Consider the following 72,089-nt stretch of genomic DNA (forward strand, 5'->3'; position numbering starts at 1 on the left):
CGTTAAGTTCGATAGGCAATAATTCCTCGTGGAACTTATTCCTATTAAGATCAATTAAGATGTTTTTCATACGATGGCTAATAGGTACAAACTTGTCACTAGCAACTTCGACTAATAAAGCATTATCTACTCTATCGACAGGCAAAGCTAGTTTTCTACCAAATTCATACGAAATAAAGGAGTAGTTGGCTCCAGAATCAAATAAAATTTGGGCAGGCAATTTGTTAACGAAAAAGGTACCTGAAGCGACATCAGCTTCATCTTTAGCAGCTTCCAGTGTCATCTAGAATGCTCTCGCCTTCGGCTTTGGCGGAATGTTGGGTTTTGTTGCCTCCTTCTTCTTTGGACAATCTCTTGAGGTGTGACCTTCCTCACCACAACCATAATAAACATTATTGGTGAGGGTGCAGTCGTTGGCATAATGCCCTGGCTTTCCACATTTGAAGCATGTGGCTTCCCCGCCGCACTTCCCATGATGCTTCTTCTTGTATTTGTCGCACCATTTCGCTTCGCCTCCTCCACCTCCTCTCGAACTAGACTTCGAGAATTTACCCTTTTTGCTGGAACCTGAAGATCCCTCGAACTTCCTCTTTTCACCAACCTCTTACCTTTCCAGACCTTTTTCCTTGATCTGGGTCTCAACATTTCTAGCATCCCAGATGGCGGCTTTCAATGTGGTTGCTTGCTTAACCATTGGACCATAGTCCGCTGGTAGTCCGCGGGCAAACTTGTTGACCTTAGAGAGTTCTGTTGGTACCAAATATGGAATAAACTTCATCTTTTTTGTGAAACTTGCAGCATATTCAGTAACGCTCAATTTCCCTTTCTTCAAATTCTGAAACTCATTACTGATTTCCAGAAGGCATGCTCGGAGCAGTATTGCAGTTTTAGTTGTTCCACAAAGTCTTCCCAAGACATTTTGCTTGGTTCTCCCTTGGGCATAGAATCAGCTAACAGCTTCCACCAACTCAACACGCCATATTTTAGCAGGGGGATTGCAAGAGCGGTCTTCTACCTGTTGCTGCATTCGCAACTTTCAAACATTCTCTCCATTTCGGAGATCCAGTCCATAACTTGCACCGGCGTCGGGCTTCCGGATAGACATGGTGGTTTGGATGCCATGAAATCCTTGTACTTGCACCCACGCCCATCATTTCCTCCATACTGGTTATTGTGTCTAACCACCGGTTGGTCGTCTTGACCAACGATCCCACTAAAGTTTCCCCCTTCAGACTGCTCTCCATTCTTCTCGGGCTCTTCCACTTGAATTGACGGTTCTTCACGATTCTGCCTAAGCAGACGTCTTGTTTCTTCCATCTGACGATCCAACATCATTTTAATCATCATTTGTACACCAGCCATTGTTATTGGCTCAGGTGCTGCTGCTACGACAGGTATTTGCTCAATCACTGGTGGTTGATTCCTATTTTCATCCGCATTTGAAACTCCACTTCTTGTTCTCACCATTTTTGATCTATACACCGAATAAGGTGAAATTAGATCCTCATTCACGATAGATATTCAAATCATCCTTATCACTCCGAAATGTTTACATGTTAGTTCTAATAACGTAGACATACGCTAAGAATCCTACACACATAAGGTTTCCAGATCCGGTCGGCAACAGACCATAGATCCGAAAAAAATATTATCATATATGGCAACATATAAAATTTAGCACATAAAAGCATTTTTGGCAACTTCCTAAAATAAACTAGTGCTCGTGTCTGAAATATAACAGACATACATCTAACAACCTTCACTTAGCATTCTAAGTTTAAATCTAGAAATCTTACAAATTCTTAGTTCGCTTAAACTAATGCTCTGATACCAACTGTGACATCCCCAAAATCTCGGCCAGAAAAGACCGGTTTCATTTATGCTTTTTAAACATTTTCAGAGTAAATTCTTTTGATTTAAAAGAGTTGCGGAATTTGTTCTCAAAAACAAAACATGATAAAATAGATTTTTATCAAAACATTTCATAAAGAAATATGATTTCATTTCATAATCAAAAATTGGGATGTCATGTTCCGATACAGATCATAAAGCATAAACGATAACATTACAAGTCATTAAACAAATATATACATATACATACTTGTAAACAAAACAACTTGATGATTCATCCATCTTATGCCCTTGCGCCACTTCCTGTAATACAAATAAAACTGAGTGGGTCAGGCTTGGGAGCCTGGTGAGCATATAGGGTTTTCAACCCACAATAAATAATTATATTAATTTCAACAATCAACAATAACCCGATTACCCATTCCCGTTATCCTCACTTTACGTCCCTAAAACAACATCTATTATAAGGAACTTAATTTAAGATTTTCATCGGGACGGAGATTACTGCAGAGGGGCTTCCTCAATAATAAGTGTCCTAAGGCAACCATGTGGGGGATATAGTACACCGGTGAACACGTCGTTCACAACACCTACAGGTTATGAGTCTGCTAGCGTTCCACAAGACTGTCTAAAATAGTATGTGGTCGTCATCCATACTCTGCTGAATGACTAGAATAACACCAACAACGAGGCATCTCATCAATTTATTTCATTGCGCACCAACTGTCTACCCATGTTCTACCCAACATATTAGTAGATAAGAATATACATGTTTTATACATAATTTTTAAAAGAAAAACTGTATAGCATGCTCTTTCAATACTCCATCCAAATAGCAAGTAACACGTAAACACATAACAAGAAATTCCAAGGAGAGTCATATAAGTCTATGTGTTAGAAGGTAATAATAATACCCTCACATAACCCGTATTCTTAAATACATTCAAAGATTACTTGTATAATATCGTGTATTGAAAGGGACTATACACTCACTTGATCAGAAGATGATCGGGCAGCACTACGGCTTGCAGAAGTAGTATTCTTCGGTAGATCTGGAAGATCTTCACAAAAACCGGGCTCCTCGCGGGCAGGGCTTCGGCTCGGAAATCTCACTTCTCGGGATCTTTGGGATTTCGGAACTTGCTTCGGGACTCGGGAATGATACCGGGGCTTCGGGATATGATTGGCATGCAAATCGAGGCAAAAACTAGAGAGAAGAAAGAGTTTGAACAAGAGAAAATGGCTGATCTCGGTTTCTATTTATAGGCTGCTGGGTCTGAGATTACGCTGAGCGTAATCTCCAAGTACGTTGGGCGTAATTTGGTTACGCTGGGCGTACTTCGACGTCACTGCATGCGTCATTCGGTGGCACTCGAGTATTGGTCAGACAAGTTGCATCCCTCTGAGTACGCTGGGTGTACTCAAATTACGCTCGGCGTAATTTGACTCGTCAAACTTCTAAATTGCGTAACTTTCGCATATGGGCTCCGTTTTCGACGTTCTTTATATCCACGCGTAGGTCAGACCATACTCTACAACTTTATTTAGACTTCGTCGGCTAATTTTGACTTTTATTTTTATTATTTATTTTTAGTAGGCCGGGACAGGAAAACTTCGTTATAAATTCATAACTTCTTCGTCCGACGTCCATTCTCGCCTAACTTTTCATCGTTTCGCTACTAACAACGAGATCTTTGGTTCTCGTTTAGATTGTTTCGGCTAAAAACCTCTCGATCTCAAATCGAGTATTCGGGCTGCATACTGCCAAGTCGAAACTTCAGAAAATCATAACTTCTTCATACGAAGTCAGATTTGTGTATTATGTGAATTATGTTTTTATTTTCTTAATTATTATAATTTAATAAATTAAGAATAAAATGAGCGTCATATTTTGTTTACATACTATTTTGTTTTGGGGTTTGATTTTTGATGACTTTGTTTCATACTTTTCATTTTTTTGTTAGAATTTTGATCATTTGAATATATTTTGGGTTTTATGAAATACTTAATTATTCATCTATTTTATCTCTCTCTCTCTCTCTCTCTCTCTCTCTCTCTCTCTCTTTATATATATATATATATATATATATATATATATATATATATATATATATATATATATATATATATATATATATATATAGGTTTTGACAGAGTAGGGCACACACAGGAAGACACAATAGCGAGTGAAGGAGAGATTCTAGGGGGGTTGGAAGAAAAGCAAGGCAAGCCATTACTTCACCACCACTCCCTAATCCCATGACATTGCTAGCCTGTTTACACGGAATATCCGTTTCTTTAATTCTTTTTTAACAATTTGTATTCTATATTTATTTAACATAATCTAATAATATGGTTTATCAATAAGTGAAGTCTTAACAATTTACACAGAATGAAATGTGAAGTAAAATTGTGAATTGAATGGCACGAATGAAGGATTGATGAAGTTAATTTATAAACTGATTTTGGGACAAAAAAATTATACTTTCATTTAACATGCTTTACATAAGCATCTGTTAATCAGTGTATAATACTAAAAACATAAAATACAGTTGAATACAATAATATTTTATAATATTAAACAGTTAAGATAATTAAAATTATTGTAAGGGTAGAGTGTTATCTTTATAAAGTGTATCCTTGAGTGCAACATGGAAACTGTCACTGAAAGAGGAGGAAACAACCATCATTATCATTAGTTATTCAAATTAATAATAAGTTATTTGGTAATCTTTTTTTTTCATTATTTTAAAAATAACGTAAAAGTCTTTATTGAAATCTATGCTATCTAAATAAATAAACACTTGCATAGTATATAATAAACCATTTCACGACCACATCATATAATCATTTTATAACTTCTGAAGCCTAGAGTACAACCTCGAACCCACCCAATCATTTGCTTCTACTTCACTAAATGTGTTTTCTCAATAATGTAAATTCTTTTTAAACTTTAAATAACCATTATTACCTCAAAATTTTGAAGAATTACTCCAACTCTCAAAATAGGAGTATATGTCAATATAAATACTTGATGAATTATTTAAATATGTTAGAAGGACTAATTCACTTATATTGGGACAGTTGTTGCATTTGTTTTGAAATGATATAAATTATTTTTTGTTGCAAGAAAAACATGATAGCTATTTTACACAATAACAAAGATGTCGAGCAAGAAAATGTCGAAGAAGAAAATGCCATCTCACCCGGCCTCATTAAAAGATGAATCGAGATTAATTTGGTTCCCGATCTAGCTTGCAATGCTTTATGAGTCGCTTTTAATCAACGATGTAGGTTGATAAAATGGTTGAAACTGATGATGAAGCCATGGGTTTAGAGATATTAACATTAAAAGATGAAAAAATATGCAGTTTTGTAAACAAATTAAGGCGTTAGAGCCTAGAGGGTTATAGTAAATTGATTATAACACAGATAAATTTATTTAACTATTTATAGTACTCATAATTGATAAACAAGGCTTGGCAGTGACAGGTTTTTTCAAATTCAGTGACAAAAGAATCAGTCGCTAACAAAATGTTTACCGGCCAAGTACTTCAATTCAAAACCAACCAAATAGGCGCAAATTTGTCAAAGATTAGGGACGAATGCATGGTTTTGATGATTAACAATGGATCTGCACGGATGCTTTATCCACGGAAAGTTGTCGCTAACTAACTGTTTTATACATTTGTAAACTACAAGAAATATTGACTGGAAAACCATGTAAGTATAGACTAAAACATAAATAAGTATTTCAGACCCATTGATAACCTTTGAAAAATGTTTACGGATAATGGGTATAAGTTTATAAAAAGTAAAGGTTTCTATGTGACTAATGTGGCATTACACTAGCATAAACGAACTGAACTTTTAACGAACATTCGTGAACTGTTCGGCGGGAACTCATTTATTTAGTTAATGAACGAACATGAATATAAATTATTGTTCATTTAGTTAAATGAACAAATATGAACGATGATTTTGTTCATTCAAATATGTTCGCGAACGTTCGGTTAAATTCATTTTATGTTCATATATGTTAAATTATGTTTGATTAGATTACTATATTATATGTTTGTATATCTTTGTTTGTTTATGTTTATTCGTTTAGCATGTTTACGAACATAAATGAACGAACTTGAACAATGTAATTAGTTAAACGAACGGACATGAATAAGAAAACTTGTTCATTTATTCGTTCGTATTTATTTGGTCGGCTAACTTAAACGAACGAATATGAAAACATGCGTTCGGTTCGTTTACAGCTCTAATTACACCGTATGACAAAGATGGTGTTATGAACCTCAAAATGAGGTCCAACATTCTCAGTTTCTTGAATTTTTATTTTTTGATTTCGGTTTTTCCAGTTTTGGGTTGGTCGGTTCAGTTTCAAAACCAGTATCATCCCAATGAAAAAGGATATCAAACATAGAACCGAATCAGAACCAAATATGTAAATCGGTTCATTTCTCGGTTCCTTGAATTTCTATTTTCCGGTTTCGATTTTTTCAATTCCGAGTCAATTCAGTCCGGTTCCGGTTGTGATCTCATCCCTATTATACATGCAACATGCTCATACGACATTTTTTTTGGTAAAATTTTCTTTCAAATTTAAAGACAATATAATATTATCTGGATATAAAACATTGCACATGGCCTGTGTCGTTTAGGGGGCCAAAAATGTTTTGCGTACATTAGTATTAACAATTGATTAGTGACGAATTACTCAAACAACATTTGTTGTTTTAATTAAATTTATAACAATTGTAAACTTAGCAATGATTTTTCCTTATATAAATAAAAGTAAACTATATTTAGAGATTCACATGAACTTTAAAATCCACACACTTGCGATGGTTATAAAGTACATAAATATTTTTTTCTGTAATTTTAATTCATTTTGTTGAAATATTAAGGTTCTACGGTATTAACAGAGAAAAAAAATGAAGAAAGAATCTCTTTGTATTCATTCTGTTGACTTTCTTAATTCAAAAACTTTTTATATTACAGCTTATTATACGCACATATAGCTAACATACACCTAACAACTATGATTAAGTTAACTGATTATCCAAACTACTAAACTAATAATGATTAGGAGAAATTACAGAAATGTAACGGTAATACCCCCCCTCAAGATGGACTTTGGAAAATGTTTTTCAAAGCCATCTTGGCCATTATAGGAATCATCTTATGTCGGGGTAATGGTTTAGTAAAAATGTCAGCTAATTGGTGTGTTGTGCGTATGGGCATGAGCTTGATTGTATTATCTAAAATCTTATCTCGAATGAAGTGACAATCGATTTCGATATGCTTCGTGCGTTCATGAAAGGTTGGATTGGATGCAAGCTTGATTGCTGATTCATTATCACAAAAAATCAAAGTAGGCTCATGAGTGTGAATGTCAAAATTGCTCAACAAATGATGAAGCCAAATAATCTCAGTTGTAGCAACAGCAATGGCTCGGTACTCAGCTTCGGTGGATGATCTAGAAACAATGGATTGTTTCTTTGATTTCCAAGAAATCATGGAGTCTCCTAGAAAAACACAAAAACCAGAAATAGATCTTCTAGTATCCGGACATCCTGCCCAATCGGAATCAGAAAAAGCTGTAATCTTTAAAGAAGGTTTGGAAGACAAAAACAATCCTTGACCAGGATTGAGTTTGAGGAACTTGAGCAAATGATTAGCAGCTTGAAGATGAGGTAATCTTGGATCTGTAACAAATTGACTTAACCTATTTACTGCATAGGTAATGTCTGGTCGTGTTATGGTTAAATACATTAACCGTCCAATTAAACGTCTATATTGAGAAGGATCCAATAAGGGTGCCCCATTGAAATTTGATGCTTTACATGCAGGATCCATTGGATAACGGACTGGTTTGGCAGCTAACATGCCAGTTTCTTCTAGGAGATTGAGAACATATTGTCGTTGAGAAATATAAATGCCATCTGTTGATCTGGCAATTTCAAGACCCAAGAAATGTTGTAACTTTCCCAAATCCTTAAGCTTAAACTTGTTGCTTAAAGATTGTTTAATAGAATCAATTTCATGAAGAGGAGCACCTGTTAACACAATATCATCCACGTATACTAACAGAGCTACATATGACGATCCTTTTCCCTTATAAAACAATGAGTAATCAGCTTTCGATTGTGTGAATCCTTGAGAAAGTAAAAATGAAGAAAAGGTGGCATACCATTGACGAGATGCCTGCCTTAAGCCATATAAAGATTTCTCTAGTTTGCAGACAAATGGTTTACCATTTGAAGAGACAAAATGACAACTATATCCTTGGGTTAATTTCATGTAAACCTCTTCATCCAAAGACCCATTCAAGAAAGCATTATTCACGTCCAATTGAATAAGAGGCCAAGAACGTTGAGCAGCTAAAGCTAGCAGTAATTTGACAGTAACAAGTTTAGCGACAAAGGGAATAAGTATCCAGAAAATTGATACCTTCTTGTTGATTGAAACCCTTGGCAACAAGGCGTTTCTTGTATCTCTCAACAGTAGCATCAGAACGTCTTTTGATTTTATACACCCATTTAGAACCCAAAGCCTTTCTATCAGGAGGTAAGGGTACTATCGTCCAAGTGTTATTTGCTTCGAGAGCCTTCAATTCTTCTTGCATAGCTAATTGCCACTCTTTAGATTTAGATGCTTCAGAATAGGATTGTGGTTCAGACTCAGCTGAAATGGCAAGAGTGAATGTTTGGTATTTAGGTGAAAGTTTGGAATAAGAAAGTACAGAAGATAAAGGGTATTTTGCATTAGTATTAATGGTCACATTGTTTACTAGACCACAATGATAATCTTGTAAATAAGTTGGACGGGTTCTATTTCTTTGAGGTCTTTGATTTCCAACTGAATGATCTTCATTGATAATGGGAATGGGATCTTTATTAGCAACTGTAACAGATGAATCAGGTAAAGGGTCAGAAATAAAAGTATCATCTTGTGAGCAAGGTATGACCATTGAATGAAAAGGGTCTGGCTGATGGTTATATATGGAATGTTTAAAAGGAAAAATATGTTCATGAAACACAACATCACGAGATATGAATATTTCTTTTGTCTCAACATCCATCATTTTATATGCCTTCATTCCAATTGGATAACCAATAAAAATACAACATCTGGCACGTGTAGTAAATTTGTCCCTGTGACTGAGAAGTGTTGAAGCAAAAGCTAAACATCCAAAACTCTGAAATCGTGAATAATCTGGTGGATACTCATAAAGTTTATGAAAAGGGGACAAATTATCAAGAGCATGTGAAGGAGTACGATTGATAAGGAATGTAGCACACAAAATACATTCAGACCAATATGTTGTGGGAATATTTGACTGAAAAAATAATGCCCTAGCAACATTTAATAGATGTTGGTGCTTTCGTTCAACCACTGAATTTTGTTCTGGACGTTGAACACAAGAGAATTGATGCAATACTCCTTTTTGATTGAAAAACTCAGTAAAAGCCAATTCCTTTGCATTATCAGACCGAAAACCCTTAATTTTGGTGTTAAATTGTGTTTCAATCATAGCAAAGAAACGTGGAATGATACTTTGAACATCAGATTTGTGCTTCATCATGTATACCCATGTAAATCTAGTGCAATCATCAACAATAGTTGCAAAATATTGATATCCCTTATAATCCTTTACATGATAAGGCCCCCATACATCACAGTGTATCAACTCAAAAGGTTCATTTGCAATATTGTTGAAAGACTGAAAAGGTAAACGTTTCTGTTTGGCTAAAGGACAAATAGAACATACACTTTTATTCAAATCTTTATTTGAAACAGTGATACTACTAATAGATTGCAACTTCTCATTTGAAGGATGTCCAAACTGTTGATGCCAACAATCAGCTGAAACTGCATTCACATTCACTTGTGCTTGTGCTCTTATATGCATATCTTCAAGCACATAAAGTTCGGCATGTACTCTAGCATTGCCAATCATTCTCTTGGTGTGTATCTGCTTCAAAATAGCATAATCATGATAAAATTTTGCCTTAACAGTATTGTTGTTGCGATTCCAGGCCTTGAAACGGATTACATCAGTGGCCGGAGGTTGAGGAAGATCTCCAGTAACAAAATCAAGTTTGTTCTTGACTGAAAGGGCAATTGTCATAGACTGAGACCAGGACGCATAATTTTCTCCAGTAAGCTGTTGATTAACAAGAAGAGTGCCGGAATTATCCGAGTGATGTAAAAAATACGGATCATCATAAGAAACATTTGAGTTTTGAGAACTTTCTCCAGACATTTTGACAAAAACAAAAGATCGAGAAAATCAAAAGAACGATCTTAATGAAGAACACAAATAGAACGGATTGATTGAATCAATCAAACAAAAAACAATCAAAGGGAAGGAATCAATCAAAGATCATGAAAAAGGAACAATCAAGAATAAAGATTGAAATCAGGGACGCGGAAGCAAAAAAAAAAAAAAAATCTCTGATACCAAATTAACAGAGAAAGAAATGAAGAAATAATCTCTTTGTATTCATTCTGTTGACTTTCTTACATATTCAAAAACTTTTTATATTACAGCTTATTATACGCACATCTAGCTAACATACACCTAACATATTAACAACTATGATTAAGTTAACTGATTATCCAAACTACTAAACTAACTATGATTAGGAGAAATTACAGAAATGTAACGGTAATATACGGACGTGTAAATCCACAAATATTTAATAAATGAATGTCATTTTCCACCGTTGTTCAAATGCAATTTATATAAAATAAATATTTTTACTAAACATGTTTAGTATTATGATAATGTAGTTCAAGTTCATCTATTTTATATTTCTTTTGTATGTTTATCAAAATCATTTTCTACAATAAATTAATCGTGATCAAAAAAGGCCACTTCTGGAGTGATAATCCTTGGTTCGAATGGATCATTCAAGAGCTCATATTGTCATTCTACATGCATCCAACAAGCACAAGTGAGTATGCTAATAAGTCTGTATGTCAAATGAATAATTGAGGTAATGGTTGGTTGTGTGAGGCACGTAAAAGGACCAAAAAGCACCAAATGGGGCGTGTATGTAAGTTTTAGGCGAAGCAAAGAATCACTTTAACATGGGGTTCCCTCCATCACCTTCTCCCCACTCCTTCAACACCGAGTTTTAAATTCATAACGATTAATATAAAAAACTCAAATTAAAAGGGTGATTTTTTTTTGTTTTTGTTTTTTTGCTCCCTACCTATAAAGGTGAAGGATTTTAACTCAAAATCTTTATATTATTTTCAAGTAGTTAAGTGTAAGTCATAGCCATCATTTGACGGTCGCTAAATGGACCCGTCCATGACAAAATTGTTTCATATTATTTGACATCTCTTACTATCATTAAAACACATTAATGTTGCTTTAACCGAAAGTGATGGTGATTGGGCTATTGAACACATGTAAAAGAAAGAAGAGTTATTTTTTTAAAATAACCATAAATGATCGACAAATTTTTCAAAATAACCACTGAAATTTCATTACTTAAAAACAAGCAATAATCCTTCAAATTATATACATACGGTTCTCAGGTTTTAAGCTCGATATGGTTTCGCGAGCAATTCGTGAGTCTACTTTTCACCCAATTGGTTACATAATTATTAATTATCCCTCGTACGAGCTTGTTAAGTAGTCACACGCTTCAATTAATCTTGTATATATAACTGACGTTGATGACGATGGAGTAAAAGTGGCAGAGCTAGATGGGGCGTTGGGGTACTACAATACCCCCAAAACTTTGTTTTATATATATAAAAAATATTATTTGTAAACATGTTTCATGTTATTGTACCCCCAACTAAAGATATTATAATATGTTTTTTTAATGTCCGATATTGGATGACTATATATAATATATTGACAATGTTTGTACCTCATATCAAAATTTCTGGTTCCGCACCGTGGAGTAAAACCACTTGACCACTAGAATACAACATATATGATATATTGCCGAAAATTTTATAAAAGATGTTTGTTGAAAAGAACAATACAAACGAAGATGGAGTATATATATATATATATATATATATATATATATATATATATATATATATATATATATATATATATATATATATATATATATATATATATATCATTTCCATTAAACTGTTAGTTATATCACAAACAAAAATCATGATTGACAATTCCAGTTTTGCACTTCTACGTTGTGTTTTCTTGTATTTTTATTTTTATATTTATTATACCAATTATAATGTATTCTATTTGAACGTCATTATGTTTTTATAACTTTTGGACTTATTAATTTTCAGAAAGAAATCGTTGGAATGGAGTTTATAGTTTTTATTGTATTTAATTTTTTATATTTAGCGGATACCCGTGAACTGAACCATGGTTACCCGCCTTTATACGGTTCAGTTCGGTTTGGTTTATTTGCCAATTCAGTTCGGTTTCAGTTAGTGCACATGAGGTATCCACCTCGTGGTGACGGTTTACAATTTTATTTCTATCCGAACCAAACCGCCCCGTTAACACTCCTTGTTTTGATGACTTTTGAGTATGCACGACGTACCTCCACCAAGTATGCACGGTGTGCTAAAGTGGCGTCGGGTCTGACACGACTACACCACAACTCCACATTGAGGGGCTCGAGAAGCCAGAGGTCCGACAATGGAGCTTTCTCCTTCACATTTACACACACGCACTCTCCCATTTTAACTTCACTCTCCCATCTTAACTTCTCTTTCATATATTTCTTAAAATATGGGTTTTCCTTGGAGAAGAAATGGTATGAAATATTGTGGAAGGAAGTGGCGTGGCGTTGATATGGTTTGAAATGTTGAAAGTTTGAAAGGCATGTATGACATTGCCGTATGTATGTGTTTTTGTATAAATTGTATTTCCTTATATTGAGGATATGTGGTATAAAGTTATATATATTTAATGCAATACACAAAGCCTTTTATGGTGACCGACCAACCACTTATTTACATGAAACATAGGTAATTAATTACAAAGTTACAATTAAAAATCTAACACCCATATCCTTATATCAAACTTTTCGATCCATATTAGTTTTTGTGGTTCTAACAAAAAATTTGGATTGTTAGTGATGTCAACCCTTCTAAATGACTTTTCTACCCCTTGTATTGCTTCCACTCTTTACCATCACTTTCTCTCCCCAATATCAACCAATCCATGATCCATCCATGTAAAGAGAAAAAAGAAAGAATATTGGTGGACTAATTCACACTTGCTATATATCCTCCTCCCTCGCATTATTATTCTTAAAACTCCTAAACCCGCCACCCGCTCTCCGCCTTTATCTCCCTCCTCCACTCCTGACTCCACCCACCTATAAAAACATTCACCACCACCTCTTACTCATTTTCTAGCTTCCTCCAATCCCATATTTTCTCTTAATTACCAATTCTTCCTCTTTTCTGGGTGTGGGGCTGGAGTAGTATTCAAGCTAGCCAACCACCCATGGATCCTGCTGTTCCTGCTCTTGCACAACAACCCACCACCGCCGGAGGTGTTGACAATGGTGCTTCAATATTAGATCCCACCAACAATATCGTCAAAGGAAAACGTACAAAGCGTCAAAGGCTACAGTCCTCCTCTTCTATTCCTTTCGCAATTGTATCTCACTCTTCCACCTCCTACAACGTTTTCAATTCTTCTCCGGCGTCATCTTCTGATTTTCCAGCTGGTAGCACCACCACGGAAGACGAAGATACGGCCATGTGCCTCATTCTCCTTTCCAAAGGTCATAACGTGTTTCCGAGGAACAGTAATGACGAATTATCCGGATACAAGTTTAACAGCAAAAGATATATACAAACATCGACGGACGCCGCCCATGGATTCACCGGAATGTATGTTTACGAGTGCAAGACGTGTAGCCGGACGTTCCCATCGTTTCAAGCTCTCGGAGGCCATAGAGCCAGCCACAAAAAACCAAGAATCAATGAATTAGATAAAAGAAAACTGTCACCCTACACCGCATTATCCGATGAGGATGAACCATTACTGCAATTCCCTTCGAGGAAGAACAATTCTTCTTCTTCCTCTTCCCTTTCGATTCAATTAAACCACCGGGTTTCATCTCCGGGACACAGCAAGAAATCGTCCACCAAGCTTCACGAATGTTCAATCTGTGGCACGGAATTTAATTCCGGACAAGCATTGGGCGGCCACATGAGGCGACACCGGGTGACTAATGGCACCGCCACCGCCGTCACTGCCACCAACACCACGTTGTCTTTGATTCCTTACAGCCCGGTTACAACCATGGTGGCCGACGATCAAGATTATCAAATGTCCAGGAATGATGGTTTGTGTTTGGATTTGGATCTCAACCTTCCGGCACCACCGGAAACAGTCATGGCTGCCGCAAATCACGACCAACGCCGTGAATCGAGCTTCAAATTCACGGCCGATCAGAACAAACAACAACACACCGTTCGTTTATCTGCCGCCCCAACATTGGTGGATTGTCACTACTAACACAAAGGTGCAAAAATCATATATATTTTCTTAATTTTCTTTTTACATTTTGTATTTAATCGATTACACCATTGATCTTGTGAAGGTAAGATGTGAAATTGTTCATCATACCCACAAATTACTAATTCTTTTAATTATGGATATAAATTCTTTGGATTTTTTTTAACAAAATTTGTTGATAAATTTGGAATTCGTTTTTTTTTTTTTTTTTTTTTTGTGGGGGGGGGGGGGGGGGTGGTTTGAGAAAAGTGGCATTCTTTTCTTGTTCCTCTCTATTGGTTTTCTTTCATGTTGTTCAAGTGTGTGAAAGAGAGGTTGGCAAGGTATTGTCGTTACCATCCTAATCAATCAAAAAGTCAAAAAGGAATTTGATCTTAAAATCATATATGCAATTAAAATCACTTCACTTTAATAATTAAATGATGTTGTGAAATATATATTTAAATAACTTCTAATCGTAAAATATATATGTTTTTTAAATGTTATATTTAGATGACATGTTGATTAAAATATATAATATAGTTGCGAAAAGTCTCCACCCTTTTGTGTATTACTACCCCTTCAACTCTACATGACATGGCATTGTGATCGGAGTAATTTGTCTTCAGCTTAATTACGGAAATTTATTTTCAAACAAAAAATATTAAACGAAACAAGGTGTTAATGAAAGCCATTTTAGATCTTCAAACTGAAACTCCGCATTAATCTTAGAATTTGAAACATATTATGTGTATTATGATTTAACTGCACGTGCAAATCATGTGATTTCTTAGTGTCATGGTGTGATAATCATACATCTTAAAAAAAGCTCATCACAAGCCACCATGTTTAATCTGTCAAAAGTTTAATTAATCCCCGGTTTTAAGGATTATGCTTGGATTTGCCATGTTTAGCCTCACACTTTTCAATCTTTAACTTGGCTACTTTTATAGTTCTAGTGAGCTTGAGTAATTAAACATAGTTTCTACTCAATGGCAATAATTTCTCAAATATACAAGACACTTTTTGTCAAAAATAATAATATCAAAATTCAAACACCGTATCTTCAGTTAACCTTATTGAAGTCACTCAGTGAATTTTCCATCATTCGATCAAATGCCCATTTGCTTTTAAAGGAGTGCAAATACAAAAATCAATAGAATAGAAAACCTGGAACCATTTGCCAATTTAAAAAAGTGATATGTTAGAAGAAATTGTAACCAGGCACAACAAAACATGTTGTATTGTATATTAATCATTATATTGGGATTTAGACAAAGATTACACTTGTGTCCTGTCCAAAAAATATTTTGACTCTTGTCCTGGAACCAACTAAGTCGTCTTCTCATCCTCACCAACAAAAATATTTAGAGTCTTGTCCAGTTTAGTCCAGTGTAACAGGTGCAACCAACATATAAATTAGTGAGACAAGATCCTCCTCACCAGTTTATGGTTAGCGTGGTGGAGGGGGAAGGCTTTGGACCAGGTGGAACTGGCACTGGTGTCGGTGGTGTTGGTGTTGGCACAGGTGGAGGAATAACAGATCCTGAAAGCACGAAAGTAACATGGTGGGAATCATCGATCGAGTTCTAGAAGAAAATCAAAATGAAAATACAAAAGAGAATTAACAAACCACAAAAGAGAATGTTGGATGGTGGTTGTCGTTCTTTAGCAGGATTAGGATCAGGGTCATAGACCCGAATGTAGAGCTCTTGACCCAAGTACCAATGCTTCAACACCTGTGAACGTAAGTTCCACATTCCGGGATTGTCTAAGTATGCATAAACCGCCGTCCATCCTCCCGGGTAAACCTAGCCATCGATCATAATTAAATTTCATTAGAATCCACACTGTTCTCGAGTTTTTCAAAAGAGAAAGGGATCGAAAACGATAGAAACCCAAAAAATCATATCCAAATTAACAAACACTTTTTCTAGTTTACGTACCTGAACAGTTGATCGAACTACTGGATCATAAAGATTGTACGTTGATCGCATGTTCGGAGTCCAATCTCCAGCACCAAACCTAAAATATGCATCATTTAAATTCAAAGACTAACTATAATTAATGGCTGTCATACATTTAATCATCTTTTATAACCTTACCCCACAACATAGAATCCGAAACCATCCAAATGCCATGTATCAATAACTAGCATATCGTTCTTGAACACAATTTCAAGCCATCCGTTGTGAACCCCAGAAACAACGAAAGTACCATCAATAGCAACAGGGTTAGATGAATTAGCCGAGTACGCATCAAGTTTGTAAGTTCCCGTTCCATTCTTATAGTAATCCGCTAGTTTCAATGCAGTATCCGGAACACGATATGACACATTGTTAACAGCGTAACGAGCACTGCCATTGATTTCGTCTAATGATCCTTGGAGAATAAACGTTTGGGATAATGTGACATTCGATACGTTGAATGTTCCTTGTGGGTTTGGCCTTGCTGCCCCTGCCGTCAAGTTCCACCTAATATGCAACTACCTTAGTGAGTATAAAACCGAATATATATATCTAAAAATCTTGATTAATTTTCTAATCGTTTAATTACTAGCTACCTGATTGACTTTGCTTGATTGATTGAAAAGTTAAGGTCGAATGGATCAGGTCCTCGAGGTAATGGACCTTGGACTGGTGTGGTGGAGTCGTCATAATGTAACACCCCAACACCGATTAGTTGGCTAGATTCAGGTGGGTTAACCATTTTAGGGCTTGCCACCATGTAATAGTCAGCTTTGGGTTGGTTTGTTGTCACCAAAACGGAGTATGATTGGCCTACATGTATATCGAGCGTATCTAATATTATTTGGCTTATATATGACCCCTCCGTCTCAACTAGTAGCATTGGATGGTTTTGGATCCTGAAATTGATACTCCGTTCCGTTCCAACGTTTGATATTCTTATGAGATATGTTTCACCTGTGTATTTAAAAAACTATAATTAAGCAAAGTTCGAGTCAAGGTTATATTTTAAGAGACTTGTGCCAATCTAACCGGCTAGCTAGCACTTAGTTTGAACCATATTTAATGTGTCGTGTGATAGAAAAAAAACATACATGACAGTCTTATAATGCATTCGGCATGCACACTATAGTATGAAGTTGTGATGTAATTCAACTTGTTGTAGAGAGGCAGAACAAGAATACAAAGACCAATGAATGTTTTTCTCATTCTTATCATGAAAATAGTCATAAAATGTCTGTGTCCTCTTACGATAACAAAAGTGCCCTAAATTATGCAATTGAACTCAACAAGATTTTTTGATAACTAGATTTGGTTAATCAAATATAATTATCATTTAGCCTTTTTTGCACATTTACCTTGCTCAACAACAATGGTTCGATTTGTTTGCGGGTAACGGCTATTTCCATTCATGAGCATTGTGTCCGGGTGTAGGTGAAGTAGCGATTTGTTCAAAGACGAGCGGATATCCTAAAAGTTTTACCCAAAAAAATCAAAACAAAGATGATGTAAAAAAAACCAAATATCATAAACCACCTTTTAATGTGGAAAGAATATGCTTCAAAGATTAAAATATTACGATATTAAAAAAAAATGGTTATTTTAAACAGAATTCATTTGTATTTTAGGGAAATAAAATGTGACGATCGTGATACAATACTACAATAGTGTTTGTGTGGTGGTACCTTAAAACTGTTGTTGTACCAATCTCCAATAAGAAGATCAAACTCGCCATGTGGTTTAGGAAATGGAGTTGGGATTATGACCCGTGGATTGACTCTGATCGGGCCAAAAGCTCCACCAGCCTTGTGGAAGTTGATGGAGGGGAAGTAAGAAAAGGTGCCAATTTGGTCTTTTACGGTGAATACATAAGTCCAACTAGAACCGGGTCGGATCGGACAGTTCGTACCAGACACTCCATCTTGCCATGAGTTGAGCCTTTGTTGTATACCATTCCTGAAAATTCAATACGACCCATTTTATTAGATAGGCCGTCTCAATGGTGAATAGGCCAATTCTTTACAAGCCATGGGCCCAAGTATCTTAGGCATAAATGAGGCGTACAAATTTAGTTTTGTAACCTGTCCAAATCGGTTTTTGGGCTTTATTGTTGTCTGTCTCTGGACCCAATTCGTTTTAACCGGTTTCAATTTAAAAAAAAAAAAAAAAAAAAAAAGTAACCAATGGAACCAGTTAGTATTTGGTTTTAAAAACCCAGTTTTTTATCTGCTCTCAAATCCTATTTAACGGTAATATTCATATCCATTCAATCCTATCAAATCAGTTAATCTGGTCTTTTCTAAAACCAGTTTCAAAGCGGTTTATATTACGAATTTACCTAATTTTTTTGGTAAAAAAACAAATGAATCGCTAGATAAATAAAAAATAACATGATTTATAAAAATAATTCACGAAAAAATATTTCGATAATTCATTTTTACGATTATTTTGTATTCACAAAAATTGTCATAAAAATGAAAAAAAAATCTTTACTTAAAAACAAATCATAAACATGTTTTTTTTTTAATTTTTTTTCTTGTGAATCTTCTTACATTTAAATCATCTAATGTTTTCTTTTGTTTGCTTTCTAATATATATATATATATATATATATATATATATATATATATATATATATATATATATATATATATATATAGTTAACTTCATGTGAGACGGCCTAATATTGTAAGACCGTCAGACCATCTTTTTTCTAATGAAATAATCTAATATTTTAGTGTTCATAAAAATTAAATATGTGTAATATTCTAATATTCTAAAACAATAATTTTAACATATTTTACATTGAAATAGTATAAAACATATAATGTTAGAATATATTGCATTTTCTATTTTTACGAACAATAGAATATTTCACTAAAAAAAAAATTAGTTTCACGATCTCACAAAATTATGTTTGACTCCAATGAATTCATATATATATATATATATATATATATATATATATATATACACAAATGATGAAATCATAGATAACATAAATGACAATAATGATCAATATTTGATATAGTTCCCTGTCAAATTATTCTTAGCTTTTGCCAACGGCAAAATTTTATTAATGTTGTGTTTGGCGCCACAACTAGCTGATAAGCTAGCTTATTTTTCGAGTTTTTTTTATGTTGTCGTGTTTGGTAAGCAAAAAAGTAGCTTATAAGCTAGTTTTTTAAAAAGCTGCTTAAACTAGCTTTTTATGAGATTTTTTAAAATTTTCCAAATACACCCCTTATTTATTATAGGAAGACATACTCTTACATGTCCTTTTATGTAATTTTATATATTTCAGCTAGTTTTATCAAAAGTTATTTTTTATCAGCTAGCATTTCAACTATTAGCTAGTTTTTTATTTAACAGCTAGCTTTTCAACTATCAACTAGCTTTTCAGCTAACAGCTAGCTTTTCAGCTAGTACACCAAATATAACCTAAGACTAAAAATGCTAAAAATATAGATATGTACCCCAATAGTTAAGATAATGAAAATGTTATTAACGAGAATGGGGAAAATGACTTATTAAAGTAATTAACTTTTCGGTATGTTTACATCTGGGTAACTATCTTTTTTTGTACACATCTAAGTAACAAACTTGTTGCAAGTGTTCACATATGACCATTATGACCTGCTATAGCAGGTTACATCCTAGATGTGAACGCTTTCAACAAGTTCGTTACCTAGATGTGTACAAAAAAATAGTTACCCAATATGAACAAACGAAAAGTAAAAGTAAATTACACGAATGGTCCTTGTGATTCGGGGGAATTTGTGTTTTTGGTCCCTAACTTGTTTTTTAACTTCGATGGTCCCTACTGTTTATTTTTGTTGCGCATTTGGTCCATACCTTACCTAAAAAGACTATTGTGCCCTTATTAATTTATTTTTTTAATTAATTTTCTTATTTATGTATTTATTTTTTACATATTTAAAAAAATTAATAGACCCCACATATTTGTATCTTCGAGATCCGTACTGTTTATTTTTTAATTAATTTATTTTTTTAACTCGAATGATCCCTACTGTTTAATTTTGTTACGAGTTTGGTCTCTATCTTACATAAAAAGACTATTGTGCCCTTATTAATTTATTTTTTTAATTAATTTTCTTGTTTATGTATTTATTCTTTATATATTTAAGAAAAATTAGTAGACCCCACATATTTGTATCTATTCACCATCTCATCTCTCATCCTCCTCAACTTCTATTTATTTTTCGTCTTTAGTGATATCAACGTCTTCATCATCCTTTCCTTTTTCGATCCTTCAACTCCGTCGAATCAACACCACAACCCACTAAAGATGAAGAGACAGTAGGTTATGGTGTTGGTTCGCCAAAGTTGAAGTACCAAAAAAAGAAGGATGGTGAAGATGTCAATGTTACTAAAGATGGAAAAGAAATAGAAGTTGGGGAGGATGAGAGATGGGATGGTGACCGGTAAGACCCAAATGTGGTTTCAGGTTTATGGTGACGAGATACAAATATGTGGGGTTTATTAATTTTTTTAAATATATAAAAAAATAAATACATAAATAAGAAAATTAATTAAAAAATAAATTAATAAGGGCACAATAGTATTTTTAGGTAAGACATGGACCAAACGTGCAACAAAAATAAACAGTAGGGACCATCTGAATTAAATTTCTCAAATTTGGTTTGAGGTTTATGGTGAGGAGATACAGATATGTGGGGTCTATTAATTTTTTTAAACATATAAAAAATAAACACATAAATAAGAAAATTAATTAAACAATAAATTAATAAGGGAACAATAGTTTTTTTAGGTAAAACATGGACCAAACGCGTAACAAAAATAAACAGTAGGACCATCCGAGTTAAAAAATAAGTTAGGGACCAAAAACATAAATTTTCCCAAACCATAAGGACCATTTGTATAATTAATTTTTACTTTTCGTTTTGTTCGTACACATCTAGGTAACGGACTTGTTGAAAGTGTTCACATCTAGGATATAACCTGCAATAGCAAGTCATAATGGTCATATGTGAACACTTTCAATAAGTTTGTTACTTATAGTGTATAAAAAAAAGATAGTTACCTAGATGTGAACATACCGAAAAGTTAATTACCTTAATAAGTGGTTTTCCCAACGAGAATGAGATAAGTTGTTAATAAATTTGCGACTCTATAAATAAGTTTTTGATAAATCTTTTTATTCAAGTTGCTATTTTCCCATTCAAGTTCCTATTTTCCCAGAATTAGATTGATCTTAATTCTTAAGAATAATATAAGAAACGTAAATGTTACTAGTCAATTAGATGATTAACTCTAGTGTTGGATATAAGTTTCAATGTTCACATAATGACACTATAAGCAATTCTACCTAATATATCACTTTCAAATTATCATCATATCATATGTGGAAATGCACTAAAAAACATATATAAAAAAGAAATGTGATCTTGTGTTTGAGTGAGCGAGAAAACATAATTACCAGGTGATCAAAAGAGGTTCATCCATGTTATTGAATACATTAACATGTATAATGTCGTTGGTAGTCGCATTAATAAGAGGCCCAGGAAACATCCTATTAATCGTTATGACCTATCATATTTTCAAACAATAAAAATAAAGCATCATTTAAAGAGTTGAAAAAAGAAATAAAAAACAAAAAGACCAGTGATAAATACCGGTTGATCAATTAAAACAGGTTTGATGGTGGTGTCAATATTTACTTGCCACTCTAGATAGATATCATCAGCATTCACAAAGATTGCTTGTAACATTAATGCCGCAAAAGCAACATAAAAATTTAGCCTCGAAAATTCACCAAGGAAAGCCATATCATATGATCATGGGCATTAATCCAGCTAGGTGTGATTTTTGAACTAATAAAGACGTGTAAATGAATGTTACATACTATACTAGTATAGTTGTCATGTAATATGGACAAAAATGGGGAGATATGGTGATAATTTCATAGTGTCACATGAAAACAAGTTTGGCTTTGGAGAAAACCAAGTAAAACCAGGACGGTTGTTGTGGGTTGTAATTTTGTATATTAGCTTTTGTTTTTTTTTGTCTATTTTTACTTTACATGAATCAAATAATATATATATATATATATATATATATATATATATATATATATATATATATATATATATATATATAAAGAGAGAGAGAGAGAGAGAGAGAGAGAGAGAGAAAGAGAGAGAGAGAGAGAGAATGAGAGAGACATGTTTATTTGAAACCATGTTAATTTTATAAGACATAGGGACATGATCATAATCACTCATCTTGAATATCAAAAAAATAAAAAGTATATATAAATTGCAAAACAAAATAAAAAATCCAAAAATTCTTTCTTAAATATTATTTTTGTTATTTAATTTATCCAAAAAAATAAAAATAAATTAAAAAATAAAAAAAAATCACCGTTTTTTTCAAAATATGAGTGAAATATTCTTAGTAGAATGTTCTTTTCAAAATATGGATAAATTTGCATGTACAATAAAGAAACATAGATCTAAAACTTTAGGGTTTTGCATGTGCACATAGGATGTTCTTTTGCTCAAAACTCATCAGTGGTATCAGAGTCTTGCTTGGTTTCTATTGTATTTGATAAATAGTGTATTTGTTCATTGCTAAAAATCAATTTTTGTGCAATCTGCTTGACAGACTCGTCGAACCCAATGAGGTACTCAACGAGTAAGATGAACTCGGCGAGTCCTGCAAGGGGCTCGGCGAGTCGGGCTGTCAGGCAGACGGATTTTCGGGATTTTTGTTGTTTTGACTTAGGATAATTACCATAAATGTTTCTAATTGATAAAATACGAATTTTATTGATTCCTTATGATTATCCTTATCAAAATAAAAAGATGTTGTCATTTAATTAAATAATTATTACCTTATTTGATAAATATTAATTATTTGAATTATTTGATCATTATCTTGCATGAAAATTGATAGGTCAAAATTAGATAACCACCAAAATTAATTGTTTAATTGTTTATTTGAATTTTGATCTAGATAGTTTTGAAATGTTTTAAAACTTGTCATCAAGTTTTAGAATTTAAATTTTTGGATTAAAAGTTTAATTTTGAAATTGTTAAATTTCAAGCCCTAGAATTTTATAAGTTTAAAATCCACCATATACTATTATAATATTATAAGAATAGTTATTATATATGTATAACATAAATGTTAGTCTTACCGTTAGTAGGCTCATTCACGAAGTCGATCTATAAGGGGGTATAAGGTTATGGCCTATAAAATGGCCATTTAATTGGTGTACACTCTCACCCATCGCTTCCTTGATTGGTGGATGATCATTAGCCGAACGGATAGGATAGGGCAACTCATTCCTCATTAAAAGTATAATGATTAATAAAGTAACTAAATGTTTTTATAAAATTCTCAATCTTAGTTACTTTAGAAAAATATGAATGTGATGTTATTCCATGAAATTGCACTTTGTACCCTTGCTAAGACGTTAGTGGAACGTGTGTGGTTAACCGGCACACTAATTTGTCTCTAAGAAGAGGTGGCAAAGGGTGACTCGATGTTTGTCATAGATCAATGGAGCGTGTGTGGCTAACTGGCACATTGATTGGGTTACTATAACATTGGGGGCACCATGTACATTTGCATGGTTATTCACACCCTGTTTGCAATCCTCGGTATCCCAGTCACAAACTTGAGGGGCGTATCGAGATTTTAACATGTCGTTGAAAAGTTCAATGAATCTCAAAAGATATAGGAGTTTCAATACATTTAAAACTTAATTTTAATTTGTTTTTCAAGGTGGAAATTAGTGAATCGTCATTCACTTACCTTCAAATTATTTGATGTTTAAATTATGGGATCTATCTTCTAAATTGTAAATAATGTTGTCGGATCCTAGCCCTAATTTCTCATTTGGATGTTTAATTGGGGATTCTTATCTAATCAACTTCGTCTCTTTTCTTTTTCAGATGTCGAACTCAAACAACAACGCTTCAGGCTCAAACACCCCCGTCTCATTCTCACTCATGAATTTGTGTGGGAGGGTGATCTTCGACGTAAACAATTTTAACGACTGGATCCACAACATAAGGATGGTCACCCATTACAAGGACAAGGAGAATGTCCTCGACAAGGAGCTGAAAGAGATGAACATCAACATTGCTACTCTCGAGGAGATCGTTGCCTTTAAGGCCCATGAGCGTGATGCCACGAAAGTCCATTGCTTCATGCTTGCGACCATGACTGTTGAACTCCAAAAGTCCTACGAGGACTTCTATCCCTACGAAATGCATCAGGACTTGCTTGAAAGGTACCACCAAAGGGCAAGGCAGGAGAGGTACGAGATCATCACTTTGATGATAACGACCAAGATGAGCTACAGAGAGTCTGTCACTGATCATCTGCAGAAGATGCAGAGATATGTTGACCGCCTGCTGAAGTTAAATGTTAACTTCGATGAAGAGTTGGCGATTGACATCATTCTTCATTCACTGCCATCCTGCTTCAACCAGTTTCACATGACCTACCACATGAACAAAGAGGAGGTCACGTTGAGCAAGCTTCAAGGCCTATTAAGGACTGCTGAGAGCAACCTCAAAGACAAGTCTGTTGCACAAACTTCTACTCCCACTACTGCCCCAGTCTTGGCTATTGGGCAGGGGAAGAGTAAGAAGAGGAAGGCTCCCTCAAAGAGCCACCATAAGGGAAAGTCCCGTGATGGCACCACTTATAGTGGAACCAAGGATGGTCCCGCTGCACCCACCTCATGCCCAAAGGATGCAGAGTGTTGTCACTGCCATTACATAGGGCATTGGAAACGAAGCTGCCCGAAGTATCTGCAAGATATCAAGGATGGGAAGATCAAGTCGTCCTTCACAGGTATTTACGCTATTCAATCTAATGATTGATCACATGATATTTCTAGGGTACTTGATACAGGATGTGGTTTTTACATTTGTTCTGATTTGCAGGGCCTAAGAAGAAATAGGGATGTGGAGCATGGGAAGATAAACTTGATCATGGGGAACAGAAGAGCGTCGCCTGTCACCAAGATTGGAGTTTACTCTTTAGTGCTTGGTAATGGATTAGGACTAGATTTGAATAACTGTTGGTATTCACCAGAAATGGCAAAAAACATCATTTCTTTTCATGGTTTGTATAGACAAAGATTTAGATATTCATTTGATAATGAAAATGGTTATATTAATGCTTATCTTAATGGTGTTTCCTATTTTGAAGCATTGCCTTGTAATGAAATATATGAAACTGTGATGGTTGTAGATAACTTAGGAAATGATGTGTTGCATATTGAATCTTCCAATAGTTTGGACAAAGCATGCTTGTGGAATTGTCGTCTTGGACATGTCAACAAGAAACACATAGCCCAACTTCAAAAGGATGGAGTGTTGGAGTCATTCGATCTTAGGGACGATGACGTGTGCGAGTCTTGTTTACTTGGAAAGATAACCAAGTCACCCTTCACTGGTACATGTGAAAGGGGTAAGGGTTTATTGGATCTCATACACACCAATATGTGTGGGCCCTTTAGATCCACCATAAGGGATGCGAGCCGCTTCTTTTGTGACTTTTACCGATGATTATAGTAGATATAGGTATGTCTACTTAATCAGGCACAAGTCAGAAACCTTTGAAAAGTTCAAAGAGTTTAAACAAGAAGTGGAGAATCAGTTGGGCCGGAAAATCAAGATGCTTCGATCCGATCGAGGTGGAGAGTACCTTAGTCTTGAATTCCACGACTACCTTAAGGAACGCAAAATCGTTTCGCAATTGAGGCCACCTAGGACTCCGTAGTTGAATGGTGTGGTTGAGAGGCGTAATCGAACCTTGCTAGACATGGTTCGTTCCATGATGACTCGTGATTCGCTACCTATCTCATTATGGGGGTATGCCATAGAAACTGCCGCCCATATCCTTAACTTAGTCCCTACAAAGAAGGTTGCCAAAACACCTCATGAGATGTGGACAGAGAAAGCTCCATTGTAGGCACATATCAAGGTTTGGGGTTGCGAGGCTTTCGTAAGATGAGAGACTCATGACAAGCTCGAACCTCGTAGTGATCGGTGTATTTTCATCGGCTACCCGCAAAAGTCCTTTGGATATCTCTTCTATAGACTGAGTGACAATGTTTTCTTCGTTGTGAGGAGAGGGGTTTTCCGAGAGCGAGAACTCATAAGCCAAGGGGACAGTGGGAGGCAAATCGATCTTGAAGAACTTCAAGAATCGAATGACGAAGGAACCTTTAACACTGGCGCTCAGCCTGAGGAGGATACTCCTGTTGAACCGATTGACGAGTCCTTACCTCTTAGACGTTCTAATAGAGTTCGTGTTCCGCCTGTGTTATATGGTTTTCATATAACAAGTGAGGGTGATACGTTTATTAATGACGGTACACTAATAAATTTGGACGAACCTAACAGTTCTAAGGAATCCATGGTAGTCCCAAAGTCTACAAAATGGAAAGAGGCTATGCACAACGAGATCCAATCCATGTATGACAACCAAGTTTGGAATTTGGTTGACAATGTGCCAGGTCGTAAGACGGTCGGGTGCAAGTGGATCTTCAAGAAGATGACCGACATGGATGGGAAGGTACACACTTATAAAGCATGATTGGTTGCGAAGGGCTTTACTCAAACTCCCGGAGTTGACTATGATGAGACCTTATCACCGGTTGCAAAGATAAAGTCTATTAGGGTGATGCTAGCCATTTATGCATTTCATGACTATGAAATATGGTAGATGGACGTCAAAACCGCTTTCCTTAATGGGAAGTTGGCTGAGGATGTTTACATGATTCAGCTAGAGGGTTTTGTCGATGTGAAGCATCCTAATAGAGTGTGTAAGTTTGAGAAAACCATTTATGGATTAAAACAAGTGTCTCACATTGGAATCTTTTTTTCGATGAGAAAGTCAAAGAGTTTGGTTTTCTGCAAAGCAAGGATGAATCATGTGTATATGTCAAAGTCAGTGGGAGTATAGTTAGCTTCCTCGTATTGTTTGTCGATGACATACTGCTCATAGGAAACGACATCTCGAACCTGCAGGAAGTCAAGTCCTGGCTTGGGAAGTGTTTCGCTATGAAGGACCTCGGAGAGGCTGCCTATATTCTTGGAATAGGGATAGTGAGAAACAGGAGTAAAAGACTTATAGGACTTAGTCAGAATACTTACTTGGACAAGGTACTAAAGCGTTTTAGTATGGAGAATTCCAATAAAGGGGAGTTACCAATCCAAAGTAATGCTAAGTTGAGTAAGACTCAAAGTCTGAGTACCGAAGTCGAGATAGCACAAATGAGTCGAGTACCTTACGCTTCTATAGTTGGCTCGATCATGTATGTTATGACTTGTACTTGCCCTGATGTGGCCTTAGCTTTGATCATGGTCAGAAGATATCAAGGGAACCCTGGCAGAGCATATTGGACTGCAGTCAAGAATATTCTTAAGTACCTTCGAAGGACCAAGGAAAGGTTTCTATTCCTCGGTGGGAGTGATGACTTAAGGGTGCGAGGGTATAGTGATGCCAGTTTTCAGACCGACCGAGACAACTACCGCTCTCAGTCGGGCTAGGTATTTACCCTGAATAGAGAAGTAGTGACTTGGAAAAGTTTCAAGCAGGAGACCGTAGCTGATTCAACGTGCGAATCAAAGTACATAGCGGCGAGCGAAGCATCAAAGGAGGCAATGTGGTTAAAGTGATGGGTTTTAGCCATAAGAACATCCTATGTGCTCATGCAAACCCTAATGCTTGGATCTAGGTTTCTCTATTGTACATGCAATTCATCCAAGACTTTAAACCCTAGATCTAGCATACAATTAATCATATTAACATAAGAATGGGGTTTTAGATCTTACCTTGATTGTTATGTAGCAATAACAATATCAGATCCTCCTTTGAATGGCTTTAGAAAGCTTAGAGTCACAAGTGTCACTCCTCTAATGGTTCACAAACACCAAGAGAAAGAGGATGAAGAATGATAAGAGAGGAGGCACCAAAAACTATGTAGAAACCCTAAGGAGTTAGTTCACCATGTTTTTAAGTCTCAAGGGTCCTTTAAATAGTGAGGCTATTAGGGTTATCTAACAAGGAAACCCTAATTTGGATGCTTAGGCCCTAAGCAACCCATGGATTCCCTCCTTAGAGGCCTAGGACGATTTCTAATGGGTTTCCCCATAGAATTCGTCCACCCCTATAATATGGAGTCCATTAGCCCAATATTCAACTATCACACAATTGACAGTTCTAGTCCCTTAAGTTTAATTAATGTCTTTTAGCCACAAAGTTAATTCTTATTAATTCTTGACTAATATAAATTAAACAATATGATTTCTCCTTTAATATATTATTCTCATAATATATTAATAAATCATAATTAATCCTCTCTCTCTATAATTCATCCTATCAAGTTGCTTTGGTGAAGGCAACCCAAAAGGACCATGCACCATCGGGTCAAGTACATACCAAAATAGTTATGGACTTAGACACTAATCCAACAGTCTCCCACTTGGATAAGCCTAATAACTATTCTGCGTATCACTTCAAATCCTGATCTACAATCGTAGTTTTCTAAAACCGCTGTCAACTCTGATCTTATCAGATACACGTGTCCTTTAGATAAGGGATCATATATTCCTCCATTCTAGATATCTTATAGACGTGAGACATGTATTTCAATTTGAACACATCAAATTAGTCCCGGCTGGCCAAGCGCTTAGTGCCATCACTAAATCATCGAGGGGCCCAAAGATATCGCTTTCATCCTACTTTGGATAAAAGGAACAGATAAACTTTGATTCAATGCTTGCTTGTACTCACTCACCGAATCACACACAACAATATGTTTTATGACACCAAGTTACTGGTGCGTTTACATATTATCAATGTGTAACTGACTCGCAAGATACAACTCACACATCTTGGTTTCAAGAATATAAGATGGTATCATCTCACCAATCACTCGTGATAAAATCCATGAAGTGATCAAAGTGAGCGTGGGTTTAATCCAATGCTCAAACTCATATTCATAAGCACTCATGAACGTTGCAGCAAACATTTGCTTATGTCTAATACACTTTAGACAATCCACACACCAATTCACGACAGTCTTCATTCATACCTACTTCCAACATATGAACGACTGTGATCCGTTCGAATAATTTGATTGTTCTAAACCAATTTAATTATTCAGGAAGTCAAAACATGCAAAGTGAAACACAAGAATAATATTAATCCCATATGGCCCCAAACTCTGGGTATAAATAAACATTTTATTTAATCACCATATTGATTACTCATTATTTGTTGTTTCGGATAATCAACTTCTTACTTGAATTATTACTACACTTGTCCCATGCTCTCAGCATACACACAATGTTTACCTACGGTCCTTACTTTGTGAAACAGATCAAATGAACACATTTCCAATCATACTCATTTCACAACTCCCAATCCTTATCATAAGTATAAGAATATCAAATTCTTGTTACTTATGCTAGATTCTAACATTCTAACATTTTATGCAATGATTCTTTCGTAAAGTCATACCTCAAAATCATCAAGACTTGGCCAATCTCTATCAGAAACAATTCTATAGATATGATGTCTCTCACTCAAAGTACATTCCTTTGAACATCCTTCTTGCATAAAAGTTTCTAATCTAGACATAGATTCTCAATGTCCAACTCCCAATATGGAAACATTTCCATATTTGCCATATGACAACTCATTCTTAATAGAATCTTATCTATTCATAATAATGTCGATATGGTCCATCCAATACCATACTTCCAACTGCTCACAAGCAACTAATCCTCAGCAAGCTTTGGATCGTCCTTTGATAGTTGCTTAATTATTTTAGTCAAAATCGATTCTAGTCCTTTTTCCCTTTAAATGCGCTAGACATTTGGAAAATTTTAGAATGGTCAAATATAATAGCACTGGCAATCAATCCTATACCCGAAGCGTATGGGACACGATGCATAATGTCTTACATAAAGATATAATACTTTATCAATCTTCTGCCATAATATTTTATGTGTCTCGTTATTACAATTCGAACTATGAAGAGAGATAGCGTAATCATAATCGAAATTTAAGAACACACTATGTATCCTTTGACTAAATTTATTAAAATTTCTCAATCTAAGCTTTAGATTTTGAAACGAAGTACAATATTCTCTCCCTTAATTATAGCAAAACAACTTTTCAACCCTTACGACTTTGCAAAGTATAACTCTTGTTTTCTATAATTAATATTGCTAACTTGCAATACTTGCCTTAATAATCATACAAGCACAACATTTATGCTCCCACTATCATGATTATTATCATATAATCATAACACTTATGCTCCCACTAGCTTTGACATGTATTCAGAAAACAGCTTAACTTCCAGAAAAACAATACCTATTGAATTTATTAAGTTCATATTTCTAATACTTATTGCTTTGATAATCTTTTATCTAAGCTTATTAATCTCATACACCTTTGCCTTAGATAACTCATATGTGTGTCTTAAACAATTCAGACTAATTGCCATATCTCACAATTCTAATTATGGAAAGGGATACCGTAACCATAATCAAATTCGAGAATACAACTTTCACAATCACTATCTTCTTAAAATCTCTCTTGGTGAAAGCATTTCCTCACAGTCATCTTCATGAAGGAGGGAATCTTATGACACTTAGATTTTAATGGTGTATGTGTTCCTATCCATGCGAATTTGTCCAAAACCAAAGTTTGTGACAAATCCAAACTCTTATGGACCGGACTTTCTTAATCTTGATTTCTTGCCTTATGGTAACACGAGTGTCCACCATGTCTTCCAAGTAGTTAAGCAGCTCACCCTTTCTTATCAATGCACTTTTCATTGATCAAGGTCCTTGCCTTTTTATGCATTCAAATGAGAACTCATAGAACTCATATGCATAATTAACTCAATTGGAACGACACAGAAACAAGATAGTGTCAACACGATAACCTCAACCCGTGTGCTAGTGCTGATCAATAAGGTTTATTCTTGATTAGTTCTTGAAACTTTTTAAGATCATTAAGACTCCCACTGACTCCTTGACATATAAGATTCTCTTGTCAATAAACATTTCTCGACAAACCGATATTCAAGAGTTAGTGTAGCTTTTATCAAGACAAAACACTTCAAAATTGGTCCTAGTTGGTCTTTGTCCTATCCAAGACATCACAACTTGCCAATTCCAAATGTGCAAGAATAAGAAAATCCTTTTCCAAATTCTAAATTTGATGAATGTTATAAACCTTCTTTAGACTTGTCACTCAATGTCACAATCTTAACTCTAAGACTTGTTATTGGAACGAAGTAGGATTGACTTTTTGATTTAACCATTTCTTCAATTCTCGATTCCTCTTCTTAGACATACAATTGCACTAAGACTCACTTAGAGGATCAATTGAGATACGGTTCTTAATCATTAAGACATATCATAAAACATAATAAAAGGTACTCTCCCTTCTTCTTAGAATAGAGAAACTTTTATCTTTCTGCCTACTTGATTCTTCTTATCCGTTCTGCTATTGATTTAAACTCTTTCAATCAATTCAGAATTACACTTAATCTTATAAGTATAATCATATTTACCAAACCTTTAGTAAATCATGACGAATATCTTTGTCACTCTTGTGGTGGACTTGATCAACACACAACTTTGTGTACTCGATCTCCTAGTCCTTCACTTGACACTTTGTCAACAAATTAGTCTAAATTTCCCAAATGTGAAAGTTTTGCGTTCATCATACAATACTTGTTGCATGATTCCAAGTTTTTGTCCACTTGAAACTTGGATGATGAGAAACTCTCCCTATTTGGTAAATTCTTGACATTTCCACAAATAACATAATTAAGAATCACATCTATTCGTTGTAGAAAATATACAAACATCAATTTTTCACAATGATTTCATTGCAAGGAAATAAATAAATAAATAAATAAGTCAAACCAAAATTTATTTTATTCATAAAAGCAGCGGAAAACATTTGTCCTTACAATGCAAAATCAACTGAAAAACTATGTAGTCAGATATTCCTAACAACTCTATCATAACTTTCTAAGCTCAAAATCTAATCTTCGAATCCATGTGATCGAGGTCCATTTATTCGTGATCAGACTCATCTTGCTCTTCCATCAAGCTTCCTCTTTTTTCACTGATCCTGCAAAACATTCAAATGCAATCTTGTCACATTATGTATAAAGAATCAATGAATAGGAACTTAATGGAGTTAGATAGTGGATTTTACTTGAAGCAAAACCATACTCTTTGACTCTCCCATCTTCTGGACTCTTCAGGTTCTTAGGGTAGAGTTGTATCCAACGCCCTTTCACTTGGCAGCAAACGCAGGTCGGTTCTCCTAGAACGTCCTTGGAAGCATGGTTGGCTGACTTTCCCAACAAATATTCTCCATTGCTTTGCCAAATCATTTCTGATTCGGCAGCAATGAGCATGTAAGTTAAGTCAATGAGGCTTGTGTCATGATCTATCATATAATACTTTCTTTTGAACTCATTATATGATTCAGGGAGTGACTTCAGAACCCAGTCTACAGCCAACTTATCATGGAATGACGCACCCAACAGAATCAACCTACCGATGTGTGATTTCATTCCTAGAACGTGGGCACACACGGGTTTACCATCTTCATGTTTCATTGCCAATAGGGCTTTAGTGACATTGAACCTTTAAATTCTTAGATCTTGTGGGTTAGGGAGAACAACGGGAGGAGGAGGAGGAAGTGAAATCAAGCTAGTCCACCTTGATTCTTCACTTGAATAGCGAAACAGACTATTTTCAACAGGAACACCTTTTCCTTGAAATTTGGGAAGACCATGATTGTCATACTTTAACATCTACAAAACGGGAGAAAAATTAAATTCAAGTTAGTTGATTGATTGAGTCCTTAATAAATCACCCAAATGAGATATTAAGGTTAGGACCCAACACAATACTCTACAACCTAGAAAAGGGATGTCGTAATCTAGTTGCAGAATATTTGAAGGTAAGTGAATGATGATTCACTAATTTCCACCATGAAAAACGAAAAAGAAATTTAAGTTTTAAATCTATTGAAAATTCCTAGATTTTTGAGATTCATTGAACTTTTCAATGGCATGTTTAAATCTCGATATGCCCCTCTAGTTTGTGACTGGGATACCGAGGATCACAAAGTGGGTGTGAATAACCATGTAAACTTACATGGTGCCCCACATGCTACAGTCACCTATTCATAGACCTGGTAATGGGGCGGGTTTGGAGCGAATCGGCCTTGATCCAAACCCTTTTAACAAATTTTAAAATCCGATCCAAACCCGCTCCGTAACCCGCAGGGTTTTGAATAATCAAACCCATACCCTTATCCACCGAATCAACAGATATCCAAACCCGCCCCGTAACCCGTAGGTTTTTTGAATAATCAAAAACATTTTACTTAAATCATAAAATCACATTTATTAAGTAAAACTAAGTGTTGATTTAGAAAACGCATTATGTACTCGAAGACTTTCTATTGGAATTAAAATCATTATTTTAGTTACTTCTGATTGGTTTTTGACCGTCGATTGCATTGATAGGGAATAGGAATTACAAACTTTATTCCGGTTGATAAATGACCTTATTGATTTATAAATGAAATTGGTGATTACATGATGATATATAAATGAAATGAATTCATGACTCTTGGGAGAAGACTGGAAGTCTAGAAGTTGAGTCGTCGAGTGCTATGTAAAAACAGTTTAGTCTTTGGCCTTTTCTCTTTGGACTTTCGATTGGAATTTAATGTAAACTTTATGAAATATAAAATATAAATGTATATTTCTAAAATTTATATGGGGCGGGTTATAAACGGATCGGATCGGTGATGATCCATACCCGATCCTTTTAATAAAAGGGTTAGCGGGTAAGGTTCGTTAATGGGTAAACGGATCAAAAACTATGCTCCAAACCCGTATAATTGTTAAGGGTTTGGATCGGATCAGGGTCAAAACCCGCTCCATTGCCAGGCCTACCTATTCGATGTGCCGGTTAACCACACACGCTCCACCGAACTATGAGAAACATTGAGTCACCCTTTGCTACCTTTGCTTAGAACCTTTTAGTGTGTCGGTTAACCACACACGCTCCACTAACGTCTTCGCAAGGGCACAAAGTGTAATTTCATGGAATTGCATCAATTCAGTTTTGCCTAAAGTAACTAAGATTGGTAATTTGTAAAAGCATTTAGTTACTTTTGTACTTCATTGTACTTATAATGGAAGGTTTTTGTCTTATCCTACCCGTACGGCTAACGACCCTCCACTAGTCAAGAGTGCAGTGGGTAAGAGTGGATACCCATTCAATCGCCATTTTATAGGCAATTTCCTTAAACACCCCTTATAGACCAGCTTCATGAATAAGGTCTACTAATGGTAAGACTGACTGTTTACTCATGCATATATATAATACTAGACCTTTAATGTTATATATAGTATAGGGTGTATTTTACACTTTTAAAATACTAGGTGTTCTAATTTAATAATTATACTTTTAATTTAATTAAATTGTAAACCAAAACTTTTATGGATTTATTAAATCTCTCTTAATTATACACTTTAATTAATTAATAAAACCATAAGGGTGTGATTTGAACTTTTCAAAACAATACTAGGGTTTTAGAATTTAACATTTCCTAATTAAACTTTTAATCAACTTTTAAATTCCAAAACTTGAGGGCAAGTTTTGAAACATTTCAAAACATCAAGGATCAAATAGCAAATAATATAAATTAAACAATTAATTTAATGATTATCTAAATTTGACCTAATTTCAATTTCTTGCAAGATAAGTTACCCAATTAATACAAATAATCAATCTTTAATCATATAAGGAAGTTATTATCTAATCAATTGGTAAATATCTTTTGTTTAATCAAGGATATACTCAAATATAAGATAAAATTCGAATATTAAAGACCCAAAACAATTAAGGCAAGTATCCTCAAGTAAAACAGCAAGAAATCCCGAAACTGCCTCCTTCTGACGCTCGAACTCGCCGAGTTCCTCTATGGACTCGCCGAGTTGGAGCAACTCGTCGAGTCCACATTGGAACTCGCCGAGCTCATCAGGCAGGGAGCCAAAAAATCAATTTTGAAGCTTGAACAAACAACCAAGGCATCAATACAATATAAATCAACCAAGGCTCTGATACCACTGATGGGTTTTAGCCATAAGAACATCCTATGTGCTCATGCAAACCCTAATGCTTGGATCTAGGTTTCTCTATTGTACATGCAATTCATCCAAGACTTTAAACCCTAGATCTGGCATACAATTAATCATATTAACATAAGAATGGGGTTTTAGATCTTACCTTGATTGTTATGTAGTAATAACAAACTCAAATCCTCCTTTGAATGGCTTTAGAAAGCTTAGAGTCACAAGTGTCACTCCTCTAATGGTTTACAAACACCAAGAGCAAGAGGATGAAGAATGATAAGAGAGGAGGCACCAAAAACTGTGTAGAAACCCTAAGGAGTTAGCTCACCACGTTTTTGAGTCTCAAGGGTCCTTTAAATAGTGAGGCTATTAGGGTTATCTAACAAGGAAACCCTAATTTGGATGCTTAGGCCCTAAGCAACCCATGGACTCCCTCCTTATAGGCCTAGGACGATTTCTAATGGGTTTCCCCATAGAATTCGTCCACCCCTCTAATATGGAGTCCATTAGCCCAATATTCAACTATCACACAATTGACAGTTCTAGTCCCTTAAGTTTAATTAATGTCTTTTAGCCACAAAGTTAATTCTTATTAATTCTTGACTAATATTAATTAAACAATATGATTTCTCCTTTAATATATTATTCTCATAATATATTAATAAATAATAATTAATCCTCTCTCTCCATAATTCATCCTATCAAGTTGCTTTGGTGAAGGCAACCCAAAAGGACCATGCACCATCGGGTCAAGTACATACCAAAATAGTTATGGACTCAGACACTAATCCAACATAAAGAACTTCATAGGAGACCTTGGATTTGTGCCAGCCATAAAAGAGCCTATGGAGATTTTATGTGATAATGAAAGAGCGGTTGCCTTGACCAAGGAACTAAGGGATCATGGTGGATCTCGACATATCGACATGAAATATCATTTTATTCGACATCGGGTGGAAGAGGGACTCCTTATAGTGAAGAGGGTATCGTCAGAGGATAACCCAGTAGATTCCCTTACGAAGGGAATGAGTAAGGTTAAGCACTTGTAGCACGCTAGGAGCATTGGGCTGAAGGACGATAATAGTTTAGATTAGATAGCTTCAAAACGTGTAATAGATAAATTGTAATTAAAATTTGATGATTAAATAAAGGAGTATTATTTATAAGTAAAGTTATTGTCTTGTGTTAATTATGTATCTATTGTTTCACTTTGCATGTTTTGATTTCCTAAATAATAAGATTATTCGAACAGTCCACAGTCGCTTATACTTTGGAAGTAAGTATGAAAGAAGACTGTCATGATTTGGTTTGTAGATTGTCTAAAGTGTATTAGACATAGCAAAAGTTTGTTGCAACGTTCATGAGTGCTTATGAATAAGATTCGAGCATTGGATTAAACCCACGCTTGCTGGTATCACTTCATGGAATTTATCACGAGTGGTCGCAAGACGATAATATCATATAGTCTTTAAACCTAGATATATGATTTATTGTTTGCAAGTTGGTTATGCGTAAACGCATCAGTAACTTGATGTTATAAAACGCATTGTTATGCATGATTTAATGTGTGAATGGTAAATTCATATAAGTTGAAGTTTATCTGTTCTTTTGATCCTAAGAGGGTAAAAGCGATATCTGGTCCCCTCGATGATTTGGTTTGACTTATGTATCGGGCTGGTCAGGACTGAATTGATGTGTTCAATTAAGTTCTATGTTAGACGAATCAGAGATCGAGAAAAAAACTGCAAGACAATAAGTATGACTATGTTCCATGAAATTGTCCGCACGATATCTAGAACGGAGGACTGTAAGATCACTTATCTAAAGGACAGGTTACTGATAAGATCAGAGTTCGACAACGTCTTTGAGAGCTACGATTGCTAATCGGACCCTGAATTCATACTTGCATTTATAGTTACTAGACTTATCTAAGTGGGAGACTGTTGGATTAGTGTTTAAGCCCGTAACTATATTTGGTATGTACTTGACCCGGTTGTGCATGGTCCTTTTGGGTAGCCTTCACCAAAGCAACTTGACAGGGTGATTTATGGAGAGAGAGAGAGAGAGAGGGGGAGAGGGTTTATTATGGCTTATTAATATATTATATGAATAATATATTAAAAGATAAATCATATAGTTTAATTAATATCGGTCAAGAATTAGTTAAGAACTAATTATGTGACCGACAGAGATTAATTAAATAAAGGGGATTGGAACTGTCAATTATAAAATAATTGATTTTGGGCTGTGAATTCTTATGGATATAAGGGGGGACAAAATTTAGAGTGTAAGCCCACTCTAATATCGTCCAAGGGGCCTTATTCTAGAAGGTTCCTTAAGCTGCTTAGGGCCTAAGTCATCCAATTAGGGTTTTGACTGAAACCCAAGCAGCTCAGCTATATAAGGAACCCCAGGGCTTCAGTTTCGGCTACACCGAGAAACCCTAGAGTTACTATAGCCGAAATTGTGCCTCACCCCTTGTCTCTTCTAGATCATCTTCTTTCTTGTGGTGTTTGTGAGTCATTAGAGGTGTTACACTTGTGACACTAAGCCTCTTGAAGATTGAAGATTCATGCAATTATTGAAAGGTATCATCTAAACTTGTTTGGTTATAGATCTCGATTTCAAAGTATGCTAGATTAGGGTTTGTGAGCTTTGGATAAATTTGAATTTACAATAGAGAAACCTAGATCCAAAGCTTTAGGGTTTTACATGTGCACATAGGATGTTCTTTTGCTCAAAAACCATCAGAAGTGTCACTGGTCAAGGTCCAGTGGCAACATCGGGAGGGATCCGAATGGACATGGGAACCCGAGTTAAAGATGCGAGAGTACTACCCTGATTTGTTCACGACAGCAGACTTCGAGGGCGAAGTATTATTCAAGTGGGGGAGAGTTGTAACATCTATTTTTCAAGGTTTGCTTTTGGACCCTTGAGTTTTGATTTGTTGCAAGAGTGCTCCCCGATGTCAAAATCCATGAATTTTAGGTGCAGCTTGAGGACGTTGGGCGTACACCTTGGTACGTTGAGCGTACTAAGTCCCATGCGAGTACGTTGTGCATACTCCAGTACGTCGGGCGTACGTGGTTCAGACCAAAACCCTAATAATTAGGGTTTGTGCACTATTTAAACACCATTATGGCCCCAAGACCTTTCCCTTTATCAACCTCCATCCCAAGATCGACCCTCCTTGTAAACCCTACTTCATTTTGAGCATTTTGAGCTTTTTGGAGTGATTATGTGCTTCCTTGGTTGTGAAGAAGGACCTTCAAGGAGTAAGCTTTGCTCTCAAAACTTTGGATCTAACATGTCTTCTTCTTTGTGCACCATTTGGAGGTATAAAGCTTCAAACTTGGCTTTTGTTTCTTTAGATCTTAGTTAAGCCTTGATTTTCTTCCTTTTTTTTTCCCAAATCCTAGAGCTTGGTGAGTAAAAGGTACTCCTAAGCCTCCAAGGTGTCATTTTAGACGTTTTAAGGCATTTCAAGTCATAAAAATGAAAGCTTGGACCTTGATTTGTCCCCATCCAAGAGTTAGGGTGTAGAAAAGGGTTAAGAAGGCTAGATTTTTAGTGTTGGGCTTCTTGTAGCGTGCAAAGGCATAAAGTTTGCGACTTTATAACCTTAAGGGTCTTAATGGATCTAAGTTTTGGTCGTAAGGTCTTAAGGTATTAAGACATTTTGAATGAGTTTACTTAAGGGGTACGTATGCAGGGTGTAACTCCCTGTACATCATGCGCACTGCGTCCCATACACAATCCTCCCACTTCGCCCGAGTACGCTGCGCGTACCAGTTGGTATGCTGAGCGTACAACCCAGTCCAACTTGGGTGATTTTTGGGCCTTAATCGTTGGGATTTATTGCTAGGTTGGACCATAAATTTTCATGAAATTGTGTCGCTTATGATGTTGGGCCCATATTGGACCTTGGATGATCCTTGGGGTTGGGCCCATTATTTTATTGGGATTAAAAGAATAATTTGGCCCTTTTACCTTGGACATTAGCCAAGTAATGTAGTCTTTTAGTTTTGGGTTATGTCTCAATTATTAATTGGGGCTCTGTTGTGTAGTTAGCATAGGGATTTCTCCAGTCCAACAGCCCATGCATTTATCTGGGTTTTTCAGCAGTTGATGTGAGTTTCCTTACTAGATCCATGGGTCGAAGGCACCAGTGTCGGCCCATTTTTATTATGTTGATTGTTGGATGTCTTGTGATGATTATATGGAAAACCAGGATCTAACCCCTGACATTTGTATGAAAGACCAGGGTCTGGCCCCTGATAGTTATATGAAAGACCAGGATCTGGCCCTGTTAGGTTGCTTAAACATTCATCAAAGGAGTTTCCATAAACTGTAAAATCATCCATGAAAACTTTAATGATGTTTTCAACATATTCAGAAAAGATGATCACCATGCATCTCTGAAATGTTGAAGGTGTAATGCATACACCAAAAGGCATACGCCTATAAGCAAATGTGCCAAAGGGACAAGTGAATGTGGTTTTCTCTTGATCTTTCGGGGCTACCGGAGTTTGATGAAAGCCCGATAAACCATCTAAGCAACAGTAGTGAGATTTACCTACTAATCTCTCTAACATTTGGTCAATAAAATGTCAGGGGGAAATGGTCTTTTCTCGTTGAGGCATTCAACTTTTTGTAGTCAATACAAACTCTAAATTGTTATAAAAAATCCTGCTCAAAACTAACTCCAACGAATCAAGGTTAGTAAACTCAAAACAATTTTCAGTCAAAGGTTGGACAAAATTTATACAATGAACATCACTTGGATACCGCATTGCTTCATAGATATTGAAGTTAATGACCTCCCCATCAAATTCCATAGACAATGTAACATTGTAGACATCAATTTTTGTTCTTGCTGGTTTTAAGAATGGTATACCTAAAAGTATGGAACTCGAGGTTTCGTCATCATCTCCCATATAAAGCACATAAAAATCAGCGGAAAATACAAGTTCATTGACTTGAACTAACACGTCCTCCAATACTCCTTTTGGGTGTACTAAATACCAATCTACAAGTTGAATTATGACTCCTGTTTTTGTTAAAGGTCCAATTCTCATTGTTTTATAGCTTGAATAAGGTAATACATTAATTGATGCTCCAAGATCTAGCATGGCACGTGGCACAAAAAGGTTACCCATTTTACAAGGAACCGTGAATACACCCGAATCCTTTCATTTCTTTGGTATCCGCTTTTGTAACATGACAGACACGTTTTCTCCTACTTTCACCATTTTATTTCCTTTGAGTTTTTTCTTAGATGTGCAAAGTTCCTTAAGGAACTTAGCATATATAGAAATTTGTGTAATAACATCTAAAAGAGGGATGTTGATTTCAACCTTTCGGAACATTGACACGATCTCGTCATCTTCTCGTTCTCTTTTTATGCTTGTTAACCTTGAAGGAAATGGTGGTGGAGTGACTTTCACTTCGATGTTTATTGGATTCTTTGACTTTGAAGTATCTTTCCTTTCATCTTCTTTGACAACTTTCTCTACCTCAATCTCCTTTTGTTCCTCTTCTTCATCTGGGATCCTTGGGCCTTCATATCTTTTTCCACCTCTCAAAGTAATGGCACATGCATTGTGTTTTGGGTTATTCTCGGTTTGATATGGTAGCTTGCCTCGTGATTCCATTATACTCACGGATTGAGCAAGTTGTGACACATGTTGCTCCAAGATTTTTATGTTACCTTTAGTTTCTTGTTGGAAGCTTTGAGTGCTAGTAGCAAGGCTTTTGACAATATCCTCCAATGACATGCTTGATGAGGTGGTTGTTGTGGTGGTATTGGATGGAAATTTTGAGGTTGAAAAGGCAGCCTTTGTTGATGTTAAGGAAATGGTGGTCTTTGTTGGTAACTCCCATGTTGATTTCCTTCCCAACCTTGATTGTTGTTCCATCTTTGATCACCCTGTGGCTGCTCATATCCTCTTTGATTTGACCTAGAATATCCTCCCAATGCATTTTCTTCTTCATAATCTTCATATTAAAGTTGAGGGCACATGTCGTTCGGGTGCCCCACTTAGGTGCAAATTCCGCAAGGGCGTGGCATGGGCTACACACCCATGTCTTTAGCTAACATCATTACCACTTTTGTAAGCTCGGACAATTGAGCTTCAATTTGAGGAGTTTGGACTTCTTTTACACCTTGGGGTGCATCTACGTACCACTCTTCATCATGACTTGAATGCTTAGAGTCTTCTGCCATGTTCTTGATTAGGTTGTGGATTTCGGTTAGAGTCTTGTCGGGTAAAGATTCGCCACTTGAGGCATTGAGCAACCTTCTTTCCATTGGATTCATGCCTTCAATAAAATATTAAAGGAGTTGATATTAGTGATTCCATGCTTTCGACAACAGGCACATAACTTTTTGAATCTGTCCCAATATGTGTGGAAGGCTTCTCTCTTATGCTACTTGATTCTAATGATTTACCTTTGTAGGGTTGATGCTTTCATTTTCGGGAAGTATTTGTCCAAGAAAAAGGCGTGCAAGATCTACCCAAGTAGTAACCGTCCCCGGTGGGAGGTCATAGAGCCAGTCTTTTGCTGCATCTTACACCGCAAAGGGGAATTCCCTAAGCTTGATTTGATCCTCTGTGACATTGTGTGGTTTCATGCACACACACAACATGGAATTCAGTGATGAACTTATGAGGATTTTCATTTTCCAAGCCTATAAAGGTTGGGAGTAAGTGGATGAGCCCGGATTTTAGTTCTAGGTTTGTGGTTGTCGGATATGTGATGCAAAGAGGTTGTTGAGTAACCTCTTGCCTCGGCCATTGGCAAAGGGTTTGCTCGGGTGGTGGATTTGGAGGATCTTTATTCCCTCTATGGTTATCTCCCATTGTGTGAGTAGGGATTGAAGTTTCTGTGGGTGTGGAGTTTGGTATGTTATAAGTAGGTGAAGAGGGTGGAATGGTACTTTTGGGTGAGGATGGTTGAGGTGAGAGTGATAGTGTTTCTGTTTTAGATGCGGATACAATTGAGAAGGGTATATCCTCACAAATGTTAATGATTGGAGGGGTAAATGATGAAGAAGTCCCGGAACCCGGTCGCTTCTTATGAAGCTTGGCTTGCTTCCGTAACCTCTTTGCAGTTTTTTCTATCTCCGGTTCAATTGGCAGTGGTGTACCTATACGAAATAGACCCCGTAACCGGTTGAAATAAACCGGAGGGTAGGTCGGGCATCCAGATATGCCTGGCAGGGTTGGTTGAGCACCCAGATATGCTCGGCAGGGTAGGTCGGGCACCCAGATATGTCTAACAGTATGTTTGTGTTATATGTGGTATGGTGGGGGAAACTCGCTAAACTTTGTGCTTAGTGTTTCAAGTACTTCCTGCTCGAAGGAAAAAGGGCCGGCTTGATCGCGTCGCATCACACAATGATTTGCCGCAATAGAGATTTTAGGACTTATGCTCTGATAATGTTTTCTATGAATTGTCTCGGTTATACATTATAACTATCTTGTGTTTTTATGGTTTTGGAATCAATGAAGTTTTATGTTTGTGATTTTGGTAAACTTAAAAATGAAATTTTTGAGTCGTATTTTTGGGATGTTACACAATGATTTGACCCATAACATTTTCTTCTTTCATGTGTGGTATGTGGTATTTGTGAAACTCACTACTCGTTATGCTTACAGTTTATGTTTATGATTTCAGGTACATACGGTTCCAAAGGGAAGGGCGTGGTGTGATGACACATCATCCTCCCCTCACGATTTCCGCATTCGATATATTTGTGACATCCCCAAAATCTCGGCCAGAAAAGACCGATTTTCATTTATGCTTTTAAATATTTTCAGAGTAAATCCTTTTGATTTGAAAGAGTTGCGGAATTTGTTCCCAAAACAAAACATGATAAAATAATATCTATCAAAGCATTTCATCAAGAGATGCATTTCATTATATAATCAAAACTCGGGATGTCATGTTCCGATACAGACCATAAAGCATAAACGATAAACATTACAAGTCATTCAACAAATATATACATATACAGACTTGTAAACAAAACAACAAGATGATCCATCCATCTTACGCCCTTGTGTCACTTCCTGTAATACAAATAAAACTGAGTGGGTCAGGCTTGGGAGCCTGGTGAGCATATAGGGTTTTCAACCCACAATAAATAAGTTATATTTAATTTCACCAACCAAACACTATCCCGATTACCCATTCTCGTTATCCTCACTTTACGTCCCTAAAACAACTATCTCAAGGGACCTAATCTAGGATTTTCATCGGGACGGACATCACTGCGAAGGGGTTTCCTCAACAATAGATATCCTAAAGGCAACCATGAGGGGGATAGAGTACACCGGTGAACACATCGTTCACAACACCTACAGGTTATGAACCTGCTAGCGTTCCACTGGACTGTCTAGAAAGAGTCCGTGGTCGTTATCCATACTCCGCTGAATAACTAGATCAACAACAACAACAACATCGAGGCCTCTCATCTGTTTATTACACACCAACTATCTACCCATGTTCTACCCAACATATTAGTAGATAAAATATATATTTTCATACGTAGTTTAAAGAAAACCTGTATAGCATGCTTTAATCAACACATATATCACATAACAGATGAGGCACACACACACATAACACATATCTTATAAAGAAATAAGCAGATCTATAAGATAGAAGAGAGTGAATACTCATTCACACATAACACAACCAAATATATACACATAGCACGTATTTTTATATAAAATACTTCGTATTATTGTATTAGAAGAAATAACTACACACTCACTTGATCAGAAGACGATCCGACAGCACTACGGCTTATAGAAGTAGTAATCCACAGCAGATCTGGAAGATCTCCTCGAAAATCGAACTTCTCGCGGGCAGAGCTTCGACTCGGGAACCGCGCTTCTCGGGATCTTCGGGATCTCGGGACTTGCCTCGGGGCTAGAGTATGATACCGGGACGTCGGGGTAGCTTCGGCACGAAAAACGATGCAAAAGACTAGAGAGAAGAGAAGAAAATGAACAAGAATTATGGCTGCCTTCGGATCCCCTTTTATAGAGGCTGGAGCCTCGGAGTACGCGGCGCGTACTGCGTTACGCGGGGCGTACTGCCCAAAACGTCATTGCTTACGTATCCGAAGTGCTCGAGTGCGAGTGTCGACATCCCTCGGAGTACGCGGGGCGTACCTCGGATCAGATCGGTGACTCCTTCGGATAATGCTTCCGAATTTTGATTTAAATTTAAATACAAAATGATTAATAAACTTCGGAAATTCATAACTTCTTCATACGAACTCCTTTTTCGACGTTCTTTATATCCACGGAAAGGTGAGACCATGCTCTACGACTTTCGTTTAGACTCCGTCGGCTAATTTTGACTTTATTTTTATTAATTATTTTTAATAGGCCGCGACAGAAACTTTCGTTATAAATTCATAACTTCTTCGTTTGACGTCCGTTCTCGCCTAACTTTTTATCGCTTCGATACCAACAACGAGATCTTCGATTCTCATTTAGATTGCTTCGGCTAACAACCGCTCGATCTCAATTCGACTATTTCAGGCTGTATACCGCTAAGCCGGAACTTCGATAAATCATAACTTCCTCATACGAAGTCAGATTTGGGCGTTCTATATATATTCGGAAACCTCGTTTCGACTACTACAACATTAACCAAAGATATTAAGTTTATTTTACACTTAAATTTTGACGTTTATTTTTATTCTTAATTAATCAGACCACATAATTAAGCAATTAAGCACAAAACACATAATACTCAAATAATACATTCTTATTATTTTAAAACGGGTTACAAAGGTTAACATAGACTATTATATTGCTAAATATGGCAAGCCCGGAAACACAGGCGTTACAATATTGTACTCTGATGTATTGGATATTATGACCTGATGTTTAGTCTGAACAATAAACGAATTGGCTAGTTTTGAAGAAAGTTTTACCATTATTTTTGAGCCGTTACAGTCATGACCTAACATACAACGGAGATAATTTATATACTAAGCACCAATTTTCTAGCCAAAAACCAGTATTAAAGTAAATTTATTTAAAGTTTCGTTCAAGGTATGTGTAAAAGAACAGATTTTATATGTGAATTAAGGTCATAGGACAATAGAAACCGATAAAAAAAAATACAATAACAATTATATAAAGTCCACTAGTTTTTTATTCATACGTTAACCCACATCATTTAATATAAAATCGTGAAAGTGAAAAGAGGTTTCAATACGTATGTGTGATTCGACTTTTATTAATATCAACAACTGAATTTATTATAAACCAAAAAATATCAATCAGATTTTCTAAGTTTTCCTCGAAAGAACCAACTATATATTTTTTAATACCATGATATTGATAATTTGGCCTCTTAATCTTTACAATTTATGTATAACATCTGTTCTATATGAAATAAGAATTTTTCTACCTTTTTAAAAAGGACAGAATTTTATTTTATATTGAATTGAAGAAAATGAACGAAAATATTGAAAATTGGTGAAGGGTCTCGGTATCAACAACAAGGGGTTTCTTGAACGATGGGCAATGGGGTTGCTTGACTTGCACTCAAAAATGCTACTAATTAATATAGAAAGTACATAATCATATATTACTTGACTAATAAAAGTCTAATAAAAGTCTGCTAATGTATTTTTTTTATATTTTTATAGATTAACTGAAAAAAAAAATTGAAGAATAAATTATATGAACGGTCTCTGTGATTTGGGTAATTTACACATTTGATCTATTATTATTTTTATTAATGTAGACAGTCCTTATGATGTATTTTTATTGCGTATTAGGTCTCTCACAAACATAAAAAGACTAAAATATCATTCTTTATTTTATTTTAAATTTATTTATTGTTTATTTATTATTTATAACTTATTAAAATTAAAAATAGGCCCACGTAAAACCCAACCCACTTTCATGTCCACGCACCTCATCCTTACCGTCTTGTTATTTTTCATGTTTCTCTAAATCTCCGTGTTCCGAAGAAACTCAAAAAAACTTAAATTACGTCCTTACACCACCGTCGGTATCTACTCTGACGAACCCATTTCTGTCTTCTCTCATCTTAAACTCCATCTACACCACCACCTTACCCTCACTCGATTTGGGTTTTTTCCGACGAGTCACATAGGGCTCCTCACTCACTGGAGACATACATAGAGGATTAACAAGAGGCAAGGGAAGAATAGATTCAAAGGTACTCCACATCGCCAAAAACTTCATGTGTCTCTTTTACATATCCATGGGGAACAAATGTATGGAATGTTCATGTGTCTGATAGGTCTAACGGTCAAGCAATAGTGGTCTTATCGATCGATCTACCTTTTTTTTCTTCCTTCTTAAAATTGATTGAAATCACAACCTCCTCCTAAAAATCGATCAAAAATCATCAACATCTCACCCCCCCCCTCCCCCTCCCTCCCGATCGATTGAGCTCTCATACGATCCTTACCTTTTCCCCTTTCATCTTGTAGCCACCACAAATCACCAACCACCACCCTTTTCTCTAAATCAATGTCAGGTGATAATCAAAGAACCATTACCGATTTTCTTTTTCATGTCTCACCCTTTTTTCTAAAGAAATTGCATACGGATTGAAGACTAGTTGAATACTTTTGTTTCTCTGTGATTATGGTTACATATGGGTATTAGGTAAGATGGTGGGTTTGTGGTTGTGATTATGTGGTTATGGTGGTTGGATGGTGAATGAATGGAACAAGGAAGCTAAGGTGGTTTTGTTATGATGGTGAACAGTGGTGATTTGTATGATGATAGTTGGTGTACGATGGTGGTTTAAAAAAACAAAGATGATAGGAGGGTATAAGTTAAGGTGTGAGTGGGAACCACATTATTTATTAAACAAATTTTTAATAAAAAATAAGAAAAAAAATAAAAAATAAATGGGTAAATGGTACAAAAAACACTAAGTTTACACAAAAATTCTAATTTGACACTATGTTTTTTTGTCTCAAATTTGACACTGTGTTTTCCAATTTTTTACAATTCTAACCACTTGACCGATCAACCCGGTTACCTGCTGACGTGACATGATGACGTGTCAGTTTTGATGACGTGACATGCCGACGTGTTAAAACTAATTTTTTTTCCAAAAAGGTCACTAAGTTTTAACTTTTTTTTCGATTTTGACACTAAAGTAATTTTTTTTCATTTTGACACTTTTTTTTTTGTTCCAAATCAAACATCATTTTTTTGCCAATTTTGTTCAATGTTTACCGGTTTCCATTTCAAACCATATAAATATTTGTTTAATACATTTTGAATCATATAAATATTTTTTTTTTCATTTAAAAACCGTATTTTTGTAAAAATATAAGGTTTTTTTACATTCAAACCATAATTTTATGTATAACTATGTATTACTTATATATAATCGCATTTTATATTACGCAACTTTAAAATGAGTTTTGAGGTTTGGAGGTGTGTAGTCGATCAAGGCCCAGAGGTCAAGTTTGCAACCTGTGAAATTTTACATCTCATATCTTATTCATAATATTATTATGATCATCTTGAATCTCATGGTGTGGCTCTCTTTAAATCATATATTTTTCAGCTTATTTTTTTCAAAAATATTTATGACGGATAAATATCGTCATTATTATATCTTATTTAGTATTCTCATTAAATTTTGGTATTTTGTTCTATATTTATCACCTCTTTCTAACGACTGATATTTTTCAAGGTATTTATTTAAATTTTGGTTATTTAATTATTAAGAGTTGGGCCTTGAACCTTTTCATATTGGGCTTAGGGTGTGCAGTACGCGGGGCGTACCACCCTATGTACGATGGGTGTACTGGTGTAGAATGATCGTGGGTGCCATGCACGTATGCACTGCGTACAAAGGAGTACACGCAACGTACGTGTTCAGAACCCAAAACCCTAATATTTAGGGTAGAAGCACTATTTAAAGAGCATTATGTCATAAGGATCTTCATTATTAGCCTCCCTCTTGTCCCTTAACAACCTCCACGAAACCCTAACCCCATTATTGATTGTTCTTGAGCTTGGAAGGTCTTTTGAGTGCATTTTGGTGTGTTTTGTCTCATTTTCAAGGAAGAGAAGGTTGGAGCAAGGTGGTGGTTCAAGGAGAAGCTTGTAGATCCGGATTATATACTCCATTTCTAGCTTGTGCAAGGTATAAAGTCTTGATCTTGATATTTAGAAGCTTAGATCTCCATGTTTTAGCTTTTGGACCCTTTTTGGTCCCATAGATGAGCTCTTATGGATTATTTTCGATTCTGAAGCTTAGAGTTGTTGTTGTTGGTGTTCTTTGGGTCTTAGAGTCATAAAGTTGCCACCTTTGAAGCTTTAATCCAACCAGGCATGAGTAATGACCATTTTTATGGAAGTAGAATGTTATATTTCGAGTTTGGGACCATTTGGGGCATGCAGAGCCACCAAGTTGACGACTTTATGGGTTAAGATGTTGTATATGACTCAGATCTGTGATTGGGAATCTTGGACTTAAATGGTTAAGAGCTTATAGGAGAAATGGCTTAATGGGTTATTACGCTGGGCGTACAAGCCATGCAGCGTGTACGCTTAGCGTACAACTGAGTACACCCCGCGTACTCAGGCAGTTTAGGCTTGGTGTTGTTTGGGCCTCGGATTGGGCCATTTTCTTTCACTTTGTTGCTTTTGGGCCATCTAGAATTAAGCTTTTGGATTAAGAAATCTTAGTGGGCTCTAGGGAAAGCCCCATTTGGGGGGTTTGGGGCCAATTTGGAAAATCGGGCCATAAGTGGGCCTTTTGTGGATCTATTGGTTTTGGGCCTTATTGGTTTATGTATTTGGGCCTTAGTTTTGGATCAAGCTAGGTCAGGGGTAAAATGGTTATTTTACCCCAAGTATGGATTATTGAATATAGTTTGGAACCCAAGTGTTGATCGGGTGTTATTGGTGGGATGTCAAGTCCACCAAGCAAATTACACTCTTTGTTTGCAAATAAAACGTAATATAATGGTAAAAAGGGGTATCGATCATCAGGGAAATGGTTGTATTCAATCACCAATGCAACCCAATAGAACTAGTGTAAATAAACTAATTAACTACAATTAAACTAAAAGGGGTGTTGTGATTTCTTGAAAATAAAAGACTTGAATAACTAAAAAGCTTGCAATTAAGCAAGATGGTAAGATGCTCAAATATTGGAGAGAATTGGTTAACCAAGGAAATTCAACACAATGAACATTTGTGTGTTTATCATTAGGATTCAATATGAAGCTTATCATTCATCCCAAATTGGTTGTAACAGTTATGAAGCATGATATGCCAAGACTCCTCATAAGTTGTATGGAGGTTGGGGAAGCCCAGAAAAAACCTTCTTAATCAAAATCAAGGTTCCAATTGAAGCAATTGAACCCAAGAAGTTGATTAGCCTTAAGAATGAAGGAATCCCCAATTCCTAGAGGATGTCAATGCTTACACGTCCATAAAGGAGTTATGATTCATAAGCTAGAGATGATTTTTACCATTATAAAGCCATTGTTCTAAGTAAATTCAATGATTCAATGGTAAACTAAAGAAATAAACCAACAAAATTGTTTATTCAAGTACCAAGATCAAAGCATTAAACAAGCATAGGAAATGTGAACTAGAATCATAAACATAAGATAAATGATAAATAAGCATAAATCCTTCAAAAACCCACAAGCATTCAAAGGTTTTAGCCAAGGTCTACCAAAATAGAGAAATTAGCCACTCATGGAAATAGAATAACAATCACAAAAGTTTAATTGCATCAAGAAACTAACAATTACTTTGGAAGATAAGAAGAATGTGTATCCAAGCACCCAAAATCGCCTCCTCTGGTCTCTAATGGTGGAAAATCGAAGTGATAGCTGAAAGATCCCACCCCCAAGGTAAACGGTAAGCCAAATGACCAAAATGCCCAAAACTGGGCAGTTGTACGGGTACTCGTGCACGTGAGAATCCACCCACACAAATATTGTTGGAATGCTATTGGCTCATTTTTCCTCCACTACACCATTCCACTACCCAAGATTCCCTTGGTCCCCTCCATATCCCACATGATTCAAATTAACCAATCATCTTTTAGCTTCAAATATGGATGCTCCAAGCCCAAAATAACAATCCATGACCCATCTTCACAAGCCCACTTCATCCAAGCCTTTAGCCTTTTAATTGCAAATATCCTTTAATGGATCCGCAAAGCCTATTCCAAGCTAATCCGCAACTACAACAAGCTCCAAAACCCTACAAAATACCTCATGCAAAAATATAAAGTCCCCAGTACGATCCATAATAAAGAAAATGAATAAAATACAATGCAATACTAATAAAAAGACCTAAAAAATCTAAAATAAACTAATAAAAAGAAGTAAATAAAATAAACTATCAGCTATTTTGTACTGATAGCTCGGGGAGTCGTCAGGGCAGCAGTTAGTGATTTCTTTCAATGAGATTCAGCATTCAAGGTGAGTTTCCTCACCGGGTTTAGCAGGTCTAAGGCACCAATTCCGACCCTTACTGATTATGTTAGGATGCTAGGAGTCTACGTGATCCTTGCATGTGTTATGTGATGCTATGTATACCGGGCGTGGCTCGTTGTCAAGCGACGCCCGAGGACTGGAACTTATGCTAGTGTTTATGATCATTATATGTGTTTGCATGATTATGTGATATTGATTGAATGTGTATAGCAGGCGAGGCCTGATAATAATAGATTTTTATACCGAGCGGGGCCCAATGCCGGGTGAGGCCCGATGTCGGGAGGGGGCCCGGTGTATTATTTGTTATATATGGTATGAGGTAGTTTGGGGAACTCACTAAGCTTTATGCTTATGGTTTTCAGTTTATGTTTTAGGCACTTCCAATGGCAAGGGGAAGAACTTGGGGTGACTGCATTGCACACACCATATGAATTATGTTTATGAGACACACTCTGATTTTCTTGATATTTGACATACTTATTTTATTTGGGTTGTATGAACTATGATTTGAAATATTGTTTTCACTTGAATGAAAAATGAAATTTTTGGGTCGTATTTTTGGGATGTTACACTTTTCTTCAATGCTTCAAACTGTAACGCCCGTAGATCAGGGCTAGTCAATTTAGAGACAATAAGAGTCAAAAATGACTTTTTGATAGAAGATTATTTAGGATGAATAATCCTAACTAAGTTGTAGTATATGTTACAAGGTTTCCGTGCATATAAAGAACGCCAAAATCCGAGTTATAACGAAGAAGTTATGACCTGTCGAAGTTTCGCGACAGAACCGGCATGACACAGCGCGACGTAAAAAGTGAATTTACGTTAGAGAGATATTTAGCCTTAGCAATCTAAACGAGAATCGAAGATCTCGTTGTTGGTATCGAAGCGATAAAAAGTTAGGCGAGAACGGACGTCAAACGAAGAAGTTATGAATTTATAACGAAGTTTTCTGTCGCGGCCTATTAAAAATAAATAATAAAAATAAAAGCCAAAATTAGCCGACGGAGTCTAAACGAAAGTTGTAGAGCGTAGTCTCACCTTCACGTGGATATAAAGAACGTCGAAAACGGAGTTCGTATGAAGAAGATATGAATTTCCGAAGTTTATTAATCAATTTGTATTTAAATTTAAAAGGAAATTCGGAAGCATTATCCGAAGGAGTCACCGGTCTGATCCGAGGTACGCGCCGCGTACTCGAGTACGCCCCGCGTACTCCGAAGTGTCGACATTCGCAGCAAGTGGCTTCGGATGACGCACGCAGTGACGTTTTTCGGAGCAGTACGCCCCGCGTACTGGCGTACGCCCCGCGTACTCCGAGGCTCCAGCCTCCTATAAATAGGATGCGAGGGCAGCCGACCCAATTGCCAATTTCTTCTCTTCTCTCTCCCGTTTTGCATTGTTTTGCGTACCAGAAATACCCCGACACCCCGGTATTATTCTCTAGCCCCGAGGCAAGTCCCGAGATCCCGAAGATCCCGAGAAGTGCGGTTTCCAAGCCGAAGCTCTGCCCGCGAGAAGTTCGATTTTTGTGGAGATCTTCCAGATCTGCGGTGGATTACTACTTCTGCAAGTCGTAGTGCTGTCCGATCATCTTCTGATCAAGTGAGTGTATACTACCTTTCATAAACACGATAATAATACAAGTATGGTTTGAGTGTATTAAGTATATTGTTGTTTATATGTGTGGGTGTGTAGTTGCTTTCTTCTAACACATCAATATGAAGTATTTGTTATGAAATACGTGCTATGTGTTTATATGTTATTTGTCTATTTGAGATGGACATGGAAATTGGAGTTTTATACAGGTGTTAAATGATTTAAACTGTGTAAGTATTAATATCTACAAAATTGTTGGGTAGAACAAGGGTAGATGGGATAGTTGGTGACTATGGAGTTAGCGCCTATTGTATAAACCTTGGTGACTATGGAGTTAGCGCCTATTATTAGATAAACCTTGGTGACTATGGAGTTAGCGCCTATTATTAGGTAAACCTTGGTGATTATGGAGTTAGCGCCTTTTGTATAAACCTTGGTGACTATGGAGTTAGCACCTATTGTATAAACCTTGGCGACGATGTGATTTCGTGCCTATTTGATGAACCTTGGCGACTATGGAGTTAGCGCTTGTTAAGTAAACCTTGGCGACTATGGAGTTAGCGCTTGTTAAGTGAACCTTGGTGACTATGGAGTTAGCGCCGCTTGAGTAAACCCCGACGACTATGGAGTTAGCGTCTGATAAACTATGGATTTAGTACTCGATAGATAAACTTTGGCAGCAATGGATTTCGTGCCGATTCCTTAGGAATAAGTGAATGAAGGATAGTTGGTTCTTAGGGTGAAACCTTAAGAAGATAATGGGGATGGGTATTTGGGTTGATTGTTTGATAATTGAATATAACAAATGTATTATTGTGGGTTGAAAACCCTATATGCTCACCAGGCTCCCAAGCCTGACCCACTCAGTTTTCTTTTCATTACAGGTAATGACACAAGAGTATAAGTCGGCGGACTTGACGAGAGATTTTGGATTATAGATCAGTAGTTGAATAACTATTGTAAGGTCTATTTTATGTTGTTTATGCTTTTGGTCTGTAACGAACATGACATCCCGAGGTTTTATTATTTAATAAAAATACATTCTTTTCGAGAAATGTTTTGATAAAATGGTTATCATATTTTATTTTGGGAACAAATTCCGCAACCGTTTTCTTTAAACGATCACTCTGATTTTGAAAACAAAGCATAAACAAATCGGTCTTTTTTGGCCGTGAAATTGGGGATGTCACACAAACGAACGTTGGATATCAATATATACCTAATTAAATTATTTAACCGTGAATAAAAATATGTGTAAATTATACAACAAAAAATAAAATAAATACTATTTCATAAGCGATAAATTATAAAATTTTGTTGATCTTCTTTAAACTTATGGTTATTTTGGTTCTCATTATATCCTAATGCATATTTATACATAAAAATATGGTTTGAATGTACAAAAAAACAACCCTTGTATTTGTACCAAAATAGAGTTTTTTAAAGAAAAAAAATATTTATACGGTTTAAATGTATTAAAAAAATATTTATATGGTTTCAAATGGAAAATACTCAACATTGAACAATATTGAAAAAAAATTATGTTTGATTTAGGACAAAAAACAGAGTGTCAAAATTGAAAAAAATAATAAATTTTGTGTCAAAACCGAAAAAGTAAAAACGTAGCGTCTTTTGTGGAAAAAAAAATCAATTTTGACACGTCAGCATGTCATTTCAGTATGCTACATCATCAAAACTGACATGTCATTATGCCATGTCAGTAGGTAACTTGGTTGACCGGTCAAATGGTCAGAATTATAAAAAATTAGAAAACATAGTGTCAAATTTGAGACAAAAAAAAAACACAATGTCAAATTAGAATGTTGGTGTAAACTTAGTGTCTGTTGTGCTATTTACCCAAAATAAATATAGATAATTTAGATTTTTTTATATATTTGAGGGACCTCACGCACAACAAAAATAAATCGTGGGGACCTTCCAAGTTAAAAATAAAAGTTAGAGACCAAACATGCAAATTACCTAAACCACATTGACCATTGTTAGGTGTGTCAGAGCCAACAAATAATAGGGTTACGATATACTCCAAAATAATCCCACTATATTGCACTAGAAAGGTAGTACAAGACAAGTAAGGTCGATCCACAAAGACACGGGACAAACAGTCTATACCTGTTTTGCGTAAGGTATTTGTTCACAAAAGATTAAATGAGGGGGGGTTTTGAGTGTAATGATGTAACAAACCAATTTAAAACACGAGTAAACAACTAAACTAATGAATTAAGTTCATATTTTATAAGGACTCCAACTCCATGTATGACAATCTAGCAATGTGAATAAAAGATGACAAGACATTTGTTTCATTCTATCTAGGATGGTACTTGAAAGTATTGAAAAGCTCTAACACCTTCCATTCACCACATTAATCAATCAAAACAAGCTCTTTGATTAATCCTAACCTTACTAACCTAATCTAAACAAGCTCTTAGAAGTAGATTAAAAGATTGCATTAAGCTTATTGTGAATGTTCCCAACAACACCCAATACTCCTCACAAGCTCGGGAGTGTAAGAACATGTGAAAAGATTTACACTAAATTCATTCATACGAAATCAATTTAATGTTTGTTACTTAGTTCAATTCACAAAACAATTACGGATTTTTCAAAATGAATAACTTGAATGACCTAACCCTAATTCAAATGGCCAATAAGAATCATTATTAGAATCAAACATTAGATTGAAGTAAAATCAGTTTCACTAGATAGAAATTAAACACAAACATCCGGTCATATGATTTGATTCACACCCAAAAAGTCAAAACGTGAAATTGGAGAAATTAGGGTTCTAGCCACACATGGCTAGAACAAGATCACAAGTCTACAAGATGAAATTAAGTGTAATTACAACTTACAAAAACGAGAATTAATGTTTCCAAATGATTAACGGACAAACCCTTGCAAAAACCTTGGAATTATCTTCTCTAATGGTGCTCTCCTATGTTCCTCCCTTGTAAAAATGACCCAATTCTCGACATAAGGCAAAAGGGAAAAACTGCCAAAAAGCAGTTTTTAAGTCGAACACGACCCGTGTCGATATAGAGTAAATCAACACGGGTCGTGTTAAGTGAAAACACACCCTTCAACTTTGATTTCAACTCTAAACTATGATGCTAAAAAATGTTCAACTGGACCAACACGCCCCATGTCAATATAGAGTAAATGAACACGAGCCGTGTTCAGCGAGGTCAAACTGCCTGGAATGGTCAAACACGCCCCGTGTTGGATTTCTGGGCCAAACCCAACACGCCCCGTGTTGCCCTCTGACTCCGAGCCCAAACTTGATTTTCTCAGTCCTTCCGTTTTACGCCCGATCATCCTGCAATCTTCACCAATTCCCTCCGGCACCTCCAAAAGCACGCTCCAACCTCCGGTTTACCTAAAAATGTCATTAAAGAGTACAAATATGGTTGTTCTAGAAATTAACCTAAATATGATGAAATGCAATAAAAGCAAAGAACAATTAAGCTAAAAACATACATACAAAGGGCTAAAGGTTGTGCAAAAAGGTGCACAAAATTCACCTAACAACCATTCATGTAATTTACTCAAAATTGAATGATTGCTGAAGGAAAAAAGTAGATGCCAGTTTTAGTCCTTATGGTGTATGCATTTTTCTATGGTTTAGTCTTAGTTTTAGAAATTTGATACCACTTATCCTTATAGTTGGCAAATCCATATGTTTTGGTCTTTTGTATAACATTGTTGGAAACTTCTCTTAAGTCCAAGATAAAAATGTTTTTTTTGCCAAAGTTAGTAAAACCTAAAAACTTCAAGAACCATTTATATAATTGAGTTTAATAAAAGTATAATACCATTAAATGTTGAATTAAGTCCCCTATCATGCTCCAACCTCCAGCATTCATTTCTCATCTCTCTCTCTCTCTCTCTCTCTCTCTCTCTCTCTCTTTCTCTCTCTCTCTCTCTCTCTCTCCACCGGTCAACATGCACCACAACATCATCAGTTAATGGCTCCAAAACCACTAATCTATTGTGGTCTTCATTATTGTCTCATCTTTTCTCACAACCGTTAAACCTTTGACGTTGCGTCTTGCCTCCGACCACCACTAAACCTACTGGCATCTCCTTCTTCTTCCCCCGTCCTCTAATGGTTTCCGACAATTAATACACCACCATGTCGCGATCGTTGCTTCGCACCCTCCCATGCACACACGACGAATGCCAATTTCTCTTTTTGATTCTTATTTAATTTTAGGTTGGATAATTCTGATAGCTTCATTTTATTTACTTCTTTTTATAGTTTATTTTAGTACATTTCATTCGCATTTTAGTTAACTTCCATGCATATTTTCCCTTTTGTTATTTTTATGACCATTTCGGGGTACTTTCTAGTTTTTTGAACATTATTGCAGATTTTCTTGGAAACTAGCGGGGCGGCACTCTTGGGAGGCGATTGGGCTTGAAAGGAATTGGGGATTTCGTGCTTGATGGCTATGAAGGTGACTCATGGGGTAGACTTGTCAATTGCTTGAAGGCTTGAAAGAATTGAGCTTTAAATTTGAAAGACGCGGGAGAATTCTTGAGTGTGTAAGATCAATATTTGGGAGTTTGCGGAAGTTTAGAGTGATGTGGATAGAGAAATTGGGCTTTAATTGAAGAAATATTGAAGAAAAATGGGCTAGGAGTTGATTGGATTCGAACTGGGCCAATGGATTAGTTGTGGGGGCCCAAAACTTGAAGAAGCCCAAAATTACCCGTCAGAGCCCGCGGCCCGCATGGATTCCTGACAAGGGAAATTTCGGGATTTTGCTAAGAGCTCTATTTTGGGAAGTTTGGTGTGCCTCTTTAGCCTTATCTTGAAGGTCCGATTTGGAGACTTTCTCTCTGGAGTTTGGAGCACTTTTGGAGGCCAAGAACACTTGAAGAATATCTTCTTTTCATCTCTTGAATCTTGTCAAATGTTTGGTACAATCTTATCTAACTTTGTTCATTTGAGTTTAGCCATGTTTGGCTAAGCAAATCTTGGTTGACTTTTTGTTGAATCTTTTGAACTTTTGTTGGATGTTGAAGAATCCATGAACTTGTTCTTAAATCTTTATGGAATTGTTTTGTGTTTTATCATATTATCACTACTAGTATGTTTTTATTCATGAGTTTAAATATGTTTGTGGTGATTAGTTGGCTAATTTCTTGATTAAGTAAATGATCCTCAAATTAGCAAGCAACAAATGATTTTTGTGTTGTTTTTGCTTCACACAATCATAAAAACATTTCCTCCAACATGGTGGTGAAAGCATTTGACCCCTCTTGGATTTGGTGACTTTTTGGTTCTTAATGCTAGTTGACTTTCACTAATTACATGCTATTTGGAATTAGTGACTTTGACTAAGGAAATTGTTATGAGCTACTCTAGCCATTTCAACAATTAAGAAAAGTCTAGGTAATCTCAAGCTCCTTGGATTACTATAGCCAAATTAAGGACTTAAATCAAAGTATTGCACCATTGGATTCTAATGATATGTTCATCAAAAGTCAAAGTGAGGAAACTTTAAGTCAACCATCTCTCCATTATTGATTTTACATCAAACTCTTATTTTTGTTGCATTTGTCTATTTAAATCATAGTTAACTCTAGTTTGTTTCAAGTATATCAAAACACCAAAACTCCCCATTTTATTTTTATTGTCATTTTACAAGTATTTTTACAAAGAGATTTTTCATAGAGTTATAAATTGAACCAATCTCCGTGGATTCGATCCCTTTACCACTATACACTATTTTAGTGTGTAATATTTAGGGTTATTATTTGTGTTGGCCTCGACAACCACCAAATTCATTTTTGTTTTGACTTATTTTAGGATTTTTAATTTGGTTTTGATTTGGGACTTAGGTGGTGGTGGAAGACAAAGAAAAAGAAGAAATATGGTGTTCGATTTGTTGGAAGTCTAGTAGTTAATATTTGTCTTGATATCTAGTCCTATAATTTACTAAGATAGCATTCTTAACATTATATAATTATAAAGGTTGATCTAGTTTGTTTTAATTAGATGGATTATGTAACAAAATCAAACAATTGAGACCAGCCATACAAGGAATAAACCACATTGAATAAACACGTAGTGACTTTGATAGTTATATTGAATCAAACTGTTTTGACAAATTATAAATATAAATAATATAATTTTATCAGAAAAATAAGATTTTCTAATATTCAATCAATCCAAGATTTAATTATGTACTTTTAATTATGTACTTTTTGAGGAACATTCCTACCAAAAATAAGGAAATGTATAAGAGTTTTTTTTTTTTTTTTTTTTGCAATGTTTTAAAAACCAGTTCGAACTGGTTGGACCGAAAACCAGGGACGATAGCAGTTCAATAACGACCGATTTTATGTCAATTAATAAACAACCGGACGGTTTCTTCAAAAACTAGGTTAAACCATTGTGACAGAATCGATAAAACGTTTAAACCAACTTATTGAGCTGTATAGTTGAATTTCTCTTAGTTCGTTAAAAAAACAATACATTTCCAAAGCAAATTGAACAATTTCGAAGTGTATACAACTCAAAAACCGACACAAACCATCGCCAGACGTATGAAAGTGCTTGGTTGAACAGGCGGTCGAAATGGAAATTGGTTACCAAACCCGTTCAACTAAAAAGCCGCTTTTAAAAGTTTAATTTTTTGAAAAAAAAAATCAAAAATCGACTATTAATTGAACATTTAATATACACTTAACAACAACAACAACAACAAAAAAAAAAAAAAAAAAAAAAAAAAAAAAAAAAAAAAAAAAACGAATTTTTTTAATAGAACATAATTGTCTTTATCTTATCAAGCATAAAATGATAAAATATCTACAATAATACAATACATATATATCAAATGAATCCTTAACGTATTTTTCCGAAGTTGAATTTATGAAATGAAACCAATTTACATTTATCAATACACATTGTACAAGTCTTGATAGCTATAGAGAACTGAATTTAAGAATTTAGTTGTGGAAAATGAAATTAACCATCAGACCATAAAAACCCCAATGGAAACAGATGCAAAAATCCATACGTCTGTCTCTCTCTTTCTTTGTGTTTTTTCGATTTCCGTGTCAAGCAAGCATCCATTCATCAATACTCATTACTCAATAGTGGTTTCTTAACCCACGGGCAATACATATCTCTTCTTTCTCTCTCATCATGTGTACTGTTCCTGTAGTTCACTTGCTTCACCTACACTCCTAATTCTAATGTCTTCTTCTCAGCCCTTTTATCAATCTTTCTGCTTTTTAATCAGAAAAGACTGATACCCACAAGTTTAATTTCAGTCCATATCGAAAGAAAAAAAATAAAATAAGGAGAAATGAGTCATGAATTGATGACTGTGGCACCACCGGCACAGCCTGCGGCGATACCAGCTTTAGCGGCGGCAGCTCCATCATCGCCACCGCCGACGTCTCTTGCACCTGGATTTCGGTTTCACCCAACCGATGAGGAACTTGTGAGGTATTATCTGAGGCGTAAGGCTTGTGGGAAGCCGTTTCGATTCGAAGCTGTATCAGAAATCGACGTCTACAAATCCGAGCCATGGGAACTTGCTGGTATATAGATTAAAATTGTATATTTTTTTTAATGCCCTTTTTGCTGTTTTCATTTCCGATTCATCATTTTTCTGCTTGTTCTGTGACATTTTTTCTTCAATTCATAGCCGATGATGATATGGTTGATTAATATGTGAGGAAAGTGAAATAATTGAAACCTAACAAAGAACATCTACATTTAAAGACGAAATCGCAATTTGGGACAATCATGTAATTACCTTCTTCTCCCTAATTGCGTTAGGGTTTCTTACTGAATGTTTTTTCCAATTTTATCGATTGTTAGATTACTCATCCCTAAAGACGAGAGACCTTGAATGGTACTTCTTCAGCCCTGTAGATAGGAAGTACGGCAATGGTTCCCGTTTGAATCGTGCTACCGGCAAAGGGTACTGGAAAGCAACCGGAAAAGACAGATCTGTCCGCCATAAATCCGAAACAATTGGGATGAAGAAAACATTGGTCTTCCATAGCGGCCGAGCTCCAGATGGCAAGCGTACCAATTGGGTGATGCATGAATATAGACTCGTGGATCAAGAACTTGTTCGAGCTGGAGTAGTTCAGGTTTGAACTTTAAATCACAAACGATTTTTTTTTTTTCGATTTCTTCGTGGATCAAAGACCTTGATTGTGTTGTTGTTTGGTGGGAGAAGGATGCATTTGTGCTTTGTAGAATTTTTCAAAAGAGTGGTTTAGGGCCACCCAATGGTGATCGTTATGCACCCTTTATTGAAGAAGAATGGGATGATGATGATGCAGCCCTGTTTGTTCCTGGTGGAGAGACAGAAGATGATTTGACCCGTGGTGATGAGACTCTACCTCAAGGAAATGACATTGTGCAGGTATTACCTCTTGTGTCCTCATTTGTAATTATACATTCCACAACACAGGAAACTGTGAATACCTGATTTACATCTCTCACAGGAAGCTGCTGTCAACATGATAGCATGTGGGAGTGAGGGTATGGTGGATCATCATCAGAGCATCCCGTTTGTCTGCAAACGGGAAAGGTCTGATGATTCGGTTCTAAACCCTGGACCCGAGCTAGAAACCTTCTCTCTATTCCACAACAAAAGAACAAAAGAGAGTGATGAAATTGAAAACAATAATGGAAGCAATGGAAATGGTTCAGAAGACTCGACCACAAGTCAAGATCCAAGAATCGCACAACTGTCATCATCTGCAACTGCAACTGCACTGATGGAGTTCCCTCTGCTTGAGTCTCTTGAAGCCAAAGTGAGTCAGCCATCCGCGAGTCAACCATACTCATTTGATGCTGCCACCCTTGAGAAATCAGTGCCACCTGGCTACTTAAAGTTTATCAAGAACTTGGAACATGAAATCCTTAATGTGTCAATGGAAAGAGAGACTGTGAAGATTGAAGTGATGCGTGCGCATGCGATGATCGACATTCTGCAGTCCCAAATTGATGTTTTGACCAAGGAGAATGGTGACTTGAAAGATAAGATAAGATAAGATTAAATGATGATAGGTACTCATTAAGGCAACCTAGGCTCTCTAGCTTTTTCGACTGAGGTTTGTTTCTTCACATGTTTAGCCTGTTTTTAGACGCTATTCACAATTCTGCGTCTGAGTTTAATTAATAAATAAAGTTTGGTTCTCAATTCTATTCTCAACCATGATCATGATCATTATGTCACTATGTGTATTTCCTTGGTTTTGTTAACGTAAGGCTCCAAATACTTGGACTGCATTTTAAGAAATTAATTTATCCATATAGATATAACTTCCTCTGTGCACAAATAACTGAAAGATATATTTTATATGGACGAATCTTTTTTTTTTTTTTAATGAAAAAATCACCATTCCTTCATAAAAATATTTCTCTCACGTTTTCCAAAAACTAAAAGAAATTTTTGAAGAAAAATACAATGAAGCCGTCCCTTCTTTTCCCATTTGGGCACTCATCTTTTCTTTATTTTTTTCCCAGTTTATCCATAGAAGTTCAAAAACAAAATATAACTCGTGTGAAGTTTCGGCCTTCGTTAATACTGAGGTAACGTGCTGACGTGCATATTTAACTAAAAAGTCTAAAACACACCACTAATAATTAAAACATAACAAACAACGTGGCTAGTTCTTTTTCATTAAATTTGATAATGGTTGATGGATATCTTACGATTCTAGTATTGCCTGCAGTTTTTCCTATAATATAATATCATTTTGTATTTGCTATAGACAACGTTGTACTCTTCTAGCTTAAGTAAACCGTATTATGAATTGAATATGAATGATTTTATTCGGAGAAATATTGAAATTCACAAGTCAATTATATCGTATAAAGTTTCAGATTGATTGTTATTCATTATACATATTGGGTTCCTAAACATGTACTCTTCTAGCTTAACTAAACCTTTTTACTTGTAGACTTAAGGTCCTTGAAGGCTTGAACCGATATTTCCTACTATAAAAATGTACATTAAACTCAATGAATTGGTTAAAAACTCTAAATGTACTAAAATTAGTTTTCATTATCAATCTAAAAAAAAAAAGTAGTTTGTCAATAATTTTAGTTTATCTTATTTTATTTTAATGCTAAAAAATTAAACTAGTTTGTTAATAGTTTTAGTTTGTCTTTTTTTATTTTAATGCAATTGGAAGGTATTGCATTTCCGACTAAGCAACTACCACGTGGTCAATATAAAATATTAAGATATGAATCTATTCTCCAAAAAGAACTCACCAATGATGCGTTTAACCCTTATATTATTATATTATATTCTTAAATTATTTCCAGATTTAATTATGATGAACTAAACCTTATATTATTATATTATATTCTTAAATTATTTCCAGATTTAATTACGATGAACCATCGTATTTTTAACCAATGAAACAGATAAAATATTGTTAAATTTGTAGTATCATTTTCTTGGTCGGACACTTATTTTTTCTATCAATGACATGAAAAAGATAAATGTGTTAGAGATGAAAAATTAACTTGTACCGTCTCTGATATTGTTTTTTCTTGCACGCTTAATCTCTATCGACGTTAACCGTTAGTTGGCTCCGTTTAGGTTCCTTATGTGTCTTGCACACAGGGGTATTTTCGTCCTTTTAGTTCGTATATCATTCTTAAATCCGTTGGACGCATAAACTCTCATCCCTCTGTTATTGTCTTCTTCCTTCAAACTCTCATCCCTCACTAACGAGATCATCCTCTCCCCTCACCAACGAATAATGGTGATACAATGCAAGTGTGGAGCAGACGTTATCATTCACACTTCTTGGAGCAAGAGAAACCTTGGGAAACTTTACTATTCTTGTACAGTAAAGGTAAATTCAATTAATTTATTCATCTTCTCCAATTTTTCCCTAATTGTGATAAGATTGAAATGCTTCAGGGACCAAGATGCAAGTTCATTGGATGGGTGGATAAGTCTGAACATACAAGTGATTATATGAAATTTAGATTGAAGGTTGAAGAATAAAATCGCAGACTGAAGTTTTACCTAGCTATTAGTTGGTTTCTTTTTGTTTCACTCCTTATATATAAGGTCTAGGTTTAGTAATCAACTTGTTTCAGTCCTTGTATTGGGTAGTTATGGAAAAACATTCAAACATAATGATAATGTCCTGATTTTGTATGAAGAAAATATGGTGTTCAAATGTAATGCAAATGTGTTCAGAATTACCATTTATAACAGATGCAATATACCATAAAAAAGGGTTTAACATCCAAAATAACAACAAAGTTGTAAGGCCTGCATGACCATTTACCATTAAGTACCCTAAACATCCACAAATAACAACAAAGTTTTGAGACATACAATTATTCTACAACTACTTAAATAACAACAAAGTTTTAAACCTTAACATAATGTATCAAGGCAATGAATGCCTAACAAAAAAATTACATAAGTAGAAACTTTCAAATCATGGGGCTTTTTCCCTTCTTCTCATCTCCTTTTTTTACTCCTCCAGTGCCACCTGCACTAGTTTGAACTAGACCTCCAATTCCTCCACTACCACCTGCATCATTTTGACATGCACCCCCAATTCCTCCACGACCACCTACACTGGTTTGACTTGCACACTCAATTCCTCCACTGCCACTTGCACCAGTTTGTGATTGACCCTTGCAACTTCTTCCATTATGCATTACATTTCCACATTTTGAGCATGTTATTTATTTCCATATTGTGGACACTCTCTCATCATCATCTTTTGTTGCAGATCTTATTATCTTCTTTTTTGGCATGCCAATAGGGACATGATGCTTTGGTGGTAGCAGCTTGGTAGGAGATGCATTTTTTCCCACATGAACCTTCCATTAATAGGTTAAAATTTAAACACATACATTTATTTCCAAGTCTTCAACCAATATGTAGGGTGAACCCATGTCTTAGGTATCCAAATATGTTCATTATTGAGTCGCATATCCCATATTGTTGTAATGATGTGCTTGCAGCGCATGCCTGTTGTTTCCCACATGTTACATGAACAAGTTTGATGCCCCACATCAACCACACACTAATACATGCCTTTAATTGTAACCTGGTGCTTTCTATTCTACATAACACCGCCCTACAATCTTCTGCTTCTTTCTTTTTCAAGGGTCTTGGTGGCTGTAGGAGTTAATTACCCAATAGCTTTGTCAATTGCCTTTTGGACAATGACAATTTTACTCATGATGTACTTCCTAATAAACTCCAAGCAAGTGATAATTGGCTTATCACGACCCTTAATTATCTTGCTATTCAAACTCTCACACATATTATTCAACAAAGCATCACAACCTTTTAGTACAAAGGGACTCATGGATTTCGTGTATCTTTAAATTTGTTGGGTTTGGGGACATGTTATATGTATGCAAATTGGTTTTCCAAAACTCTTTATATACCTCTATCAAATTGTGTTCAGAGATATATGGCCTAAAGTGTTTTATATTGTGGTCACTAGCTAATGCATACATACCAAAATCTAAATCCCAGTTTGGACGTTTGAAGTGATTGTAGATAAACTTACCTTCCTCCATACAATCAAGAATTTCCATCATCTCATATATACATGCATTGAGAATAAGTCACTATCAATGTTGTCAATGTATGCAATCTTTCTTTTGATGTATTTGCGGCCTAGAAAGTCCGTAAAAACCCCTCCTGTAATGTCTCATTTTCACAACCAAAATTTTCATTTTATTTAAGGTAACATTTCAAAATTATAAAATCCATGTCAAGAAAACCATTTGTTCCAAGTTACATTTATAAAAATCATAGTAATATAATAAACACGAAATCCTCAATGCTGCTAATAAGTGTATACATCCGCACCTTCGCCTTCCCACAATCACCGATGATACCTGAAAACATAAACAATTGGGTAAACACAAAGCTTAGTGAGTCCCCCCCCCCCAAAAAAAATACCACACACCACAAAACATATACAAGCATGTATACTAGACCACGGTCATCAGAATGGATTAACCCGATTATGTTAGCATGTTGCCTCAACCCAACCGCTCCTCCCGAGCATCTTTGTATGTGGCTTACCGCCGGCCCGCACCTGGTATCTTGGCCTACAACACATAGCAGGACCGCCTCAACCTCACCCATCATCATATGTCGACATATATAATCAAACAAATAATCAGGTAGGCACATAAGCACATGAAATTATGAATCTACCTGTCGAATAGCTCCTTACTACCAACTCAACCCATCACAACACACTACTCTACTATCAGAAAATCTCCAAGGAATGTATAGCCATATGTAACTAGAGATCAGATAGACACTCGAACATATGATCCTACTCTAGAGCTACAACCAAACAAGGAACATGCAAGAAAGTATAGATCAAGAGTTCTCAGGATATCCTATGCGGTTACATACAACCCCTAGGGCACTCCACTAGATGATAACCAACCTATTGGTACTCTAACCATTACCACTACTCCTACATCCAAACTCACAGGGATATATACACACACACACACACACACACATATATATATATATATATATATATATATATATATATTTACATAGCAGATCACACAACACAAAAACATCCTATAAACAAGGATACATAACCAAATCTAGTGGGTCGACATTGGTGCCTTCGTCCCACGGGTATAGTGAGGAAAAACTCATTTGAATAAAAGAACCCAGAAACATTGTTATACGCTCCCTTTCTGCACTGAATGCTCCCACGGACCTACTAGCACCAAAACATGGTATAATCTTAATCAACATACCAAATCCTTCAAGTTTGACTCAAAGTCAAACTTGTTAAAAAGTCAATGGTCAATAGTAACCAAAAGTCAATGATCAATAGGTCAACTGCTCTTCACGACGAGACACTCTCTTGGTCACGTTGTGACCAACTAATGAACAAAATAGATGCGAGTCTTCAGTCGTCACGACGTGACATGCACCTTATGACATCGTGAGAATTGGCTGAAAGGCAACTCGGTGGAGTAAGCTCTTAATCCAATAATCCAAATACTTATTTCCTCCAAAAAGCTTCCTTACACCCTAAAAGCCATAAAAATCGTTGCTTTAAGTTCTTTCATGCCCAATGCAAGTCTTGGGCTCAATTTAGGTCATTTATAAAAGAAGGTCAAAACCTCAAGCATGAGCTCACACTCACCAAACTTCAGATCTACCACATCTAACCACCAAGGGACTCTAAGGACCCATAAAGTTGCCAACTTTACGAAATCCTAACACTCTAACTCATCTAACCATGGACAATAAAGCATAAAACTCTAGATCTAGCAACAAGAAACCATAAAGCTTGAAGCTTGAATACTCACAAGGGTCCATATGGGTTGCTAGAAGATGGTAATGAGGCTTGCAAGCTGGATCTATGTATCAAGAACTCATGGATAGGGCTAGGGTTTCATTTGAAATGAGTGGTGGCCAAAGAAGATACCTTAGGTCATGAGATAAGATCCTTAAATATGGAGAGAACCCTAAAATTCATGGGCCCGGGATGCATCCATCCTCACGAAATAACCATTCTCTTGTCATGTCGTGACAAGTCCTCCACAATACGCGTTTCACTTTTAACCGGTCACGTCATGACCTCCCTATGGCCTCGTCGTGACAGCTGATTTTACCCAAAAACCATACCTTTGACTCCTTGATCCCCTAAATCGACCAGTTCTGGAAATTGGGTGTTACAATTCTCCACCACTTAAATTAGATTTTGTCCTCGAAATCCGTTCTCGCTTCCACTCTTGAAGTAACCCCTAGTGGGTCATTCAAACCCGACTCCTTTCTATGTACGACGAGATTGCTTGAATGCCAACATCTACAACTATTTCCAATAATGGTTCCGAACCAGGATCATAAGTCAATCCAAGCAGAGATTTCATGACCTGAATCACCTCTATTGCAACATCGATTAAAAAGTCGACCATCTCCTGAAAATTCTGCTAACCCTAATTTTTGTGATACCATGCGATCTAAAGAAAACGTATTCACACAGCCTCTTTAAACCATGACATAAAGAAACCACTTCCTTATCCGAAACCTGCAGATCCCGAAGTCTTACACAACCTTCAGGTAGACAAGGCCACCCCATTTTCACCCATGTTGACCAATACTCACAGACCTGACCCAACCAAGACCTTTTGATCTTGGACGGCCCATCTAAATAGCCAAAGAAGGAAACCACCACCCATGTTATAGTTGAAAACCTCTCATATTGATGCACCAATGAAAATTCTAGCAGCTCCTCGAAGATGAGACTAACCGACCTTTACATCAACTACACTGGCCGGAATCCGCAGATTTGATTGGTCCGAGATCTTCCCGGCCAGAGGCTATGTGGAAGTGTGCCTCCAAAATTGTCAAGTGACATATTCTTCAAGGACCAAGGATGTATATTAGTTAGTGAATGTTTACTTCTCAAATGAAAGAAATTGATTGTAAAACGCAAAGTAATAAATTGGAGTTGGTGCTTTAATGCATATCATTTATTACCTTCTTTGACAAATGTGATGGTTACATAAAATCTTATTTACATTTCATTCCACTATTTATCAAAAGGGTTGCTCGACTCCTTTATTACATAATAAATATATATAGAGAAAATAAGTGTGCGTGCGTGTGTGTGTGTGTGTGTGTGTGTATATATATATATATATATATATATATATATATATATATATATATATATATATATATATAGCTCTATGGTCTGGCATTCTATTTTAGATCTTTGTAAACTCTTAGTTCAAACTATGTAACACTACAAAATTATAGTGGATTGTTTCTCGACTTCCTCTACCCGTGTTTTTTTCCCGTTTAGGGTTTTCCAAGTAAATCCTTATGTGTCTTTTATTTACCGTTTTCATTCTTATCTTATTGGTGGTTGATTACTTTTGATATTTTAATTCCATTCCACATCGAACTAATATTATTCTAAATTACTTGGATTTTTGGGGTGTATTTCACACACGTTTTACTATAATTGGTATTAGAGCTTCCGGGTTTTAATATTAGTTTATTGGGATCATTTTATCAAGTGATTTGATCATGTGTTCGATGGAGTAAATTATTTCCCTATTGGATCTAAACACTAGATTTACCCTGTGGCGAGTTAAGATGAAATATGTTCTTATTCAGATGGATTTACACAAAGCGCTTCTGGGTAGGGCCAAAATTGGAGCCTCGCACAACTTCTGCAAAAACTCTTGTAAATGTTCCTTGTGATGCTCCTTGGTATTAGAGTAGACCAGAATATCATCAATGAATACTATCGCAGAACGATCCAACATTGGTCTGCAGACTCGGTTCATGAGATCCATGAACGTTGCTGGTACATTGGTGAGCCTGAATGACATCACCACGAACTCGTAATGACCATAACGAGTCCTGAAGACTGTCGTCTACACATCATCATCCCCGACCCTCATATGATGGTACCCCGATCGTAAATCAGTCTTGGAAAACCAAGATGCACCCTGAAGATGATCAAACAAATCGTCAATCCTCGGAATTGGGTAGCAGTTCTTCAGCGTTAGCTTATTCAACTCCTTGTAGTGAATGCAAATTCTATGTGAATTGTCCTTCTTCTTCCAAAAAAAATTGATGCTCCCCATGGAGAGCTGCTCGGACAAATAAAATCCTTGTCTAGCGGCTCCTGAAGTTTTATAGACAAATCCTGCATCTTTGGTGAAGTCAAGTGATACGGTGCCTTGGCTATCAAATCCGTACCAGGAACTAGATCAATCTGAAACTCAACCTGCCTCTCGGTAGGCACTCCTAGTAAATCCTCAGGAAACACATCAGGAGAAACCCCAACAATGGGCACTCCAATTAACGCTGACATGCCCTCAAATCGAGTGTCTGCAACATAGGCCAAGACACACCTACGATTAACCTTGAAGCACTCATGGTACGATCATCCGCAATCTCAACCTCCAGTGGAAAATCCAAAGTCATGGGATCATCACAAAACTTCTTGCTAAGCGCAAGAGATACAAAGGATCGGGTAGCACCCGAATCAAACAGAACATGAGCATTCATACCATTGACCAAAAAGATCCATATACAAGATCAAAATAATCATGAGCATAAATAAGTAAAGAAAAAAGAGATAGAGATAAGTCACATACCAGTAACCACATCCGGTGCTGCACGGGCCTCATCGGTGGTCAGCTAAAATGCCCTGCTCTTCACCACAAGAGCCTCTGTCTTGCCCTGGTGGCCATCAGTAATACTAAATGTGGCTGACGCAGGAGCCGCCACTACTCCTCCTGACAATCTTGGATAATCGGCCTTTTTATGGTCGGTTTGATTGCAATGAAAGAAAATAAGAGCACTCTTGGGCCAGTCCCTACTCATGTGGCCCAGCTGGCCACAACCAAAACATACTAAACTCGACACTCGACACACCCCACCGTGCGGCTTGCCGCACTTACCTCAGCGACTACGGCCTTGCGGGTCTTAGCCTGACACACTGCTGTTTGTACCTACTCTAGCTTCTGCTTCGTCCGAATCTCCGACTCATCTCCCACTCGCTGGCCTTCTAGATCATATCATTCAGGGTCTTGCGCCCCGAAAAGCTCACGAACTCCCTGATATCATCTCTCAATAGGTCATGGTATCTTGTCTTCCTCATCTCCTCATCCGCAGCGTACTGCGGGACCAACAAATCTCTCTCCCTGAATTTGGCAGTAATCATAACCACGGTCTCAGTATTCTGGCGAAGGTCCTGGAACTCCCTCGTGAAACATCCAAAAAATCATGACAAAAAATTTCATCTTTAATTATTAAATAAAACCATAGTTATCCAAATTATCTCATCGAACATTAGTAATAGTATCTCGTATCAAAACATTTGTCACATATATTAGAGTAAACATCCCGAGCTAAAACATCATGGTGTGTGCCATGGAGTCATCCTGAGGTCTTCCCTTTGCTACCGGAAGTACTTGAAACCAAAACTGAAAACTGTAAGCACGAAGCTTAGTGAGTCTCCCCAAACTACCACATACCATACACATAATCAAATATAAACGTATCGCGGGCCCCGCCCGCCATCGGACAGAGTCCAACATCGGGCCCCACCCGGCATCGAGCACAACTCGGTATACATATAAACATATCAAGAAAAACACATAAATAAACACATAAAATAAACATATAAGCATTCCTCGGGCCCCGCCCGACATCAGACTGAAATCTAGAAGCATACAATCATTCCTCGGGTATTCCCCGACACCGAACCGTAATCCGAAAACATACAATACAGAAACATGCAAGAATCACGAAGACATCAAGCATACAAATATTACTCGGGCACCGCCCGACATCGGATTGAAATCCAGAAACATATATAAACCTACATCGGGCACCGCCGGGCATCGTACCTTAGTCCGGAACATACTAACATAACTATACGGGCCGGTATTGGTGCCTTCAACCCGTTCATACAAGAGGAAACTCACCTCGCAAAGCTGAATGTCGAATCTCACAGTATGAAATCTCTAGCGGCTGCTCTGACGACTCGCCGAGCTATCAATACAAAATAACACTTAGTCAAAACCCAATAATCCTTCTTAAGGTAGAATGACCATTTTACCCCTAATTTGTAACACCCAAAATCAAAAAGGCCAAGAAAGGAAATGTAACATCCCAAGTCAGAATCAAGAGTTCAGGGGGTATAGTGTAGATATAGAAAGGTTAAGCTCTAAATCAAGAGTCAACTTGTCGAGTCCTGGGAGGAACTCGACGAGTCGGAGCGGGATTCGGGTCATTGAGTAAGTGACCGACTCGACGAGTCAGCGAGTGGACTCGGCGAGTCTGGTCTGGGCGAGAAAAAAACCCTAATCCCGGGGTTGTGCCCTATATAAAGAATGTTATGTTCCTCCTTCAGCCTCTTTACCTTCCCTTTGAGTTCCAAAAACCCCAAAATTCGTGTGAGGCTTCATTGTTGAGGAGATTGGGGGCTTAGATGAGGAAATTGGTGGAAGGAGCTTGAGAATTGGAAGTTAGCATCAAGGGCTTGTATAGATCTATGATCTACATCAGTTTTGGGCACATCTCTGGGGTAAGGAGCCTTATCTTAAGCTATTTCCTTTTTGGTTTATCCTTGGTGGTTGTTCTGGGAGTCCCTTAGCTTGTTTTGAGACCTATCTCGGATTTGGGAGTTAGATCTGGGGTTGCTGCTCCAGATCTAGACTCATGATGGCTTAGAATGTCATAAAGCTTCAGTTCTTGGGTTGTTGGTAAAGACCCTTTGTCTAAAACCCAAGCCCTAGTGTGTTTTGTGCTTATATCTCCTTGGTATCACGTAAAATTTGCAACTTTACGTGAGGGATAGCTTGTAGAAGGGTAGATCTATGGATTGGAGCCCCTGCATGGCTTGGAAAGCCTCTGAATGGATTGAGAACTGGAGATACTCGACGAGTCACATGAGTGTACTCGACGAGTT

The 72,089-nt window shown here is 36.2% G+C and overlaps 4 protein-coding genes and 1 long non-coding RNA gene across 5 annotated transcripts; 3 read left to right on the forward strand and 2 right to left on the reverse strand.

Moving 5' to 3' along the window:
• Positions 1–13,105: 13,105 nt before the first annotated feature.
• LOC145090706 (zinc finger protein ZAT5-like) lies at positions 13,106–14,502 on the forward strand. The gene has a single exon (XM_079028814.1). It carries the CDS (start codon positions 13,331–13,333, stop codon positions 14,351–14,353), a length of 1,023 nt encoding a protein of 340 aa, XP_078884940.1. The 5' UTR covers positions 13,106–13,330; the 3' UTR covers positions 14,354–14,502.
• A 1,269-nt stretch (positions 14,503–15,771) lies between these two features.
• LOC145089933 (monocopper oxidase-like protein SKU5) lies at positions 15,772–22,109 on the reverse strand. The gene is made up of 9 exons (XM_079028312.1): positions 21,957–22,109; positions 21,761–21,870; positions 17,985–18,255; positions 17,658–17,769; positions 16,896–17,256; positions 16,438–16,806; positions 16,279–16,357; positions 15,966–16,143; positions 15,772–15,878 (listed from the first exon to the last, which is right to left on the reverse strand). The coding sequence occupies exons 1-9, from the start codon at positions 22,107–22,109 to the stop codon at positions 15,772–15,774; spliced, it is 1,740 nt and encodes a 579-aa protein (XP_078884438.1).
• An 18,043-nt stretch (positions 22,110–40,152) lies between these two features.
• On the reverse strand, positions 40,153–40,668 carry LOC145089934 (uncharacterized). Its single transcript, XM_079028313.1, has one exon. It carries the CDS (start codon positions 40,666–40,668, stop codon positions 40,153–40,155), a length of 516 nt encoding a protein of 171 aa, XP_078884439.1.
• An 18,971-nt stretch (positions 40,669–59,639) lies between these two features.
• LOC145088036 (NAC transcription factor-like protein) lies at positions 59,640–61,801 on the forward strand. Its single transcript, XM_079026226.1, has 4 exons — positions 59,640–60,179; positions 60,463–60,740; positions 60,830–61,018; positions 61,101–61,801. The coding sequence occupies exons 1-4, from the start codon at positions 59,942–59,944 to the stop codon at positions 61,650–61,652; spliced, it is 1,257 nt and encodes a 418-aa protein (XP_078882352.1). The 5' UTR covers positions 59,640–59,941; the 3' UTR covers positions 61,653–61,801.
• A 1,290-nt stretch (positions 61,802–63,091) lies between these two features.
• LOC145090707 (uncharacterized) lies at positions 63,092–63,811 on the forward strand. The gene is made up of 2 exons (XR_013701728.1): positions 63,092–63,473; positions 63,542–63,811. It is a non-coding gene; the product is annotated as an uncharacterized LOC145090707 (long non-coding RNA).
• Positions 63,812–72,089: the final 8,278 nt, after the last annotated feature.

This window comes from Lactuca serriola, chromosome 2, assembly GCF_051521515.1.
Source record: "Lactuca serriola cultivar US96UC23 chromosome 2, Lser_US96UC23_V15, whole genome shotgun sequence".
Lineage (NCBI taxonomy): Eukaryota > Viridiplantae > Streptophyta > Magnoliopsida > Asterales > Asteraceae > Lactuca > Lactuca serriola.

Excerpts from the sequence above, each read along its gene's own strand:
- LOC145090706 (XM_079028814.1), top strand. The coding sequence starts at position 13,331 with ATGGATCCTGCTGTTCCTGCTCTTGCACAACAACCCACCACCGCCGGA.
- LOC145089933 (XM_079028312.1), bottom strand. The coding sequence starts at position 22,109 with ATGGCTTTCCTTGGTGAATTTTCGAGGCTAAATTTTTATGTTGCTTTT. Across the intron at positions 17,257-17,657 it reads AACCATTGTTGTTGAGCAAG|GTGAAACATATCTCATAAGA; the intron begins GTAAATGTGCAA and ends TTAAATACACAG. Across the intron at positions 15,879-15,965 it reads ATCCAACATTCTCTTTTGTG|GATCTGTTATTCCTCCACCT; the intron begins GTTTGTTAATTC and ends TCGTGCTTTCAG.
- LOC145089934 (XM_079028313.1), bottom strand. The coding sequence starts at position 40,668 with ATGGGTAACCTTTTTGTGCCACGTGCCATGCTAGATCTTGGAGCATCA.
- LOC145088036 (XM_079026226.1), top strand. The coding sequence starts at position 59,942 with ATGAGTCATGAATTGATGACTGTGGCACCACCGGCACAGCCTGCGGCG. Across the intron at positions 60,741-60,829 it reads TTCGAGCTGGAGTAGTTCAG|GATGCATTTGTGCTTTGTAG; the intron begins GTTTGAACTTTA and ends TGGTGGGAGAAG. Across the intron at positions 61,019-61,100 it reads AAGGAAATGACATTGTGCAG|GAAGCTGCTGTCAACATGAT; the intron begins GTATTACCTCTT and ends CATCTCTCACAG.